Source organism: Arachis hypogaea, chromosome 13, assembly GCF_003086295.3.
Source record: "Arachis hypogaea cultivar Tifrunner chromosome 13, arahy.Tifrunner.gnm2.J5K5, whole genome shotgun sequence".
Lineage (NCBI taxonomy): Eukaryota > Viridiplantae > Streptophyta > Magnoliopsida > Fabales > Fabaceae > Arachis > Arachis hypogaea.
Window position 1 is genome coordinate 48,649,345 of NC_092048.1, and position 72,089 is coordinate 48,721,433.

The 72,089-nt window shown below is 36.5% G+C and overlaps 1 protein-coding gene and 2 long non-coding RNA genes across 3 annotated transcripts; 2 read left to right on the forward strand and 1 right to left on the reverse strand.

The window, feature by feature from the left end:
• Positions 1-32,786: 32,786 nt before the first annotated feature.
• On the reverse strand, positions 32,787-35,413 carry LOC112738316 (small ribosomal subunit protein uS3x). Its single transcript, XM_025788699.3, has 6 exons — positions 35,154-35,413; positions 34,882-35,029; positions 34,504-34,675; positions 33,451-33,505; positions 33,236-33,367; positions 32,787-33,134 (listed from the first exon to the last, which is right to left on the reverse strand). Exons 1-6 carry the CDS (start codon positions 35,181-35,183, stop codon positions 32,955-32,957), a joined length of 717 nt encoding a protein of 238 aa, XP_025644484.1. The 5' UTR covers positions 35,184-35,413; the 3' UTR covers positions 32,787-32,954.
• Positions 35,414-49,714: 14,301 nt separating this feature from the next.
• LOC112738317 (uncharacterized) lies at positions 49,715-52,802 on the forward strand. Its single transcript, XR_003169349.3, has 4 exons — positions 49,715-49,892; positions 49,988-50,041; positions 50,117-50,264; positions 52,509-52,802. It is a non-coding gene; the product is annotated as an uncharacterized lncRNA (long non-coding RNA).
• Positions 52,803-56,540: 3,738 nt separating this feature from the next.
• Positions 56,541-59,627, forward strand: LOC114925067 (uncharacterized). The gene is made up of 4 exons (XR_003813058.2): positions 56,541-56,718; positions 56,814-56,867; positions 56,943-57,090; positions 59,334-59,627. It is a non-coding gene; the product is annotated as an uncharacterized lncRNA (long non-coding RNA).
• The last annotated feature ends 12,462 nt before the right edge of the window (positions 59,628-72,089 follow it).

Below are 72,089 nucleotides of genomic sequence, written 5' to 3' on the forward strand. Positions count from 1 at the left end.
CAACACTTGAAAGAGAAGACGTTCCTCCCGAAATCAAGGAAGTTCTTGAAGAAAATAAGGATGTGATGCCTCCCGAGTTGCCAAAACAACTACCACCTAGGAGGAAGGTGGACCACAAGATTGAATTGGAGTTAGGAGCAAAGCCGCCTGCCTCAACACCGTATAGAATGGCACCGCCAGAACTCGAGGAGTTGAAGAAGCAACTCAAGGATTTGCTAGATGCTGGGTTCATCCGTCCATCGAAGGCACCTTATGGCGCACCAGTCTTATTCCAAAAGAAGCATGATGGTTCATTGAGGTTATGCATCGACTATCGAGCACTTAACAAGGTAACCATCAAGAACAAATACCCCATTCCTTTGATAGCCGATTTGTTTGATCAACTTGGTAGAGCCAAGTGGTTCTCAAAGCTAGATTTGAGGTCAGGATATCACCAAGTGAGAATTGCCGATGGTGATGAGCCTAAGACCACGTGTGTCACGAGGTATGGATCGTATGAGTGGTTGGTGATGCCTTTTGGCTTGACCAATGCTCCTGCGACCTTCTGTACCTTGATGAACGAGATCTTTCGACCTTATCTTGATCGGTTTGTAGTGGTCTACTTGGATGATATTGTTGTCTATAGCAATACCTTGGAGGAACATGTAGAACACTTACGAACCGTGTTCAAGATCTTGCGAGAGAATAACCTATATGTGAAGAAGGAAAAGTGTTCCTTTGCAAGGGACAAAGTCCACTTCTTGGGACACATCATTAAAGGTGGAACTCTCTGCATGGATCAAGGAAAGGTGAAGGCTATCAAAGAGTGGGAGCCGCCAAACAAGGTATCTGAATTGAGGTCATTCCTTGGGTTGGCTAATTACTATCGGAGGTTTATCAAGGGATACTCCGCTAAGGCTGCACCATTAACTGATCTTCTCAAGAAGAATCACTCTTGGGAATGGTCAAAGGAGTGTCAAAAGGCCTTTGATGAGTTGAAGGCTGCTATCACAGAAGGACCAGTACTAGCACTACCCGACTACTCAAATGTATTTGAAGTCCACACTGATGCTTCTGACTACGCTATTGGAGGAGTTCTGATGCAAGAAGGACATCCTATTGCCTTTGAGAGTCGCAAGTTGAATGATACAGAGAGGCGATACACTGTCCAAGAGAAGGAGATGACCGCGGTGGTGCATTGTCTGAGAACTTGGCGTCACTACTTGCTTGGTTCACACTTCATCGTCAAGACAGACAATGTGGCTACAAGCTACTTCCAAACTCAAAAGAAGTTAAGCCCCAAACAAGCTAGGTGGCAAGACTTCTTGGCTGAGTTTGATTTCGAATTCGAATACAAGTCAGGTAAGACTAATGTCGTAGCAGATGTGCTGAGTCGCAAGGCTGAGTTAGCGGCCATTTCTATGGTGGAAGGAGATATTATGCATATCATCAAGGAAGGGTTGCATCACGATCCATTAGCCAAGAAGTTGGTGGAGTTGGCTAGAGAAGGTAAGACCAAAAGATTTTGGTTAGAAAACGACCTTCTCTACACAAAAGGGAGAAGACTATACGTTCCTAAATGGGACAATCTGAGAAGGAAGTTGGTAAGAGAATGCCACGACACCAAGTGGGCTGGTCACCAAGGTCAGCGAAGGACCTTAGCACTCATTGAATCTTCTTATTATTGGCCTCAAATGAGAGCTGAAGTGGAGAGCTATGTGAAGACTTGTCTTGTGTGTGAACAAGATAAGATTGAAAACAAGACACCAAGTGGGTTGTTGGAACCTCTGCCTCCATCAGAGCGACCGTGGGAAAGTGTCTCTCTAGATTTCATCTCTGCCTTACCGAAGTCCGAGGGGTTTGGATCTATTCTCGTGGTAGTGGATCGATTTTCGAAGTATGCTACCTTTATACCTGCCCCTACTGACTGCACTGCAGAGGAAGCAGCACGACTATTCTTCAAGAATGTGGTGAAGTACTGGGGATTGCCTAAGAGCATCATTAGTGATCGAGATCCACGCTTCACAGGATGACTATGGACAGAGTTGTTCAAACTCCTTGGGTCGGAGCTTCATTTCTCAACAAGCTTCCATCCTCAAACCGATGGGCAGACTGAGAGAGTGAATGCCTTACTCGAGTGTTACTTAAGGCATTTTGTGAGCGCTAATCAGAAGGATTGGACAAAACTCCTCGACATTGCTCAGTTCTCATATAATTTGCAAAGGAGTGAGTCTACAGGGAAGAGTCCGTTCGAGATTGTGACTGGACAACAGCCGCTTACGCCTCACTCTCTTTCTTCCTCTTACTCAGGGAAGAGCCCTGGAACTTATCATATGATTAAGTCATGGGAAGAACAAGCAGATGTCACTCGTTCTTACCTCGACAAAGCTGCCAAGAGGATGAAGAAATGGGCAGATAAGAAGAGGAGGCATGCAAGCTATCAAGTGGGAGACAAGGTAATGATCAAACTTCTTCCACAACAATTCAAAGCCTTTCGCAAGGTTCATAAGGGTTTAATCCGCAAATACGAAGGACCATTTGAGATCATTGGACGTGTTGGGGAGGTTGCTTATAAAGTAAAACCCCCTCCCTCTATGAAGATCCACCCGGTCTTCCATGTGAGTATGCTTAAACCATATCATGCGGACCAAGACGAACCGAGTAGAGGTAACTCGAGTCGTGCTCCGCCTGTGGTGATTAGATCTTTTGACAAAGAAATCGAAGAGATCCTAGCTAATCGCGTCGTGCGACGAAGAGGAGTACCACCAAGTATCCAATACTTGATCAAGTGGAAAGGGCTCCCGATAACTGAAGCTAGCTGGGAAACTCGCGAAGATCTGTGGCAATTTCAAGAACACCTAGAGCGCTATCATGAACAGAACGCGACGAGGACGTCTGCGCATTAGGTGGGGGAGAATGTCACGGAAAATTTTAGAAGGTTAGATTTAACAGTGTTTGAATAGTTTTCTGGAGTGTTTGAGAATACTCTAGATGGTTCCGGAACGTTCTAGAATGTCCTAGAAGGTCCCGGAATACCCTAGAAGGTTCTAGAAGACTCTGGAAGGTCATAGAGTATTCTAGAAGAGTGTAGATGTATATAGAAGTATAAAGAGTGATATGGAATAATCTAGAAAAATTTAGAGAGTTGTGGTAGGATAGATATTTGTAAAGAAGGTTCTGGATGATTAATCTGGACCGTTGATTAGATTTAATCCTAACCATCCATTGAGGAGGTGGATGGCTATAAATAGGGATGTGAGTTAGAGTTTGGGTGTGTAAAATCATTTGTAACCAACACTTGAGTAATAAAGTGTTCTTTCCACCAAAGCTTCCTTTCTCTTGTGTTCTCTTGTATTCTTAGCTTTCTTGCTAAGTATTGAGGGTTAGGCTGACTTGGTCTTAGCTCAAGAGGTTGAGTAAGTCCGAGTGCCATCACGGTAGCGTTGGAGTGTGTCCAAGGCCGTGACATGGAGCTATAGATTGTTGTGTTGTGTTTGTGGGAAGGGGGCGGCTAGGGTTTCTTTAGATAAGGGTGAATTGTGAGTGTAAATTAGGGTTAGGTATATAATTAAATCAAATTAGATTATGTTGTATTAATTTTAAAATCTAATTTAATCTCTCAAAATTATTTTTAAAATATTATTTAATTTTTAATTTGCTAAATGAGTTTTTAATCAAGTATTTTAATTTAAAATTAGAAATAATATAATTAGTTTTTTTATTTATAAAAATTTAAGTGTTAAATTTTAAAATTTTAATTATTTAATTAAAATTATATAAAATTCTTATTATTTTACAATTTTTAAAATTTATAATTTAAATATAGAAGATACTTAATAATTGTAAAATCAGGTAAAAACCTTAATTTATTTTAAACTCAATTTACCATAATTTGTTTTAATTATCTTTAATAAAATAAATTTTGAGATTAAAATTTTTAATGAATAAATTAATTGAATTTAGCTCATAATAAGATTTTCTAAAAATTTTTAGTCTTGCATTAGGGATTTAATTTTATATTTTGCTTGGAAAATTTGAGAGTATAAAATTTAATCTATGAGTACTAATAAAAATTCTCTAACAATAGAGATAAATCCTAAAAATTAGGAGATTGAAAAAATAAATTTATTTTTTGTTTACAAGGAGCGATTTGACAATCAGGACACTTGTACTCAAAGATAGAATCATAGTTATCAGAACCGAACCAGCAATCGACCCGACAAAGTTGCTAGGTCACTGGATTAATGGTTCAACCGGTGGGTTACTGGTCGAACCGTTTAACCCGGTAATAATTAAATAAATATATACAATTATAATAAAATTAAAATTTTGATGTATTATATTTATTTATGTAATGCTACGTCAACAAATATAATTATTTTTTATATTAACCGCATGAATGATTATTTAAAAAAAATGATTGATAATTATATAAAATATCTTATATTATTAGTATATCAAAATTAACTATAAAATAAACAAATACAATATTATTATGGAAGAATAAAAAATAATATTTTATATTTTTTAAACTGTATTGCTTTAATTTAAATATAATTACTTTTAGTATAATATATATAATTATTAGCTTTAGTATGGTAAATTAATAAGTTCGTTAGCGTTGTGTTTATAATATATATAATTATTTACGCTAATAATGTTAAAGGACAAATTGCCCTAGTGGAAGTTTAACATGATTTTATTTCAAACGCCCCAAGTTTGAGCCCCACTTGGCCATTTTCGCCGGTCAAATATGTCCAGTTCGAACGGATTTGACCGGTTTAAAGCGAGTCAAACCGATTCTCTACGGGTTAAATAAAGGAACGGTTAGAAGAGTCATCCAGACCAGTTTAAAGTCTGGTTTACTAATTTTTTAGTCGAACCGGCCGGTCCGGTCCGGATTTGATAACTATGGATAGAATTTATTTACGCATATGATGATGTATAAGGAAAATTAATTTTATACTTGAACCTAGACAACTTAGGGGTATAAAATATAATTCAGTTAAATAATTGTCTGACAACCAACTAATTATTTGGGATTATAATTGTATGAAATACAATTTAATCGTATTTATTTGGAATATGTATGAGTAACAACTTGACAACCAAGATACTCATTCACGATTTTAAATAATTTTGCCAAAAATATAAATTTCTTAATTTACTTTCATATTTTAGATTTTTAAATATGTCCACATTTTGTCTGGCATGCTTTAAAGTAATATATTGACTATAATTTGAGAATTATTTTTCCAAAGGATTATCATTGAGATGATAATCCTATTGAAATAATATACTGCAATAAAATTACTTTTATGGAACGGTTAAAAGTTGTGAAGTATTTAGAATATTATTTAATTGCAATATGGGTTCTTTTGACAACCATGAATTCTAATTTTAAAGGCATATACCTATTATTTATTACTAAAAATCGTGAGAAGATATATGGTGCCCAAAGTAAGATAGTACGACTATAAAATTTTTTTATTTAAACTAGTGGGAGTATTTACGATATATTTTGAATTAAACAACTTTAGAAGTTGGAATGCCGTTAGGTAAATGGCTTTAGCAAGATTTGTTCTTATAAGCATTTTTGGAGATTTATTTTGATACAAATAATTTATAATTGGCCTTAATATTATTAAGGTTTGTGATTTTTTGGAAAAGCTCAATATGAGTATTGAGAATGCGTATCAAAATTACTTTTAAGGATTGGTTTGACCAATAATAAAGATATTGAATATTTTTATTATAAGAGCTTAAAGTAAAATCTCTAATCTCTAATTGATATTCTATTGAATAGAAAATGAGATTCTCTTATACACAAATATTAATACTTTATGTATTACATTATGTTTTAAAAACAGAAAATTTGATTCAGTTGAAGATCACTATTTATTAAATATTTGGATTACGTTTTAGAAATATTGCTAAATTAACAAATTTTTCACTAAATCAGTTTTTTAACCTATATGAGATATGGAAAGGACATAAACTAAAACTTAAGAACATTAGAGTTTGGAGACGTCTTACATGTGTTAAGAGATTACACAATAACAAATTAATGTTAGATCCGATAAATTAGATTTATTGAGTTCTCTAAAGAAATAATGATATTATTTCTATCACCTTTTTATGACATAGTGTCTGTGATAAGAGGTTAAATTCCTTTTTTTTAGAAAAGGGATTCTCTTCTAAAGAAAAACCAGGTGAACAAATAGAACTTGATATAGGCAAGATAATCGAAAAGTTTGATTTATGCAATGTCAGGAGAAACTTTTGTATCTACAAATAAAAAATAGGAGTGTAATTACTTTTATTAGAATTGTATACTGCTCAATAGATAATGTACTTTTTCCTGAAAGTATAAAATGTTTGATCGTCAAACTAATTTTTTGAAAAGTAACCTATTTGTATAATGATACAATTCTATAAGGATAGATCTAATGGTTACTTAATTTTTTTATATTCATGTTCATTAAGGATAGTCCTTAAAATAAAATTATGCACTATTATAATAGGAGATTTCATATTTTGAGAAAACTTGATATCTATTATGCACTAAGTATATTTTACAAAAGGTCAAGCACACATGCTCAAAAGCTAAGGTGTTTAAGTTCAAAAGAGTTTTGATAAACACAAATATGCATTAAAAAATTATACACATGATTGATTGGCTTTAGTACAAGTGAGAGATTATTGAAATAATAGTATGCCTAAAATCCAATCTATCATGATTGGCTCTCGTGCAAGTGGGAGATTGTTGGGAATAAATAGTATGATCACAATCCAATCAATCATGTGTCAAATAATTTGGTACTATTATTATATTAAACAGTACTGCTACACATACAAGTCATACAAGTTAACCCAAACCCAACAAAATCTACTTTCATAACGCGCGCGTGAAAATTATGTTCCTCTTTGTATCCCACGTTCTTCCTCCTCCTCCTCCTCCTCCTCTTCCTCCTTCTTCTTTTTCTTTTTCTTCTTCTTTTCATTTCTCCTCCTTTTTTTTCGCGTGTTTCATCTTCATCGTCGTTTTTTTATTACTGTTGTTGTTGTTGCTGCATTTTTTCCTCCTCTTCTTTCTATTGATTTTGCAACATTATGTATTTTTTCTTTGTTTGATTTTTTTCTTCCAAAAAAAATTATGAGAATATGAAATAAGAAGATGAAGAAGAAGAAGAAGCAGAAGATGAGGAGGAAGAAGAGAAAAAATTTTGAATTATGCAAAATTTATCAATACAAATACACCAAAATTCTTAAATAATACACTAAATATCTTCGTGTTACACCCAAAATTTCTGCAAATACAGAAAAAAGTTTCTTCTAATGCTGCAATTTTTTTCTTTTTTTTTTCTTGTTTCTTTCTATCTTTTAGTTGAATGAATGTAAGTTCATCATCTTTCAAGTAATTTTACAGCATTATATATTTTTTCTTCTTCTTTGTTTCATTTTTTTGTTTTTATTCTTGTTAAGAGAGTAAAGCAAGAAGAATCTTGAGAAGGTAAAACAAAAAAAAAAGATGAATAAGAAAAAAAAGAAGAAGAAGATGGCGATGATGATGAAAAAAAGAAGAAGCAGCAGAAGATGAGGCGAAAGAAGAGGAAGAGTTTTGAATTATGTAGAACCTATCAACACACATACACCGAATATTCTTAAACAATACACTCAAATATCTTTGTGTTACACCCAAATTTGCTGCAAATACAGAAAAATATTTCCTCTAATGTTGCATTTTTTCTTCTTTTTTTCCTTATTTCTTTATTTCTTTTAGTTGAATGAATGTAAGTTTATCATCTTCCAAGTAATTTTGTACCATTATGTATTTCTTCTTCATCTTTGTTTGATTTTTTTGTTTTTATTCTTGTTAAGAGAGTAAACAAGAAGAAACTTGAGAAGATTAAACAAGAGAAAAAAGATGAATAAGAAAAAAAAAAGAAGAAGAAGATGATGATGATGATGATGAAAAAGAAGAAGAAGCAGCAGATGAGGAGGAGGGAAAAGAAGAGTTTTAAATTATGTAGAACTTATCAGCACACATACACCGAAAATTCTTAAAGAATACACCAAAATATCTTCGTGTTACACCCAAATTTGCTGCAAATACAGAAAAATATTTTCTTTAATGCATAACTTTTACATTACATTCAATTCAAACCATCAACGATGAACAATAATTTTCACAAACAAAAATAACATTATTCACCTACAAAATCATAAACTACTAATGAAAACATTAACTAGAATCGAACCACACCTCAGCCACATGATTGAATTCAAACTAATAATTAATTTCGTTATGGTTCAATTGACAATCTGAACTTGACTTGTTTATTATCTTCAACAACGAGATAACTAATGATGGAGGAGAAGAAATTCCAATGAAAAAGAAGGAGAAAAAGGAGGTGGTGTTGGTGATGACGATAACGAAAGAGAAAAATAACGAAGAACAACGTGCAGTAATGGCATAAAAAAAACGTGCGCGCATGAATACAAATGACTTGTATGGGAAAATCGCTTATATACGGAGAATAATACTATATTAAAATGTTAATATAATAAGGTCCTTGATTAAATTTAGTGATTTGTCATTGTGATAGGTATCCTAATATTGAGAGATAAATCTTTTATAATTTAATCTAAATTGTTCTAGGTCATAAGATTATTAAAATGACGTTAATAATTCGAAAAGATCAATTATATATATATAATGGTCTTCATTGGATGAAGATTAATAGATCTCATTTATTAAATTATATATATGGTGCATATAGAGATATGACCATTGAATCGACTCACTTTGAGAATTCCTAATACTTATAATTACCGCATATTTGTCAATAGAATATCTCAAGATGAATATAATAATAGAGCTTCCTTTGACCTGCGACTGTTATAGTAATCAACAATGTATTTATTATACTTTGATTCCGGACACCTAATACCCTAAGGTGCTAGTTGAATGCATATTGGGTATGATTTAAATACTTGTAGAATTAATGATTAGTCAATAAGAAATCCGTCAACTCTCCGTAAAGAGTTTGAGCTTTATGATTATAATGACTGAAATGAATAAAACCCAGGACAAGGAGATTGAATGAATGAAGAAATGAGTTTTTTAAGTCATTCACAGTTTATTATAATAATGGTAAAAAATTATAGTTTTGACAATTAAACCATACTCTAAGAGTTAACCAAAAGTTGAAAAAATAGAAAGAATTATACTTTGTTCTTCTTGGGTTCTTAGTAAAAATATATTATTTCATACTACAGGTTGTTGAGGAGTGTTGCTAGACGTTAACTTTAATTAGTAAATTAGTATGACTAATTTACTATTCGCTTAGTATTGATCCTATGGGATCACACACTAACGAGTGTTTTAATCTTTGCTGTAGAATTATTTAATTATTATTTTGATTTGATCAAATAAATAATTATATTAATTCAAATGAAATATTATTATAATTTTTGCTAGCACGAAAAATATAATAATAATATGATAATTGTGAATATTAAATGAGAATTGAGAGTAATTAGTTATTTTATTTCTAAATTTGAATTCTAAGTTTGGATGAGATGCTAACTGATTCTGTTTTAAATTATTATGATGTGATTCATAAAATTTGAAGGATTCAGATTTGAAATTACGAGATATGATTTAAATTTGAATTGGGATTCAAATTTAAAATCAGTAACAAGTCTCATACTATATATATGTATGCCAAGAGTAGAGGAAGTAGTAGCAAACCAAAACAAGAGTTTTATTCTGTTACCTCTACATACATAAACGTATGCATGCCTAATTTTTGGAGAAGAATTTTATGGTATGCAAAGAGTTGCAAAGAGATTTATCAGTTTAGATCAGATATCCATTAGTCAAGGAATTGATAGCAAATGTTGATTTCGATGTGGATACGCATAGAGTCTTCGTACACTCGAAGAATAATATTTTTACTAAAGCGTCCAAAGGTATTTATATCTGATCTATATATTGTTCTTAGAATAAATTTAAATACAAAAAAAATCTTTAAAATTATTTTCTTTTCTTCGGCTGCGTGTTATGAACACATGATAATCATTTAGCGACCCTGTTTAATCTTAGGATATTTTTAATAAATAAAATATATATAAAAATTACATCTGTAGACACATGTTGGAGAATTTATATTTTTACATCTTATTATTTATTCCATCCTTAGATAGGACGATTTTCTTAAACATGTATCTCGTTCTTGGTGAGAACAAAATAAATAAAGAAGAATAAATACGTATTTAGTCTGCAAAAGAGATAAGACACTATGATCATTTTTAAACATATATTGTCTATGGTGAAGATGAGATACATGCATAACTATCTTGTCGACGAGATATTTAATAGAATCATCAAGGTCGGAATAAGTAATAAGATGTAAAAATGTAAATTTTTTAATGCATATCTATCTCTATAATTTTAATATTTATTTTATTATTTATTTAAAAATTCCTAAAACCTTAACAATATACTTCATTGAAATTCGTGCTTTTGGTCATTGTATATAATGCTTTATTCTTTTTCTTATAATAATTCTTGGAAAGTTTAAAAAATTCAAAATCTCATTTTTACATTGGGTATTGTAACAAGTCCATCAAGCCCAGCACCTTCGATAGAGATCTAAGGGATTGCGCCCTACTTCTAGAGGTGGTGCCCAGTGCCAGTAAAGTTTAACACACTGGACATCCAGCGCTTATGACTGGCGTCTAACTTCAAGTGAATTTTCACTCCTAAGGGTCCAAAAATGTCTCCAAATATGGCGCCAATGTCCCAAGTGCAACGCCAAATCCAATTCAACTCAAGGATTAAAGATTTGAATGATTAGTTGTCGTTAACTTCTTATAGAGAGATAATATTTAGTTTAGTTTAGATTTGAATTATTGTTTTAGTTATTTTATCCTTCCAAAGAAAAGATTAGATTTAGCTTTTTAATTTAAATTCTAGGATAAGATTTAGCATATAAATAAGTGACAATGGTTCACAAAAGGGTATCAAGGATCCTCGGATCCTGAACATCTAGTATCTAGCATTTCATTAGCTTTTGTTTTTCTGTTTATCATCATGAGTAACTAACTCTTTTGTTAAAAGTTAGGAGCTCTGTTTGATTTTTCATGGATTGATAATTTAATTGTTTTTTTCTTTTGATTTGTGCACTTATATTTTTTTAAGATTGAGTCTCGTTTTTCATCTTTAATGGTAAAAAGTATTGGAAAATATTCTAATTCTATCTTGGATTCTGTTATTATTTTGGAAAATTTAATATCGAGATTAGTTTGAAACTCTTTCTCATCATTTTTAACTTGACTAGGAATAGTATTTTAAAAGTTGTGTAGCGTTAAATTGGAATTGTGCTTAATCTCTTTTCTTAATTAATTGACCATGAAATTAGTGATTAACTAAGTTAAGAGCAATTGAATTGCCAAGGAATTGGAATTTGATTATATATGATTTGTCATGAAAATATTTTTATATGAATCAAAGTGAAGAAACACGAGGATTTTTTTTTACAGTTAAACATCTTTGAATCCCTTAACATTTCTTATTCATTGTTTTCTTTCTTCAAATTCATAAGCATTCATTCACACCAAATAGTCTTTTTTACTGTCCTTTACTATTTCAAGATTCACATCATTTCTCTTGCAAATGTTCGATCTATCTATTTAGAAAATTCAATTAGAAGTTGCTTGCTTAATCCTTTTGATACATGCTCGGAAAGACAACTGGAGCATTCTAAGGTAAAATGGTAGAATGAGAATTTCACACTTTCAGAGGGTCCCATCACTAGAGCACGTGCAAAGAAGTTCAAGGAGAGCTTTGAAAACTTGGTAGCACTTATGCATAAGGAGTTACGTCAAGTTCTAACCAAGAAAGAATGGGCAAGGCCCATTGGGCTAAGTAAGGACAGCAAGAAGCCCAATAATGATTTCCAAATTCATTGGGAGGCATAATTTATCATTAATTTTTTCGAATTTTTAGGCCTCTGTTTTAGTTTGTTTTGCGGTTAGAGTTTGTTAGAAAATTTGTTTAGTTCTGATTTGCTTAATAGTATTTTTAAGAATTTTAAAGATCAAATCTGATCTAATCCTTTAAGATCAAATCTGATTTAAATTTTAAAATCTTATCTTATCTTTTATTAGTTTGTTAGGGGCCTATTTAAACACCTTTGGTGAGACTATTTACTAAACTTTTGATGAATAAATTTTTCTTAGTGCTTTATGCACGTTTTTCTAATGTGATTAAGTTTGGTGAGTGATTTGCTTCGCTTGTTGCATAAAGAAGATTGAAGGATCCAATATAAGGTGATTCTGTGTGGTGGTTTCTTTAACTTCATCCATCTGATCTAGGTTGTCAAGGACAAGCTCTTTGAAGGTCTAGTAGGGAATCTGTAATACCCGGTCTAACCGAAATTAATTAAATAATAAGTTAAATAAGAGCGAATATGGTTGGAAGATTTGGCAATTGGAATTTGATAATTCAAATATGATATTTGGATTCAGTGAATTTTTTCGAGTCGGAAAACATAGTTTTCTGCGTAAAAGCGCGCAGTGGAATTTTGACCGGCAGTACCGGCTGAGATCTGTCTGGTACTACAGCTGAGGAAATTGATTATGGGTAAATAAGATTAATAAATGAGGAACTATAATTAGGGAAGGTAGAAATATTTAAAGTGCAATTTAGAGCGCTAATCTTAAAGGTTTTGGCCCAAAATTGGGTCAATGGGCAAAAATAAGTGAACCGGGCCTAAGTGGGCCCAAGACCCAACATATATAAACATTAGTTATGAGCATTTCAGCTCATTTTGCCCTAAAGAAGGGGTGTTGGGCGCTGAAATTGGGAAGAGAGAAGAGAAGAGAGAAAACCTAACTCTCTTTGATCTTCAAACCACCATAACTTGAGCTACGGAGCTCCGATTGACGAGCCGTTTGCGGCCACGCATCGCTCTTCTCATCCTCTACAATTCTATCTAATTTTTGTGGTGAGTATTCCATTCATCTCTGCCCAGTTTTCGAAATTCCCCACCGTTACACGTTTTTGGGTAATTAGTGTTGAAATCTTGTGATTTTGGGTGTTTAGGGATACTCCAACATGGATTCTAAGTGGGTTCTATCCCTACTTCATATGGGCTGAGGTAAGAAGTTCTCAACCCTTGTGACTTGTCATTTTTATGAGCCCTAGGTTGATGTATGTATGTGATATTGGTTATGTTAGTGTATTTGGTGATGTTGGTGCACAATTGGGAGATTGGTATTGCTTAAGGAGCTTTGGTGAGGCTTGGAGCTAAGGTTGGTGAAGACTTCCAAAGAAGAGGATCAATTGGTTTGGCTACAAGAGGTACGGTTTAAGTTTCATTTAAGTACCGTGTGTTGTGATGAGAATTCCTAGGCTAGATACCCCTAGGATTAAGTTTGGATTGTGTAAATGGTTGGTGCTAATATGCATAGTTGGTATGTAATGTGAATTAATGATTTGGGTTGAGAATTGTGTGGCCTTGTATGCTTGGTGTATTGAGAATTTGATGTACTGGGTAATGAGTATTGATTTGTGGTTTATGCATTTAAATTATGATATTGGGCCGGAGGCCGTGGATTTTGGGCCGGAGGCTGAAAAAAGGTAAGAAAGGTAAGTTGATGTGTGCATTGTATGATGACACAAGTGATTGGATGAATTTCAGATAATGAATATATGAATGATTGGGTTGGTTATTGAATAATAAGGTTTGAGGAGTTGAGGTATGGGATTTGGTAAATTTGGGTGCAATTATATAGATGAGGTATGTTGGTTTTGGTTGAGATATATTATATGGTCATATATGTGATTATGATTATTGATGCCTTGATGGTATGATGATGCATTAGAGATATGTTTGTCGTGATATATGCTTGAGGAATGATTAAGGTTGATTTGTGGGTAAAGCCACGTGATAGTGAGTACGATATTGATTATGTATAATGATGGTTGATTGGAAATAGTGTTGTTGAAATTTGGCATGAGAAAGAGTATATGATATGTAAATGTGTTTGAGTTTGAGAAAGTGTCAACGTGCGAGTTGAGGAGGCTTGATGTTGATTTTGGTATATTTTGATTGATTTCAAAGAAAAGACTGAAATTGGCATGTTTTGATTGATTTTGAAAAGAGTTGAAAATGACTTGTTTTGAAAATGGCACTTTGTGGTTTTGTATGGAAACATGGTTTTGGGGCATACTTTGACGGGACATAACCTGGACTACGGATCTCTGTTTTCTGCCAAATCTGTTTAGAAATGAAATTGGATCCGGGATGTCCATGCCGTTCGAAGGACGGGTGAAAAACAATTTAAAATGAGAGAGTTATGTCCGTCGGAAGATTGGGGGTTGAATCTGTAAATTCTGCAGCTTTTAACTTAGAAAATTTTTAGCAGAACGACCCTACGCGCGTAGGCGCACTTGGCGCGTGCGCGCCGTTCTTCCAGAAAGCACCATCCACGCGTGCGCGTGGTGTGCGCGGGCGCGTCGATGCGCTGTACCAAATGTCCAGCTATTTTCCAGAGAGTTGTGCCAGGGTCGTGCCAGTTTTGTGCCTGGGCGCAAGAGCACCCACGCGTATGCGTGGCTGATGCTTGCGCGTCGTTTGGATATTTTTCAACCCGTGCGTTCGCGCGTATGACGCTTGCGCGTCGATGAGTTTTTGGCCATCCACGCGTGCGCGTGGATTGCGCGTACGCGTGGCCCTATTTTCATGCCAAAGTTGATTTTTGAGTTTTTAAAGCCAAACCTCATACTTTTAAGCCTCCGATCTCACCCCTTATGTATCAAATCATTATGGTATGCCTAGCAATGAGGAAGGAGCTAGGGGATGTGGTAACTTGCGAGTGAAGCAAGGGAAAAGGTTATGATCAATGATGATCAGATATGATTATATGAGATATGATTATATTATGTATTGAACTCTTTTGGAACTTGCCTATAGAGGCTCTTATGTTTCCTTTGGGAGAGATTAGGATATACTGTTGTCATCTACTTTCATACTGTACCCTAGCCGGCCTAAACTTCGCGGGTCGTGACTAGTGGCTATTTATTTATGTTATATATATCTATTTGTTATCTATCTCTTAATCTCCTCTACGCCTTGTCCGTATATCGTTTTCGGCTTCACGATTTATCTTTTGTTGTCGAAACGTAAGTGATACGTCTTCGCGATTTTATTTCTACTCTTTTCAGGCTTCTCGATTAATACTCTTTTCGAAATTACCTATATTTATATATTAAAAATCCACCTGAGAGTCGTACCACCGTAATATCATTGACTTATGACTCGAGCATAAGGATTTGAATATTAGGGTGTTACAGAATCTCTTCCGGTGACCTAGGTTGCTAAAAACAGGTATTTTAGAGGTCTAGTAAAAAAATTCATTATCTATCTTTTATGTTTCCGCTGTGTCTTTTGGAGTGTGTCCTTTACTGAATATCCTTATCTATTTTATTAAAACTCCTAAACCCCCAATAATTCCTTATCACATTTAATACTCGTGAAAACGATATCTACTCACCATAGTATTACTTAGAACGATTTAGTGTACTTGCCAATATTTGAGCGTATCAAATTTTTGGCTCATTAGTTGTTGCAATTAAATATGATGTGCAATATTACTGGAGTAACTATCTCGAAAGATCATATTTTAGAGAATATTAATAAATACACCCTTCTCTGAATTTGACATCATAAACATATAAAAAGAATATTTATCACATTCGCACAACCACATGTCAAGCCTTATGCCATTAACTATAGGAACTTTCAAGCTTTAAGTTTGTCTTTTTCCATTCAAATAGCATTAAATATGGTAAACATTAAACTATCACAAATATTTTTTATGGTATGGATGATGTTCTGGCGTAACACATTATACTTCCTGCATAGGAAGTCAAAAAATATACTCAAAAAACAATTATGACCCATGAAATACTATTTCTTACTAAATGTGAGTCAGTTAATCTTGGCATCAAAATTACATGTAAGATAAGCTAGCCCATTATGCATATTCCACCAAGAGAAGCTTTTCAATCCTCATAAATTGTTTATTCTCTACATCAATGCAGTAAATATCTAATTTTTTTTCTCTCGTTAGCATCATACATTTGAAAGCCATCTTACAATTACTCCAACTCATTAATCATACGTTGCAAGTAAACATCTATGTCATTACCTGTAATTTTGGGACTTGGAATAATTATAGATAGAGTAAGAAATTTTTCATGCAAATTCAGGGAGATAAATTATACAAAACAAGAACACTTAATGCCAGGGGTAGAGCTACATTATAGAAAAGGGGAACAATGACCCCCTAATTTTAATTTTTTACATGTAAATTATATATAAATTTCAGTTTAGTCTTTTTTAAAATTTTATTTTAGTCTTATTTTATTACGTAAATATTTGTGAGTCCCTTTAATATTTTATCTAGCTGCGTCCCTGCTTAATGCTCATGCTTCCTAATGGATTAAATATGTGGCAAGTTAAGGTTAGACAAACACAAAATAGATCCCTTAAATACGTGCTCGAAATCGCCTCTATTTGCCAGCAATCCCATATGGCCACAAATGTTGCTTTTTAGAAAATATTTTATGATATTTAGTTAACTAACATAGGTGGGTTATTTTTCTTTTATTTTATGCTATTTTGTTTTGAAAATTAACCCACTGGAAGCATTTTTGTGAAGTATTTCACCGAACATCTTCTACTGCGATTCAGAGTCCCGCAAGTGTAATGTGGAGGCATGCAGGTCATGCGCGGCGCCCAACCCGCACTCATTCGTATCAAACCGTCCGATTTTTAACAAATTTGACTATCGTTAATCGGATTGTTAGATCTGATCTGAACCCCAAACGAAACTAGTTGGATCACTAGTTTATTAGATTTTTTGTCAGACCAGTCGGTCTGGTCCGACTCTAACAACTGTACATGACATTTTGAATATGAATATGAAACAATTTTGATTCTAGTGATAAAAATAAAAAACAAATAAAAAATGTTAAAAAATAAAATAAAATAAAACATGGCACCCTAGCGAGTCCAATGTTAAGGGCTTTACTAAAATTATTTACTCTTAGCTCCAAGATACCAAAAACGACCATCTAATTAGAGATGAATTAGTTTACCCATTATTATCAGAAAACTACAATGCCCAAATTTCCATGTTACTAAGGCCTGACATCCATCTCACGGCCTTCATTTGGTGCTGGCACTTCATATCCTCGTGTAGATAAAAAACAGTATCCTCTAGAGTGGTCAAAGGTACGGGTTATCGCATTGGTGTTCATGGTTTAATTTTTTCATAAACTGAACTGAAACTGCACTAAACCATTTTAAATAATTTAAAAACTAAACCAAATTACTTTGTCACATAAGAAACTGATTTTAAATCAGTTTACAATACAGTGCACCAGTTTAAACCAGTTCATAAAAATAAAACTAGTTTTAATTGAAAAAACCAGTTTAAACTGGTTTATAGGCTAAAATTAGTTTTAACTTCTAACATATATAAAATTTGTTTTTACATTTTCTCTCTCTCCCCCCTCTCTCTCTCTCCCTCACTCTCTCCCCCTCCTTTCTCTCTCTCTCTCTCTCTCTCTCTCTCTTTCTCTCTCTCTCTCTCCCCCTCTCTCTCTTCTTCTCTCATGATTTTTGTTAAATTGTTATTTCAAACTCATTTGCTTTCTAGAAATGAAAGGGGTTTTTGATTGATGAGTCAGAGACTTTATAACAGCAAGTCATGTAGAAATTCGAGGGTTTGAGAATAAGAAAGTAAGTTTGGAGGTTATGCTTGGATTTGAGATGTGATTAGTGGTAATTGGCTTGGCAGAGGGAGAGGATAGTGATGGATGGAATTTTCGAGGGCGAAAATTTCTGTTAGGGGGGTAGAATGTAATACCCGGTCTAACCAAAATTAATTAAATAATAAGTTAAATAGGAGCGAATATGGTTAGAAGATTTGGCAATTGGAATTTGATAATTTAAATATGATATTTAGATTCAGTGAATTTTTCCGAGTCGGAAAATATAGTTTTCTGCGTAAAAGCGCACAGTGGAATTTTAACCGGCAGTACCGGCTGAGATCTGTCTGGTACTACAGCTGAGGAAATTGATTAAGGGTAAATAAGATTAAGAAATGAGGAATTATAATTAGGGAAGGTAGAAATATTTAAAGTGCGATTTAGAGCGCTAATCTTAAAGGTTTTGGCCCAAAATTGGGCCAATGGGCAAAAATAAGTGAACCGGGCCTAAGTGGGCCCAAGACCCAACATATATAAACATTAGTTGTGAGTATTTCAGCTCATTTTACCCTAAAAAGAAGGGTTGGGGCGCTGATTTGAGAAGAGAGAAGAGAAGAGAGAAAACCTAACTCTCTTTGATCTTCAAACCACCATAACTTGAGCTACGGAGCTCCGATTGACGAGTCGTTTGTGGCCACGTGTCGCTCTTCTCATCCTCTACAATTCTATCTAAGTTTGGTGGTGAGTATTCCATTCATATCTGCCCAGTTTTCGAAATTCCTTACTGTTATACGTTTTTGGGTAGTTAGTGTTGAAATCTTGTGATTTTGGGTGTTTAGGGATACTCCAATATGGATTCTAAGTGGGTTCTATCCCTACTTCATATGGGCTGAGGTAAGAAGTGCTCAAACCCTTGTGATTTGTCATTTTTATGAGCCCTAGGTTGATGTATGTATGTGACATTGGTTATGTTAGTGTATTTGGTGATGTTGGTGCACAATTGGGAGATTGGTATTGCTTGAGAAGCTTTGGTAAGGCTTGGAGCTAAGGTTGGTGAAGAATTCCAAAGAAGAGGCTCAATTGGTTTGGCTACAAGAGGTACGGTTTAAGTTTCATTTAAGTACCGTGTGTTGTGATGAGAATTCCTAGGCTAGATGCCCCTAGGATTAAGTTTGGATTGTGTAAATGGTTGGTGCTAATATGCATAGTTGATATGTAATGTGAATTAATGATTGAGTTGAGAATTGTGTGACCTTGTATGCTTGGTATATTGAGAATTTGATGTACTGGGTAATGAGTATTGATTTGTGGTTTATCCATTTAAATTGTGAAATTGGGCCGGAGGCCGTGAATTTTGGGCCGGAGGCCGGGAAAAGGTAAGAAAGGTAAGTTGATGTGTGCATTGTATGATGACACAAGTGATTGGATGAATTTCAGATAATGAATATATGAATGATTGGGTTGGTTATTGAACAATAAGGTTTGAGGAGTTGAAGTGTGGAATTTGGTAAATTTGGGTGAAATTATATAGATGAGGCATATTTGGTTTTGGTTGAGATATATTATGTGGTCATATATGTGATTATGATTATTGATGCCTTGATGGTATTATGATGCATTAGAGATATGTATGTTGTGATATATACTTGAGGAGTGATTAAGGTTGATTTGTGGGTGAAACCACGTGATAGTGAGTATGATATTGATTATGTATAATGATGGTTGATTGGAAATAGTGTTGTTGAAATTTGGCATGAGGAAGAGTATATGATATGTAAATGTGTTTGAGTTTGAGAAAGTGTCAATGTGTGAGTTGAGGATGGCTTGATGTTGATTTTGGTACATTTTGATTGATTTCAAAAAGGGTTGAAATTGGCATGTTTTGATTGACTTTGGAAAGAGTTGAAAATAGCTTGTTTTGAAAATGGCACTTTGTGGTTTTGTATGAAAACATGGTTTTTTGGGCATACTTTGACGGGACATAACCTGGACTACGGATCTCTGTTTTCTGCCAAATCTGTTTAGAAATGAAATTGGATCCGGGATGTCCATGCCGTTCGAAGAACGGGTGAAAAATGATTTAAAATGAGAAAGTTATGACCGTCGGAAGATTGGGGGTTGAATCTGTAAATTCTGCAGCTTTTAACTTAGAAAATTTTTAGCAGAACGACTTTACGCGCATAGGCGCACTTGGCGCGTACGCGCCGTTCTTCCAGAAAGCACCATCCACGCGTGCGCGTGGTGTGCGCGGGCGCGTCGATGCGCTGCACCAATTCCCCAGCCATTTTCCAGAGAGTTGTGCCAGGGTTGTGCCAGTTTTGTGCCTGGGCGCAAGAGCACCCACGCGTACGCGTGGCTGACGCTTGCGCGTCGATGAGTTTTTGGCCATCCACGCGTGCGGGTGGAGTGCGCGTACGCATGGCCCTGTTTTCATGCCAAAGTTGATTTTTGAGTTTTAAAAGCCAAATCTCATACTTCTAAGCCTCCGATCTCACCTCTCATGTATTAAATCATTCTGATATGCCTAGCAATGAGCTAGGGGATGTGGTAACTTGCGAGTGAAGCAAGGGGAAAAGTTATGATCAATGATGATCAAAGATGATTATATGAGATATGGAGGATGACGGTGGAAGTACCGTGTATGCCATGAGCCGGAGGGCTATATTTATTGATAAATGGCCGGTTCTTGATTGAACCATGAGCCGGATGGCTGAGTTATTGCCAGGTTACGGCAAAGCCATTATTGTTTATGGCTGAGTATAAATGCATATATGTGGTTAATGAATGAATATGTTAAATGGATAATAATGAAAAAAATATTGAAATGTGATGTGCGACCCTGGGTAGTAGGCAGTGGCGTTGTCCACTTGCTCCGGGTATGAGACGGGAAAGGAGGATTATGATAAACAAGTTTAATCATGGAGTTTTGAATAAATGTGTATTTGTGATACCTGGGTAGTAGCAAGGGTCGTGGTTCGTCCTGCTTGCTCCGGGTCATTGTCTGAGGATCGATAATAATGAAGGGTGATTATGAATAAATGTTTATTTGTGATACTTGGGTAGTAGCAAGGGTTGTGGTTCGTCCCACTTGCTCCAAGTTAATGTTTGAGATTTGGTAACAATGAATGTTGATAATATGAATTGAGATTGAATGAATATATGTTTGAGATGCCTGGGCAGTAGCAAGGGTTGTGGTTCGTCCCACTTGCTCCGGGCCAATGCTTGAGATACCTGGGTAGTAGCAAGGGTTGTGGTTCGTCCCACTTGCTCCAGGTCAGAGATTGTGACGCCTGGGTAGTAGCGGCAGTAGTGGTGAATCCACTCGCTCCAGGTTGAGCTTTTAGACACCCGCCTGGGTAGTAGCCGCAGTAGTGATTATTTCACTGGCTCTGGGTTGAGCGGGCAGTAGCAAGGGGGTTGTAGCTCAAACCTACTCGCTCCGCAAGGGGTGTTTCTGTCCAATGGTTAGCTACCAGGACATGTCGGGTTGGCTATATAACCGACAGATGATATCATCAGCCATAGGGCAGGCATTCATCATTTGCATATGTTTGAATTGTTTGGGTTTGCCATTTGTCTTGGATTTCTACGTCATATATGCCATGTTACCTGACTATATGCTACTTGTTCTACTTGTATCATGTTTGTGTATTACTTGCCTGTATTGCTTGTGTTTGTACAACTGAGAGGCCCTTCATGCTGGTGTCGGTGGGTGTGAGGGCTGTTCTTGATGGGATGAATTGTTGATGCGATTGCATGATGATGTATTGATATAGAACTACTGAGGCAGAACAACTGGTGATGGTTTTGCTTATGATTCTGAGTCTGATTCGTGGAAGAGTCAGCGAGTTGGGAAACATGTGAAACATGAATTAGATTTAGCACTCCCTTATGACAGTTGCCTATTCATGGATTAGCGAGAACCTAAGATGAATAATTGGTGAAGAAGTTTAGGATGCTTAGTGAGTTTTTATTGCAGTACATTGAATTTATTTGGCACTTTTACCGTACTGGGAACCCATGGGCCCGGGGTTCTCATTCCGTATATATCTCTTGTTTTTCAGATACAGGTCCAGGTGCTCAGAAGTGAGTTGTGGGTCGTCTGAGAGACGGCGAAGATCTTTATTTCCTCTACTTTGTGTTTTGATTAGAATCTCTCCACCTTTGTTTTGGAAAGTTTATATTATGTATTGAACTCTTTGAATTTGCCTATAGGGGCTCTCATGTTTCCTTCGGGAGAGATTAGGATATACTGTTGTCAACTACTTTCATACTATACCCTAGCCGACCTAAACTTCGCGGGTCACGACTAGTGGCTATTTACTTATGTTATATATATCTATCTGTTATCTATCTCTTAATCTCCTTTACGCCTTATCCGTATATCGTTTTCAGCTTCACGGTTTATCTTTTGTTGTCGAAACGTGAGAGATACGTCTTCGCGATTTTATTTCTACTCTTTTCAGGCTTCTCGATTAATACTCCTTTCGAAATTACCTATATTTATTTATTAAAAATCCACCTGAGATTCGTACCACCGTAATATCATTGACTTATGACTCGAGCATAAGGATTTGAATATTAGGGTGTTACATTATGGTATCAGAGCAGTTCGTCCTCGTGAGCCTGAGGGATGGAACTGCTTATGCTTCAATGCATACTCTGAGTCTGTGCCTGTGCTAGTTAGGGTATCTAATCGATACATCTAGCATGAAGTCCATGAGTGTACCTTTGGTACTTTGAAGCACTATACTTCCGATATTGAGACTGATCAACTTGATATCGATTGTTTGGTGTGTATAGGAACCAGATGGCACCTCGTGGACCCGGTCGGGGACGTGAAAGAGGTCGTACTAATACGCAGGAACCGGAAATCAACCCGAATAACCCGGTAAACCTTATGGCGGCGTTGGAGAATATGGCTACTGCTATGCAGGCCACTGCGGAGGCTCTTGGGCAACAGATGAACAATAATGGCAATGGCGGAAGGGAAGCTCAGGGCCCGATGACACTGGCAACCTTCTTAAAGGTTAATCCACCTAAGTTCAAAGGAACCACCAATCCGACTGAAGCTGATACTTGGTTTCAGGCCATGGAGCGAGCACTGCAAGTGCAGTTGGTGCCTGAAGAGCAGCGTGTTGAATTCGCTACCTATCTACTCACGGGGGAAGCATCACATTGGTGGCAAGGGGCTCGACGTCTCCTGCAACAGGGGAATGATCATATCACTTGGGATGCCTTCCAGGTGGAATTCTATAAGAAGTACTTTCTGAATTCCGCCAGGACAGCCAAGGAATTGGAGTTACTGCAGCTAAAGCAAGGTGCTATGTCCATATCTGAGTATACAGACAAATTTGAGGAGCTATTCAGGTTTTCCCGCATGTGTCAAGGAGCTCCGGGAGACTTCGAGGAATGGAAATGCATTAAGTATGAAGGAGGGCTCCGGAGCGACATCTTAAGTTCAGTGGGACCAATGGAGATCCGAACTTTTTCAGAGTTAGTGAATAAGAGCAGAATTGCTGAAGAGTGTGTGAAAAGGAGGGTTGCAGAGAAGGGAAGTCATAGAGAGCACAACCAAGGATTCACACCAAGGGGTCGAGAGTTTAAGGAGAGAGGATACGTACAACACTTTCCCCAAGGACAGAATAACTTTGCGACGAGTAAGGAGTCCCAAAGGAATGGTAAGGGAAAACGGGCAGCGGCTGCTTCTGATGTTTCGAGCTGTCAGAGATGTGGTAGTCATCACTCAAATAGGCCGTGCCGATTGGGGTTAGGCGTATGTTACAAGTGCGGGTTACCAGGGCATGTATCAAGAAATTGCCAACAAGGAGAGAGTCAGGATGCGGGCCGATTGCGACAGTAAGATTGAGGTAATTGCAATAATCAGGCTTAAAGGACAGTGCGTGATTTTATAATACCGCCTGTACAGTAAAACTGGGAATGTCGAGTTTAATATTAGACTGAGGAGCAAATCGGATGATTCGAGTAAGGATTTGCCTTAATACAAATGGATAAATTCCTGTGATGTAAATGATTTTTTGTTGAGAATGATGTGTTGTGTTTGTTATGTAGTTGGTTGATTTCTGGATTTTTGGTGGAACGGATTGAACCCGTGACTTTTAGTTCCTTTGATTTAAATAGATAAGGAATGATCCTAAATGAGGGATTTGGAAACGTTGATTTGAAATGCTAGTCATGCTAAGTTGTGGTTGAGTACTTGAGGAAGTAAGTAATAGAGCTCGTACTAGACGAGAGATCAGAATAAAGCAGCAGAAACTTGCGGAAGCAGTAACACAGGATAGCTACAAATAGGAGCTGTAAAAGTTTACTATAATATCTTAAGTTTGAATACTAGAAGGGTTAAGTGGGCTACTGCAAGTAATGATCCCCAAATAGTTGGAATTGATTGCGGCTGCGAGCTTTGATGGTTCTAAAGCGGATGAGGAAATTATAATTGATGCATAATTGGATTTAGATGATGAGAGAGTGCAAGTTGTCGTGTTTGAGAGATGAGTACCATGATGTTTGGTCATAGTGACCTTGGAATTAGATTGAGATTTATAATGATTGGTTTTGAAAGACGAATGTGAAAGCCACTAAATTGAAATGCAGATGCGGTACTGAGATTGGTTTGAGAGAGCCCGTGACGGGTGGTAAACTCCAATTTTTGGGGAGGTACTGTTGAAAATTTTTTCCCAAAAAAAAAATTGAAAGAGTGCTGGTTATGGTTTTGAGGATAATTTTTTATATGAGTACCTTTAACGAAAGAGATGTGTCTCGAATGCTTTTATAGATTATTAAAGGAAAGCGGATTCTCATGATTTTTGTTAAATTGTTATTTCAAACTCATTTGCTTTCTAGAAATGAAAGGGGTTTTTGATTGATGAGTCAGAGACTTTATAACAGCAAGTCATGTAGAAATTCGAGGGTTTGAGAATAAGAAAGTAAGTTTGGAGGTTATGCTTGGAGTTGAGATGTGATTAGTGGTAATTGGCTTGGCAGAGGGAGAGGATAGTGATGGATGGAATTTTCGAGGGCGAAAATTTCTGTTAGGGGGGTAGAATGTAATACCCGGTCTAACCAAAATTAATTAAATAATAAGTTAAATAGGAGCGAATATGGTTAGAAGATTTGGCAATTGGAATTTGATAATTTAAATATGATATTTAGATTCAGTGAATTTTTCCGAGTCGGAAAATATAGTTTTCTGCGTAAAAGCGCACAGTGAAATTTTAACCGGCAGTACCGGCTGAGATCTGTCTGGTACTACAGCTGAGGAAATTGATTAAGGGTAAATAAGATTAAGAAATGAGGAATTATAATTAGGGAAGGTAGAAATATTTAAAGTGCGATTTAGAGCGCTAATCTTAAAGGTTTTGGCCCAAAATTGGGCCAATGGGCAAAAATAAGTGAACCGGGCCTAAGTGGGCCCAAGACCCAACATATATAAACATTAGTTGTGAGTATTTCAGCTCATTTTACCCTAAAAAGAAGGGTTGGGGCGCTGATTTGAGAAGAGAGAAGAGAAGAGAGAAAACCTAACTCTCTTTGATCTTCAAACCACCATAACTTGAGCTACGGAGCTCCGATTGACGAGTCGTTTGTGGCCACGTGTCGCTCTTCTCATCCTCTACAATTCTATCTAAGTTTGGTGGTGAGTATTCCATTCATATCTTCCCAGTTTTCGAAATTCCTTACTGTTATACGTTTTTGGGTAGTTAGTGTTGAAATCTTGTGATTTTGGGTGTTTAGGGATACTCCAATATGGATTCTAAGTGGGTTCTATCCCTACTTCATATGGGCTGAGGTAAGAAGTGCTCAAACCCTTGTGATTTGTCATTTTTATGAGCCCTAGGTTGATGTATGTATGTGACATTGGTTATGTTAGTGTATTTGATGATGTTGGTGCACAATTGGGAGATTGGTATTGCTTGAGGAGCTTTGGTAAGGCTTGGAGCTAAGGTTGGTGAAGAATTCCAAAGAAGAGGCTCAATTGGTTTGGCTACAAGAGGTACGGTTTAAGTTTCATTTAAGTACCGTGTGTTGTGATGAGAATTCCTAGGCTAGATGCCCCTAGGATTAAGTTTGGGTTGTGTAAATGGTTGGTGCTAATATGCATAGTTGGTATGTAATGTGAATTAATGATTGAGTTGAGAATTGTGTGACCTTGTATGCTTGGTATATTGAGAATTTGATGTACTGGGTAATGAGTATTGATTTGTGGTTTATCCATTTAAATTGTGAAATTGGGCCGGAGGCCGTGAATTTTGGGCCGGAGGCCGGGAAAAGGTAAGAAAGGTAAGTTGATGTGTGCATTGTATGATGACACAAGTGATTGGATGAATTTCAGATAATGAATATATGAATGATTGGGTTGGTTATTGAACAATAAGGTTTGAGGAGTTGAAGTGTGGAATTTGGTAAATTTGGGTGAAATTATATAGATGAGGCATATTTGGTTTTGGTTGAGATATATTATGTGGTCATATATGTGATTATGATTATTGATGCCTTGATGGTATTATGATGCATTAGAGATATGTATGTTGTGATATATACTTGAGGAGTGATTAAGGTTGATTTGTGGGTGAAACCACGTGATAGTGAGTATGATATTGATTATGTATAATGATGGTTGATTGGAAATAGTGTTGTTGAAATTTGGCATGAGGAAGAGTATATGATATGTAAATGTGTTTGAGTTTGAGAAAGTGTCAATGTGTGAGTTGAGGATGGCTTGATGTTGATTTTGGTACATTTTGATTGATTTCAAAAAGGGTTGAAATTGGCATGTTTTGATTGACTTTGGAAAGAGTTGAAAATAGCTTGTTTTGAAAATGGCACTTTGTGGTTTTGTATGAAAACATGGTTTTTTGGGCATACTTTGACGGGACATAACCTGGACTACGGATCTCTGTTTTCTGCCAAATCTGTTTAGAAATGAAATTGGATCCGGGATGTCCATGCCGTTCGAAGAACGGGTGAAAAATGATTTAAAATGAGAAAGTTATGACCGTCGGAAGATTGGGGGTTGAATCTGTAAATTCTGCAGCTTTTAACTTAGAAAATTTTTAGCAGAACGACTTTACGCGCATAGGCGCACTTGGCGCGTACGCGCCGTTCTTCCAGAAAGCACCATCCACGCGTGCGCGTGGTGTGCGCGGGCGCGTCGATGCGCTGCACCAATTCCCCAGCCATTTTCCAGAGAGTTGTGCCAGGGTTGTGCCAGTTTTGTGCCTGGGCGCAAGAGCACCCACGCGTACGCGTGGCTGACGCTTGCGCGTCGATGAGTTTTTGGCCATCCACGCGTGCGCGTGGAGTGCGCGTACGCGTGGCCCTGTTTTCATGCCAAAGTTGATTTTTGAGTTTTAAAAGCCAAATCTCATACTTCTAAGCCTCTGATCTCACCTCTCATGTATTAAATCATTCTGATATGCCTAGCAATGAGCTAGGGGATGTGGTAACTTGCGAGTGAAGCAAGGGGAAAAGTTATGATCAATGATGATCAAAGATGATTATATGAGATATGGAGGATGACGGTGGAAGTACCGTGTATGCCATGAGCCGGAGGGCTATATTTATTGATAAATGGCCGGTTCTTGATTGAACCATGAGCCGGATGGCTGAGTTATTGCCAGGTTACGGCAAAGCCATTATTGTTTATGGCTGAGTATAAATGCATATATGTGGTTAATGAATGAATATGTTAAATGGATAATAATGAAAAAATATTGAAATGTGATGTGCGACCCTGGGTAGTAGGCAGTGGCGTTGTCCACTTGCTCCGGGTATGAGACGGGAAAGGAGGATTATGATAAACAAGTTTAATCATGGAGTTTTGAATAAATGTGTATTTATGATACCTGGGTAGTAGCAAGGGTCGTGGTTTGTCCCGCTTGCTCCGGGTCATTGTCTGAGGATTGATAATAATGAAGGGTGATTATGAATAAATGTTTATTTGTAATACTTGGGTAGTAGCAAGGGTTGTGGTTCGTTCTACTTGCTCCAAGTTAATGTTTGAGATTTGGTAACAATGAATGTTGATAATATGAATTGAGATTGAATGAATATATGTTTGAGATTCCTGGGCAGTAGCAAGGGTTGTGGTTCGTCCCACTTGCTCCGGGCCAATGCTTGAGATACCTGGGTAGTAGCAAGGGTTGTGGTTCGTCCCACTTGCTCCAGGTCAGAGATTGTGACGCCTGGGTAGTAGCGGCAGTAGTGGTGAATCCACTCGCTCCAGGTTGAGCTTTTAGACACCCGCCTGGGTAGTAGCCACAGTAGTGATTATTTCACTGGCTCTGGGTTGAGCGGGCAGTAGCAAGGGGGTTGTAGCTCAAACCTACTTGCTCCGCAAGGGGTGTTTCTGTCCAATGGTTAGCTACCAGGACATGTCGGGTTGGCTATATAACCGACAGATGATATCATCAGCCATAGGGCAGGCATTCATCATTTGCATATGTTTGAATTGTTTGGGTTTACCATTTGTCTTGGATTTCTACATCATATATGCCATGTTACCTGACTATATGCTACTTGTTCTACTTGTATCATGTTTGTGTATTACTTGCCTGTATTGCTTGTGTTTGTACAACTGAGAGGCCCTTCATGCTGGTGTCGGTGGGTGTGAGGGCTGTTCTTGATGGGATGAATTGTTGATGCGATTGCATGATGATGTATTGATATAGAACTACTGAGGCAGAACAACTGGTGATGGTTTTGCTTATGATTCTGAGTCTAATTCGTGGAAGAGTCAGCGAGTTGGGAAACATGTGAAACATGAATTAGATTTAGCACTCCCTTATGACAGTTGCCTATTCATGGATTAGCGAGAACCTAAGATGAATAATTAGTGAAGAAGTTTAGGATGCTTAGTGAGTTTTTATTGCAGTACATTGAATTTATTTGGCACTTTTACCGTACTGGGAACCCATGGGCCCGGGGTTCTCATTCCGTATATATCTCTTGTTTTTCAGATATAGGTCCAGGTGCTCAGAAGTGAGTTGTGGGTCGTCTGAGAGACGGTGAAGATCTTTATTTCCTCTACTTTGTGTTTTGATTAGAATCTCTCCACCTTTGTTTTAGAAAGTTTATATTATGTATTGAACTCTTTGAATTTGCCTATAGGGGCTCTCATGTTTCCTTCGGGAGAGATTAGGATATACTGTTGTCAACTACTTTCATACTGTACCCTAGCCGACCTAAACTTCGCGGGTCGCGACTAGTGGCTATTTACTTATGTTATATATATCTATCTGTTATCTATCTCTTAATCTCCTTTACGCCTTGTCCGTATATCGTTTTCAGCTTCACGGTTTATCTTTTGTTGTCGAAACGTGAGAGATACGTCTTCGCGATTTTATTTCTACTCTTTTCAGGCTTCTCGATTAATACTCCTTTCGAAATTACCTATATTTATTTATTAAAAATCCACCTGAGAGTCGTACCACCGTAATATCATTGACTTATGACTCGAGCATAAGGATTTGAATATTAGGGTGTTACACTTCTCTCCTTTTTTCTCTTTTCTTTCCCTCTTCCTTTCTTTCTCTTTTTCTCTCCCTCTCTCTCCCTCCTTTCTCTCTCTCTCCTTCTCTCCCTTTCTCTTCCTCTTCTCTCTCTCTCCCTCCCCTCTCTTTGTCTTCCTCTCTCTCTCTCTCTCTCCCCTTTTCTTTTTCTCTCTCTCCTCCTCCCTCTCCTTATCTCCCTTTCTCTTCCACTCCTCTCTCTCTCTCTCTCTCTCTCTCTCTCTCTCTCCCTTGCCCCTCTTTCTCCCTCTCTCCTTTTTTTCTCTCTCCCTTTTCTCCCTCTCTATCCCTTTCTCTCATTCTCTCTCTCCCCTATCCCTCTTCCTCTCTATTTCTCTCTCCCTCTATCTCCTTCCCTCTCCCCTCCTCTCTCTGTCTCTCTCAGTTTCTCTCCCTTTCTCTCTCTTCTTGTGCTCTTTATCCTCCTCCCTTCTCTCTCTTCCTCCTCTCTCTCTCTCTCTCTTTTCTATCTCTCCTCCTCCCTCTTTTCTCTTTCCCTCCATCTCTCTCTTGTTTTGGAGAAAAAGGGGAGAGAGAGAGAGAGAGAAGAGGTATATAGAGTGAGAGAAGGTTGAGAGAAAAAGAGAAAAGAGAGAAAGAAAGGGAAGAAAAAGGAGAAAGAGAGAGAGGAGGGAGAAAAAATAGAGAGAAGAAGAGAGAGAAAGAAGAAAAGGGGAGAGAGAGAGAAATAGGAGAGAGAAAGAGAAAAAATGGAAAAAGGAGAGAGAGAGATAGATAGAGAGAGAGAAAGAGGAAGATAGAAGGGAGGGAGAGAGAGAGGGGAGGGAAAGGAGAGAGAGAAACAAAAGGGAAGAGAGAGAGAGAGAGAGAGAGAGAGAGAGAAGGGGGAAGGGAGGGGGAGCAAGGGAGATGGGAGCAAAAGGAAAGAGAGGGAGAGAGAGCGAGAGGAAAAGGAGAGAGAGGAGGAGGGGAGAAAGAGAAGAGAGAGAGAGGAAGAAAGAGGGGAGGGGGAGAGAGAGAAAGAAAAGGGGAGAATGAGGAAAAGGATGGAGAGAGAGAGAGGAAGAGAGAGGGGAGGAGAGAGAGAGAGGAAGGAAGGGGGAGAGAGAGGGGGAGGGAAAATGGGAGAGAGAGAGAGAGAGGGAGGGAGAAAGAGAGATGGGAAGGGGAGAGAGGAGGGAGAGTAGAGAGAGAGAAAGAAAGGGGAAGAGGGAGGGAAAGGAGGGAGAGAGAGAGAGAAAGAGAGGAGAGGGAGAAATTGGAGGAGAGAGAGAGAGGAAAAAAGATGAGAGAGAGAGAGAGAGAGAGAGAGATGGATGGGAGAGGGAGAGAGAGGAGGGAGAGGAGAGAGAGAGAGAAAGAAAGGGGAAGAGGGAGGGAAAGGAGGGAGAGAGAGAGAGAGAGAGAGAGAAAGAGAGGAGAGGGAGAGGAAAAGAGATGGGAGAGAGAGAGAGAGAGAGAGAAGGGGGAGAAATGGGAGAGAGAGAGAGAGAAGGAAGAAAGGGGAAGAGAGAGAAGGGAGAGAAGGGAGAGAGGAGGGAGAGAAAGAGGAGAGAGAGTGAAAGGAGAGAGAGAGAGAAAAAGAGTATGTAAAAACTAATTTTGGAGTTTAAATAAAACCAGTTTTAATTTAGTTTAAAAACTAAACTGAACCATAAAAATTGGTTTTTAATAAACTGGTTTTCATAAAAACTATGGTTTCAGTTCATTTTTTTATTTAAAAAAATTGGTTTATTTAAAATAGTTTCAGTTCAGTTTCAATTCAGTTCAGTAAAATCAGTTTTTTTGCACATCCCCCTAACCAAAACTAACTCAATTCGATTATATTGGTTTGTATTCAATGGGTAATTAGTGCAATCGAATCAAATCTAATTAAACTCGATCTTAATTGGATCGGATATTGGTTCTAGAATTGTAAAACTTGAACTAATATAATTAAGATTATATTAATTTAAAAAAAATAAAAAATAATAATATATACACAATTTTATCTCTTTCTAACCTAAATTATGATTATTATTTAAGTATAACTTTGATGATATATTGCTCTTTATTTTTTTTACTATTACATATATTCGTTTCCAATTTTTTTTATATTTTTTAAATTTTTCTAAATTTCATTTTCAATTAGGTATCCAATTACCCAAACACATCCAACCTGTATTTAATCGGTTCGAATTAGTTTGGATTCAATCATAAAAATCTGCAAATTTGAACCAAACTAAACCCAATAAAATTAAATCGGTTTAATTTTCGTTCTTTTCCAAACTGAAACCAATCCAACCCATGAACACCTATTATCCTCACCATAGCATTTGCCATAAATAAAAGCATCAAATCTTGAAACTTATTAACTTAGAAAGAATCTAACAATTAAATGTTTTAACTCTTATCCTCCAATATCTTTTTTGGATCACCAACATCATCAGTAGCATCATTAAAATTAGAAATTCATAATCATCTAAGCCTCTGACAAATCAATAGACAATTTCACAATGCACACGAATTCCAACTCTAATATTAATTTTTTAAAAATTGATAATGTAGAGAGTTTAACTAAGAGATTAAAGACATGATAGAGAGAATAATTCACAATTTGAAATTTGAATCATACTCCTAAATTAGACATGAGTAGAGGGAGATTAGATGCAATCAGAGTTGAACATAGAACAAAGAGAATAACAGCAACCAAACAAGGAACAACAACAGTGAGAAAGTAAGAAGCAGCAGTAGCATCAACCAAGCCATGGAAAGCAGCAGGAGTAGCAATAGGCAACGACAAAAGAAAAGAGGAGTGGTGAGCCTGATGAGGGTGTGAAGGCTTAGGGCTTAAGAGCTGAGGGAGGGAGTCTATCATTCAGAGTGGGGAGTCTTTAAACTCTTTCTAAGGGTAAAAGAAAAGGAAACAAGCCTGAAACAAACATCGTTTTGTTTAAAATGGGATCTGTAGCAAATTCGCAACGAGTTTTAGCAATTCTACCTAGAGTTGAGCTGTTATAAACTCAATTATATGACTAGGACACAAACTCGGAAAAGTCAACTTCCGAGTTTGACAACCATGCACATTTGAATTTTTTGTTTGAAATCTTACGACTATCCAAAAAAACTCACGATACTTGATAACAAGCTTCATTGTTGAACATACTCAACTACTTTCACCTCTGTATCAAGCAAATGACTTCTAAGGAATTTAGGCAAATTAGTATAATAATGAAATCAAATAGTTGTGGTTATAAATTTTAAAAAAAAATTTACTAAAGACACCATTGGTGATATTATAGTAAGCCCGCAAATTGAAGTTGTTTGGTGAAAAGTTGCGTTGTTAACTGTTGACACTTGTTGAAATCAACTTCCTTGGGGTCTTTAAATGTTCAACGATATTTTTATAATAAAAATGAGACTACAACAGATTGGGCGTTAATTCAATCGCCATAGTTAAAATCATCAGAGGATAAAACATACACATCGAAATAGATAACAAGAAGCAAAACCACCGGGGAAATGAGAAGTCCGCAACAAAAAAGAAATAAGAAATAGAACTAATGCTGAAAAATCTTATAACTGGAGTATTACAAAATTCTTTCAGGCGATATTAAATTAGGAAGATTTCAAACTTATGTCTCCGACAACAAACATCACATGCCAAAAAGAAAAACCAACAATTCAGGTACTATGAACCACTATTCCAGGCCATTTCATGCAACAGGAACAGGAACTTCAATTTCACTTGACAGAACTGCAGCAGGCGGCCGGATATAATCTTCTTCCTCTTTCGGTGGGTGGATAGTAACAATATCAGGGAGGGGAGTTTTGGGACCGACCTTCCCTTTAGGATCCCAATCAAGCATGATCTTGACTTTGATACCAAGCACACCCTAAACAACAACAATGATAAGGAGAATTTGGTAAAGTCCATAAGAGAATGAACAAGTTGGTAATCAAATTAGGTTTTTTTGTACATAATTAGAAACCAAACCTGTCTGAGAAGAACATGTCTAACAGCAGAGTCGATGTAATCCTTAACTGGCTGACCAGAAGAAATCATGTAGCCATCCTTGAACTTCATGGATTTGGCTCTCTGTGCCCTCAATTTCCCACTAACAATGACCTGATTAACATAAGAAGATCGTAAAAACCAGATCATTCAGCAGTTTGGTAACAGGAGCTCAAAGGTTCATCAGTTGAACAAACCTCACAACCTTTGGCACCATTTTCCATTACGAACCTCAAAACACCATAGCAGGCCCTGAAACATAATGTTCACAGAAGAATTGCATCATATAAATAATAAACAACAAAAGAATATGTTGAGGGACTAGAATAATACAACACTAAACAGCAAAAGATGGTTAAGAATTACATCCTAACATGAAATGAACCCAAAAAAAAAAAAAAAAAGAAAACAAATGCTCCTTTTAAATATATCATATCAACAAGCATCAAGCATAAGAACAAAATATATTTACAGGTGCAAGGCAAAAGAACATCGACATATGAGATAGACATGTATCCTCCAATTATACTACATGATCACAATAGAATTTCATGAGCTTATATGTAAGAGGACATAAAATAATCTAGTCATCTTCCGACACAAACTAGCTTCAGAATCACTATTCACTAATCTGCTTTAAAGATGACTGAGATAAAACTTTTGTCATAGCATCAAACATAAGAGAAAAAATACTAAGTACAAAAGGGCAATGACATGAGATATAGAATGTGTCCCCAGTTTTACTACATGAACACAATAGAATTTCATGAGCTTTTTATGTAAAGGACAAAGAATATAGTCATCTTCCGACACAAACAAGGTACAGAATCACCAATCTGCTATGTAGATGACCAAGAAAGGACAACCTATCATAGGTAGAAATAATCTATAGAACACAAATTTACACTATAAATGCATATATAATTATATATTGAACTAACAGAAATCACATTAAACCTCAGTCACAAGAAAAAAAGCATAGCCACCATCATTCAACACATTTCTCTTTCGAAAAAATTAACATCTAAACCAAGCAGTAAATCTACGACAACATGGTTGTGGTTATATATCAAACAGACAATAACCCCACGACAAAGCTACACCATTGAAACCCCACATCAACAGCACAAGATCATAACACTGAACAACCCAAAACAACCAAATGAATACATTCATTAGATTAAAGTTCTTCAACAACTAGAACACTATTTATAGAGTAAATACATATACATATACGCCTATATATATACCTCCTGACAGCAAGACCTCCAAGGAGCTTGTAGCGAAGAGATTCTGCTTGGGCAATAGCACACAGACCCCTGTTGTTAACCTTCTCAGCATAGAGTTCAACACTGTTCTCAGGAAACTTGAACCTCTTCTGCACCACAGAGGTTAGCTCCCTAATCCTCCTTCCCTTCTCACCTATATCATTCAACACAGCTCGTGTAAAAAACTATTTGTTTTTCTTACTATATAAGAAAGCAAAAAAATTAAATTCCATGTAAAACTATTTAATGTCATGGATCACTAGATTCACCATCGGGAATGAAATCATTACAACAAAACAAATAACGGAAATAAGGGGGAACAAATTGAAATTTCAGAAAATAGTGGAAGCAATCACTTGCCAAGAACAGCTTGGGTGCGAGTGGCCCTAATGATGATTTCAGTGCGCATAGGTGTAACCCTAACCTCAACACCAGAGTAACCATCCTCGGCAAGCTCTCTGGTCAAAACCTCGTTCAGCTCAGCGAAGAAAACTCCGTCAGCGACGAACTGAAAAAGTAAAATGAAAACTTCCTCAGAAAACTTAACATTGCCAAATTGAGACAAAAGAAAAAATTAAGAAAAATGGAAGTTATTGTAGTGATTATGTGTAGTGGCGAGTTTGATAGGTGACCTTTCTCTTCTTGCTCATTTGAGTCGCCATGTTTGCAAATCTGAAAGGTTGGGAAGACGAAGAATTTGCGAGTGAGGGTTTATGTTGCCGAAAATACGAACCCTAATTTCAGTATATGGATTTCGTTCACTGAATGAATGCAAATTTATATGTGAGAGTGGGCATCAATCCGACGGTGCCAGTAAATTTAGGGTTTGCTACTCAACGAATCAGAATTATACTTTTTTTTTCCCTTTCTTTTTTTTAAGTTGGTTTTATATTCAACAGTGTTAGAAGATTATCAAATTTATTATTTTTATTATTAATTAGTTATTGATATTTAAATATATAAGTTAAAAATATATTTTTAAATTATTAAACTAAAAAAATTAAATTGATAACAAAAACGAATGATAAAAAATAATAAATTTAATAGTCTATAAACATTTCTCTTATATTTATGTATTTATATTAATTCCATTTCTAATCAGAATTAAAACTTAAAATTAATAGTAAACATTTGTTTTAAAGGTAAAGTAATAAAATATTATAAAAAATTTACATTAATGACAAAAATGCTATAAAAATATTAACAATTTAATTTTTGAATGATTTAGAAATATAACAAAAATAATTAAAAAATATAATATCTTTTAATAAGTTAAAAAAGATTTTTTATTTAGCAAATGATAAGTTCATATAATCTGAATTTTTATGAAAATATTTGGATAAATATTTAAAAGATGCACAAAAAAAGTATTATAGCAAAATTCAATCTATAAATTAAAAAAAAAACAATAATTCAATCTATTTTTTTAAATTTACTTCGCTTAAAATTAATAAATTTTAAGAATGAGAAAATTTTATTTTTTTAATAATAATGACAAAACACTTCATTAATATATGTTTAATATTTGTTTATTTTTATTACATTAATAAATTTTAAAATATTTATTTATTGTTCTTATTTTTTGAGTTATTTTTGTTAGTAGTACAAATTTTCAAATATAATTTTAGTAGTATCTCTTTAATAAAAAATCTATTGACCGAATTTTGCTTTGATATTTGTATGCGCATTTTAAATATCTGAATCTTTCAACAAAAATTCAAATTAAATATACAAGTTTTTTGCTAAACAAAAAAGCCATTTGTCATTTATGAAAAGCATGATATTATTGTTATGTTTAAATTAGTTTATTTGTCGTTCGTATATTTTAAAATTATTTTTGCTAGCAATATAAATTTTTGGGTACTTATTTAGTAGTTAACTCTATTTAATTTTTTAAAAAGTTCAATTATTCAAAAAATATCCAAAAATTCACTTAGACTTAAAATACTAAACTTTAATCATAAAAAGATTTTTTTATAATATATGCAAAAACACTATAGCTTAGCTTGGTTTAGCAAAACTATTTAAAAAGTACAATCTTCTCATTTTATGTTTGGTAAATAAAAAAAGTTATGTGTTTGCACTTGCGACATTTAAAAGATATGGTTGTTTTTAAAAGCACTTAAGCTTAGTTTAGTAAAACTTTTACTTTTCGAAAGTAATTTATAAAAGTTATTTTTTAAAAGTTGTCAGATAAAATTGAAATGAAAATGACTTTAATAAACACAAACACTACAATTGTATTTAGTAAAATAGTTTTTAAAATTAAAAAAGATCATAATAGACACAAATGTAAAAGTTAAATTTGTAAATTAATTAATGTACAAAGTTATATTAGACTTTTTAATTTTGATAAGTACAAGTCAACTTTGAAAAAACTTCATTTAAGACTTGATTTGGTAAAATTTTTTAAAAAAATGTTTGTGTTTTTTTTTTTTTTTTTTTTTACATTTAGTAAATTAAAAAAATTATGTGTTTGTGTTTACAGTTTTTAAAAGATATGAGTGTTTTTAAAGTACTAAGATGAAACTTTTAAAAGATAACTTGTGCAAAAATATTCTTATCCTTTAAAAGTTGGAAGCACATGATTATTTCAATTTATCAAATACAGCATGAAAAGCTTCTGTTTTTTTAACACATTTTCAAAAAGTTGTATCAAATCAAGCTTTAAAATAGAACTTTTTAAAATTAGTTTTTCTTATCAAAATTAAAAAATATAATATAACACTAGACATCAATAAATTTTTAAATTTAACTCTTATATTTATGTCTATTATTAGAGACGGACCCAAGCATACAAATGAGGGGGCACTTGCCCCCATGATGTTTTTAATTTTTGTTTTAAAAGATATAGTTATATATAATATGCCCCCACTTCAAATTTTAAATGATCCCACTACAAATAAAATAAATTCAATTAGCTAAAGTTTTAAATTTATTTTTTATTTTTTTATCATTTTGACTATTATTTAACCTAATCAAATTTAATTACTGTACCGTCAATTCTTTATTCTCTTAAACCCTCTTCTTATTTTTATATTTTCAACCTTCTTATTCTATTCCTTGTCTAATGGTCATCTTCTCTTCATCAAAAAGTAAATTTTAAATTCTCCAATTTTTTTATATAGCTCTCCATAACTCTATGTATCTTTCAATTTCATTATTTTTCTTTTTGATATTTTCAATTGTAATTTTTAATTCAAACAATTATAGTTTAGGTATCAATCTAATATTTTATTTTTTTCGTGACTTTATATATTTTATTTTATTCTCGATTTATTCATCCTTATTACTTATTTTTTATCTTTTGTTCTATTATATGTACCTATGTTGCATATAAAATTTTAAAATGAACTAATTAATTTACTAATTTAGAATATATTTTTTATTTTTAAAAATAATGATAAAAAATATTTTATCTAACATTATATCAAAATTAAATTAAAAAATATATAACAAATTTAATTATTTTAAAAAATAAAAAAAATTATAAAAATTATGTTTTTATTATTTTATATAAACATACTTTTCATATAAAGATTTAATTTTTCTAATATTTATATATAATTCTAATTTCAAATTATAAATACTAATGTATTATTAGGTGCTAATATGCCAGTTAATTCAGTCTTTTATTATTAAATGTGTATAAAAAGATTAGTTAGGATAATAAGTTATCTATAATTTAATTAAAATATTTTAATTTTAAATTTTAGAAATAAAAAAATATTTTTTATAAATTATATATAATAAATAGTATTTTAAGAATAAAAGTGTTCGCTAACTCTTTTTAATTTTTATATCTCCATATAATTAATAATATTAACAAAATTTATTTAATATATATATATATATATATATATATATATATATATATATATATATATATATATATATATATATATTTTGCCCCCACTCCTAAAATTTTCTGGGTCCGTCACTGTCTATTATAGTATTTTTTTATTTTAAATGTTGTTTTATCAAATATATTTATTATTATTATTTGTACTTATTAAATAATTTTTTATTTGATTTACCAAATATAGATGTTACAATTTTAAAAAAATTATCTTCTAAAAACTAATTTTAATAAGCTTGATTTTTTTGTGAGAAGTATATCATTAGCATAAAATTAGGAGAATAGAGACTTAAGCACCAACAAATTTAACAAATAAATTGTAATATGATATTGTCTACTGGTATCCATGAGAAATTAAGAATTTAGAATATTTTTATACTACATATAATTAGATTGTTGTAAACCATAGGGTGATTTCAACAATTTGTAGCATTGCTTTGGATAAGTGGGTACAATTCTAAGAGGCAAAGACATGTAAATATCTTTCAAGAGGTCTCATGTAAGAAGGCATTATTAACATCCAAGTGATGTATAGGTCGTGCTTCGTTCATGCCAAAGCAAGTACCAATATGATAGTTGCATATTTGACAACAAAAAAAAAATTATAAAAATCAATACCTTTAGTTTGTGTAAATTCTTTAACCACAAGATGTGCTTTGTACCGATCAATAGAACCGTCTGGCTTGCACTTGATCCGATACACCTATTTGCAGTCAATTGGATTAATACTTGCAGGATAATCAATAAGACACCAAATGTGTTATTCAACTCAAGGGCATTCAATTCATCTTTTATAGCACTGCACCAATTAGAATGATTATTAGCGTCGTTAAAGGACTTTGGCTCAACCTTAAAATGTAGAGACAAAATAAATTGATGTTTAAATTGTTAGAGGGTCAAATTAGAATTTGGTCCAAACATTAAAGACTACAATAATATTTTATCTTGTTTTTTATTACCAAACCCAGTATATAAAAACTAGTAATTTATGTCTATATTGCATCCCATACACAAATCAAACACAAGTGAATAAATGTACAATTTTAATAAAAAAAATTATGAGAATTCTATGGTGTAGTTTGGGTGAGACATCCACACATTTGGAAATTAGGTATTTGACTCTACTGTGTGACGTGTGGAGGAAAAGATATTGTGGTTGGTTCAATTCATGCAGGCAGAAGACTCACAGGAGCAGCACTTTTCAGAAAGGGGTTATGTCATGGAAGGATAATTACATTGCTAATCAACTATGCTTAATGAAAGTTTTTAAACTTTTTTGGGTTAATGGCCTTAACGGGTCAAGTGGTGAACTTTTAATTGGAGTAAAACCTTTTTTTTAGAAGGGTGGGTTGATTATTTAAAGTATTTTGTTAGATATTTTTTATTGATATTTAGCAGTAAGTATAGTAAATTATTGTCAACCCACAATAATAATAATACTCACTACAGAAAAAAAATGTTGAGTACCGTCAGATTTATCGACGAATTTATGGACGATTTTGATGTGAAATTCGTTTGGTCAACTCATTACCGGCGGATTCCAGTTTCCGACGTTAAATACGCTGATAATACTTAGAGAGAAAACGGGGAAAATAGTCACGAGATTTATCGTGGGATTTATCGTCAGAAGAATCCGTCGATAAACCCATGTTAGTAAAATGCTGCGTTTTGGTAATTCGCAACGAGTTACCGTCAGATTTCTCCATCGATAAATTCGACGATAACGAGCCCTAAAATTCAAAGCGCGAACCTTCTCCCCTTCATTTCGAAATTTCTCCTTTCTCTAACCTCTCTTCTCCTTTTCTCTCTCTAACTGCCGCCTCTCCTCGATATCCATCCTTAGCCCCACCACCGCCTGCCCCTCCGTTAGCCCGTTCCTCCACTCTCCTCCACCAGCCGTGACTCCCTCTTTTTGTCTATTCGTCTGCCGCCGCCATCCAACACTGCTGCTGTTGTAAGGACCAGAAATTATTAACAGACTAATTAACGTAAAAGAATAAATTATATTGTCCGAAATAGATTTGAAAATCTAGAAATACTAATTAGGAAATTTAAAGGTGAGATTTAAATCCGGTAAATTTTTTTCGAGTGGAAAAATATAATTTTCTGTGAAAAATTACGTAAAAATGCATACCGGTAAATTAGCTAGCAGTACTGGTTTAAGTCTGTCCGGTACTGCATGAGAGTAATAAACACCGTAGAAAAACTTAAGAAAATAATTAAAGTTGAAAATCGGGCGCTAATTCTAAATGGTTGGTCCAAAATTGGGCCAAACGAACCTAAAACGCTATGCGATTGGGGCGGACTCAAGCCCAACATATATAAACTACTTTAATGAGTAATTCAACTCATTTTTACCCACAAACAAGAAGGGAGGCGCTAAGATAGAGAAGGGAGAAGAGAGAAGAAGTTACTATTCACTTTCTTCTTCAATCACTCATATCTTGAGCTACGGTACTCCGATTTGCGTGATATTTACAGCCACACGAAGCTCTTGCTGAGCTTGTTAGTTCTAACTAGACCTTGTTGGTGAGAATTCAAACTTCACACTTCATTCATAAGCCCTAACAATTTTGAAAATATGGGTATAGTATTGAGTAGGTTTTTGAAATTTTGGTTGTTTAGGTGCCAACCAATAGTGAGAAATTATTGGGTTTTATCCTAATTTGCTATGGGTAAGGTAAGATTGCCTTACACCCTTGTGATTTAGTATAATTTTGAACTCTAGTATTCATTGTGGTGAAATATATGATGTGTAGCTTGAATGTGGTGATTTGTGGGGTTAACTGTGATCATTGGATTTGAGTTTTGGTGGTTGAAGCTTCGTGAAGGCTTGTTTGGAGTAATTTGGTGAATTTGAGCATATTGGGAATCGGCCAAGGTATGGTTTCGATTTTCTCTATGTAATATGTAATGTTTTGTGAAACATAGGCTAGCGGACCTTAGGATAAGTTTAAATTATTGATGATTTATGATGATTATTGATGATTGTTGATGGTTAATGAATTGTGATGTTGATTGTTGATGAATGATATTGATTATTGATGTTGAGGTTGAATAATGATAATTATGAAGATTTGGTAGTAATAAATTGATGATTGATGAATTTGACGGTTGAGAAAGGTGCAAGTGTGAATTTGATGTTTGGGGTTGATGATTTTGAGCGTAATGATTTATAAGTGAGAATTGTGGTAAGAGTGGTGATTTGGAACAAAATGGTAAGTTTTGGTATGGGTTAGAGTGTGTTGTGGTTTTGGTTTGATTTGGTTTGAAGTTTTGGAAAACTAGAGAACTTTATCAAATTTTGTAAAACCTTGTTTTTGATGAACTTTGGCGAGTCATAACTTGGCCTCCGGACCCTCATTTTGGATGAAACTTAATTTAAATGAAAGTTGGGTCCGAGAGTTTTAAAACGTTTGAAGAACAAATAAAAAATATTTTAAAACGAAAAAGTTATCCGCGTTTAAAGTTTGGTGCAAAAATATGAAATTCTGCAGCTTTTAAAATTTTCTAAGTCTGTTAAGGCATGCGTACACGGATCTGTGTACGCGACACGAGCATTGGCCACTGCCAAGTGCTCTCGCGTACATGGGCACTGGCATGCGTACGCGAGAATGTGATTTTAAGGCAAGCGTACGCGAAATTTTAACACGTGACGCGGGGATTCCCTTTGGGTTGAGACTCTTGCGTACGCGGGGGAAGTGTCGCGTACGCGACCACCTATTTTGCAATCGGGTGTACGCGGGACAGGGGCATGCGTACACATGACACTATTTTGCTGAAAACTTGTTTTCTTCGTTTTTAAAGGTTCTCTTACTTTCTAAACTTCTTTAATTGCCGTTTAAGATTACTATCTACTTACTTAGACTCTATGACTAGTGATGATGAGATAATTGGTTTAAATTGGTAATTTCTATTATGGGTGTATAAGACAGAGACTTAGGTTTCTGAAGTACTATGGATGGACTAGTTGGGTAAATTGGCAGAGTATTATATTGGTTACGAACTTGTGAAATTAAGGACCAATGATGGTTAAGACAAGTTTGGAACTCGGAGATGAATGACGAATTATTGAATACTGAAAGTGATCACTGAGAAATATTGTTATATATTGTTATATCTGAGATTGTTGAGTCGCTATGCGCCTGGCAAGGACGGTGGTTAATCCTGCTTTTTGAGGTCGCAGCACCGGCGTAAGGACTGTGGTTAATCTCGCTTACGTTGAGATATGAAGTATATGGCAGAGTATCCCATTCGCATCCTTCGTGTCACAAGAGTGTGCCGGGCACTATATCCCTTGGGCAGTATGTCGAGTACTATATCTTTAGGGTACCCATTTTTATTTGTGACTGAAAGGCGACATTCCCATGGGGATGTGTCGGGTTGGCAGTTGAACCGACAATGTGATATCACAGCCTATAGGACATGCATTCATCAAGTCTATTTTCTATATGTTTGCTTACTTTGCCTACTTGCATCTGTTGCCTAAATGTATAACATGCTTACTTGGTTCATGGTTTACTTGCTATATATGCCTATTATTTGTGTTTTACTTGTTTGCATATACTTGTGTTTTCTACTGGGATTGAGGAGGTTCGGTAGGTGGTGGCAATGGGATCGCATGGAGGTTAGGCTGGCGAAGGCTGTGGGACAGTGATGCATATAATAGTTAGAGAATCCTTAGGGCTTAGATAAGCCTTTATGGTTCTGTTAAATATTTCTAAGTTTGAATCTTAAGCTTGATGTGAAGTTCTAGGATTGTCTTTGGCTTCCCGAAACCTTATATCTTATATATTAGGCATTGTTACCATACTGAGAACCTCCGGTTCTCATACCATATGTTGTTGTTGTTTTTCAGATGCAGGTTGTAACCCACCTCGATGAGTTGCAGGATGGTGACAAAGTAGAGGATCACTTGTTATATATTGTATTTTGGTTATTTGGTTATAGATATACTCTCACTTTTGTATATTATACTTTGTTGCCTTAGAGGCTTACCTTGAGAGTTAGGATGTTGCTGTTTTATTTGAAAAACTTTGTTATCTATATTAACTAGTCGATCTAAACTCCACGGGTTACGACTAGTATTCTTTTGGATATTATACTTATATATATCTATATACCTTGTGATCTTGTATCTTTATCATGTTGTATCTTGTGCCTTTACATTTGTAGTTTGTTCGTGTGAACGTTATGCGCTTTTGTATATCTGTTTTGGACTTTAATTCTTCATCAAGCTTTTAGTATTATTATTTCCTTCTATATATATATTATGGTACAAGCTTTAGAACTATCGTAGCACTTTGTTATCCTTTGCTTTATGGTATGAGGTAAGACTTAGGGTAATAGGGTCTTACACTTAGTGGTATCAGAGCGGTTCATCCTCGTGAGTCTGAGGGATGGACCGATTATGCTTCATTGCATACTTTGAGTCATTTTTCTTTCATGCTATTTAGGATTATCTGACTGATAAGCATAGCATAAGTGTTCATGAGCATACCTTTGGGACTTTGAAATACTAAACTTGAGATATTGAGACTAATCACCTTGATATCAATTGTTTGGTGTGAACAGGACCCAAATGGTGTCTCATGGAACTGTGCGAGGACATTGAGATGGGAACTTTGGTACTGGAACAGGTAATGTAACTCGAGGCTTTAGATCTATGACCGTTGCTGATTTTCTTAGGATTGGTCCACCTCAGTTTACCGAAAATGTTAATGCTTTGGAGGCTAATGGGTGGTTTTGAGAGGTAGAGAAGTTTTTACGAACTCAGCACATTGCCGAAGTACAATCTGCAGAGATAGTAACCTATTTGTTGAAGGGAGATTCTTAGAGTTGGTGGCAATGGGTGTGTTGTACTTTACAAGTGGAAGTAATTGATATTCGTTGGGAAAAGTTCAAGACAGAGTTTTATGGAAAATATTTCTAGCGACGGATACACACCGCGAAGGAGTTGGAGCTAATGTAGCTGAAGTATGGAGATATGTCTATTGCTGAGTATACCCGAGAATTTAACAACTTGTGTTGCTCCTCAAAGACTTGCCAAGGTGATCCAACTAATTACGAAGAATAGGTTTGTGCTCAGTACGAGGGGGGACTGAAAAAGGAGATATTTAACTATGTGAACCCTCAAAGAATAAAGAGTTTCATTGAGTTGGTCAACAAGAGCTAGCTCACAGAAGATTGCTCCATGAAGTGGGTGTTGATGTTGAAACGTCATGATGAGACTACTCCAGATGAGCCGAGTAGGTTGAAGTTAGGTCTATGTTACCGATGCGGTCTTCCGAGGCATATGTCCTACAACTGTCTGCGTAGAGAGACTCAGGATGCTGGTCAATCGCAATAAGGTGGAGGTAATTATGAAACTAATACCTAAATTTTTATTACGTTATAGGACGTTGAGACATAACATTTATTCATACCTAAGACAGAAATGACAAATTAGGACGGGAAGTGTCAAACTTAGGATACGACCTTGATCATATCACGTAAAGCGTTGCCGTTATGAGGATAACTCTAAGATGGTTAAGAGGTGAATAGAGGGGTTGTGGAATGCAAACTTGTTCAAGATGGATAATAAGAGATGGAGGAAATACTAGTGGGTAATCCGGATTCTTAGTGACAGAGTGACACAGCGACAGGCGTGTGGGAGCATCGACATGGTAGGACTATGATGGATAAGGTCGCTCGGAGCCAAATTGGAGTGGACGAGAGTGCGTAGGGACTCAAACTTGAGATGGAGATGATTTTGTGGTTTGATGTGTTGTCAAAGAACCGAGTGCTATTGGATTTCTTTGAGCAATCGATTCGATTTATGTCGGAAGGAGAAGGAGGAGGATATTCCAAAAACTACTTTTAGAACACGTTATGGTCACTATAAATACGCGGTGATGTCCTTTGGGTTGATGAATGCACCTGTTGTGTTCACGGATTATGTGAACAGAGTATCTCGTCCCTTTTTGATAAGTTCTGGTGGTGTTCATAGATGACATTTTGGTTTATTCAAAGACGGTGAAGGAGCACGAGGAGCATCTGAGGATAGTGTTGAAAATCTTGAAGGAAAGGAAGCTTTATGCGAAATTGTCGAAGTGTGAGTTCTGAAAGGAGGAAGTAATGTTCTTGGGTCACATGGTGAGCAAAGGAGGAATAGCGGTGGATCCTTCAAAAGTTGAAGCAGTGATGGAATAGGGAAGACTAACGTTAGTGATTGAGGTTAGGAGCTTCTTGGGATTAGCCGGGTATTACCGAAGGTTCATCCACGGATTTTCACAAATCGCACTACTGATGACTAAGTTAACAAGGAAAGAGACACTGTTTGTGTGGACGTCCAAGTGTGAAGAAAGTTTCCAGACTTTAAAGGAAAAGTTGACTTCAGTGCCAGTCTTGGGATCACCCTGGGAAGGCTAATGATGAGCGGATAATTTATACGCTTTTTGGCATTATTTTTACATAGTTTTTAGTATGATTTAGTTAGTTTTTAGTATATTTTTATTAGTTTTTAAATAAAAATCACATTTCTAGACTTTACTATGAGTTTGTGTGTTTTTCTGTGATATCAGGTATTTTCTGGCTGAAATTGAGGGACTTGAGCAAAAATCAGATTCAGAGGTTGAAGAAGGACTGCAGATGCCGTTGGATTCTGACCTCCCTACACTCAAAGTGGATTTTCTGGAGCTACAGAACTCCAAATGGCGCGCTCTCAATTGCGTTGGAAAGTATACATCCAGGGCTTTCCAGAAATATATAATAGTCCATACTTTGCCCGAGTTTAGATGACGCAAACTGGCGTTGAACGCCAGTTCCATGTTGCATTCTGGAGTTAAACGCCAGAAATAGGTTATAAACTGGCGTTCAACTCCAAGAAAGACCTCTCCATGTGAAAGCTTCAATGCTCAGCCCAAGCACACACCAAGTGGGCCCTAGAAGTGGATTTCTGCATCATTTACTTATTTCTGTAAACCCTAGTAACTAGTTTAGTATAAATAGAACTTTTTACTATTGTCTTTACATCTTTGGATTATCTTTTGTTCATCTCTGGACGTTTAGTTCTTAGATCATGGGGGGCTGGCCTCTCGGCCATGCCTGGACCTTGTTCTTATGTATTTTCAACAGTAGAGTTTCTACACACCATAGATTAAGGTGTGGAGCTCTGCTGTTCCTCATGAATTAATACAAAGTACTACTGTTTTTCTATTCAATTCAAGCTTATTCCTATTCTAAGATATCCATTCGCACCCAAGAACATGATGAATGTGATGATTATGTGACGCTCATCATCATTCTCACCTATGAACGCGTGCCTGACAAACACTTCCGTTCTACATGCAAGCAAGCTAGAATGAGTATCTCTTAGATATCTAATACAGAGGACTGAGTCCGAGATATTAGAATCTTCGTGGTATAATTTAGAACCCATGGATGGCCATTCTTAAGATCCGGAAAGTCTAAACCTTGTCTGTGGTATTCCGAGTAGGATCTGGGAAGGGATGGCTGTGACGAGCTTCAAACTCGTGAGTGCTGGGCGTAGTGACAGACGCAAAAGGATAGTAAATCCTATTCCAGTATGATCGAGAACCGACAGATGATTAGCCATACAGTGACAGCGCATTGGATCATTTTCAGAGAGAAGATGGGATATAGCCATTGACAACGGTGATGCCCTACATAAAGCTTGCCATGGAAAGGAGTAGGAATGATTGGATGAAGACAGCAGGAAAGCAGAGGTTCAGAGGAACGAAAGCATCTCTATACGCTTATCTGAAATTCTCATCAATGAATTACATAAGTATCTCTATCCTAGTTGATGTTTTATTTATGTTTTAATTATCAAATCTCCATAACTATCTAAATCCGCCTGACTGAGATTTACAAGGTGACCATAGCTTGCTTCAGACCGACAATCTCTGTGCGATCGACCCTTACTCACGTAAGGTTTATTACTTGGACGACCCAGTGCACTTGCTGGTTAGTTGTGCGGAATTGTGACAAAGTGTGATTCACGTTTGAAAGCACCAAGCCATTGGCGCCATTGTTGAAGATCACGATTTCGCATACCAAGTTTTTGGCGCCGTTGCCTGGGATTGTTCGAGTTTGGACAACTGACGGTTCATCTTGTTGCTCAGATTAGGTAATTTTATTTTAATTTTAAGCTTTTTATTTCTTATTTTTGAAAATAATACAAAACAAAAATTTCTTCTTTTTCGTTTCTCCCAAAATATTTTTCAAGAAAACCAAAAAAATCTTATAAAATCATAAAAACTAAAAATTTTATGTTTCTTGTTTGAGTCTTGTGTCAAGTTTTAAGTTTGGTGTCTATTGCATGTTTTAAAAATTTGTGCATTTTTTGAAAATTCATGCATGATGTTCTTCATGATCTTCAAGTTGTTCTTGATAGGTCTTCTTATTTGATCTTTAAAATTTCTTGTTTTGTGTCTTTTCTTGTTTTTCATATGCATTCTTGAATTCTTAGTGTCTAAATATTAAAAATTTCTAAGTTTGGTGTCTTGCATGTTTTTCTTTTCTTAAAAATTTTCAAAAATAAGTCTTGATGTTCATCTTGATCTTCAAAGTATTCTTGGTGTTCATCTTGACATTCAAAGTGTTCTTGCATGCATCATGTGTTTTGATCTAAAATTTCCATGCATTGTGTCTTTTTTGTGTTTTTCTCTCTCATTATTAAAAATTCAAAAATAAAAAAAATAGCTTTCCCTTTTTCTCCTCATAAAATTCGAATATTTGAGTTGACTTTTTCAAAAATTTTTAAAATTTTAGTTGTTTTTTATGAGTCAAATCAAAATTTCAATTTAAAAAGTCTATCTTTTTTCAAATCTTTTTCAAAAATCAAATCTTTTTCATTTTTCTTTTATGATTTTCAAAAATTTCAAAAATTATTTTCAAAATCTTTTTCTTATTTCTATTTCACATTTTCGAATTAATTGCCAACATTTAATGTTTTGATTCAAAAAATTTTTTTAGTTGTTACTTGCCTATTAAGAAAGGTTCAATCTTTGAATTTTAAAATCACATCTTTTAGTTTCTTGTTAGTCAAGTAATCAACTTTAATTTCAAAAAATCAAATCTTTCTAATTTCCTTTTCAAATCTTTTTCAAATTAAATTTTAAATCATATCTTTTTCAAATTGATTTTCAAATCTTTTTCAATCAATTCTATCTTTCTGTTTGAATCATATCTTTTTCAAAACTACTTAACTAATTCTCTCTCTAATTTTCGAAAATTCCTTCCCTCTTTTTCAAAATTCCTTTTTAATTAACTAATTGTTTTAATTTTAATTCAATTTGATTTCAATTTTAATTTTCGAAATTTAACTTTAAATTTTATTTTTATTTTAATTGATTTTCGAAATTCCTCCCTCTCTCATCTCCTTCTGATTATTTATTTATTTACTAACACTCCTCTTCATCTAAGAATTCGAACCCACTCATCACCCTTGTGTTGGATTCTCCTTCTTCTATTCCTATCTTCTTCTACTCACATAAAGGAATCTCTATAATGTGACATAGAGGATTCCATATTTTCTTTTCTGTTTCTTCTTTTTCATATGAGCAGGAACAAGGATAAGAACATTCTTGTTGAAGCTGATCCTGAACCTGAAAGAACTCTGAAGAGGAAGCTAAGGGAAGCTAAAGCACAACTCTCTGGAGAAAATCTGACAGAAAATTTCGAAAAAGAAGGAGACATGGCCGAAATTAATAACAATGCAAGGAAGATGCTTGGTGACTTTACTGCACCAAATTCCAATTTACATGGAAGAAGCATCTCAATTCCTGCCATTGGAGTAAACAACTTTGAGCTTAAACCTCAATTAGTTTCTCTGATGCAACAGAACTGCAAGTTTCATGGACTTCCATCAGAAGATCCTTTTCAGTTCTTAACTGAATTCTTACAGATCTGTGATACTGTTAAGACCAATGGGGTTGATCCCGAGGTCTACATGCTTATGCTTTTCCCATTTGTTGTAAGAGACAGAGCTAGAATATGGTTGGACTCTCAACCTAAAGACAGCCTGAACTCTTGGGATAAGCTGGTCACGGCTTTCTTAGCCAAGTTTTTTCCTCCTCAAAAGCTTAGTGTAAACCCCGCTAAAATCGGTATATAATTAGTCAATAAATCGAATTTTCAATAGGAAAATTAAATACGCAAAACTGATATCAAAATAGGATAGAGCTCGTCGAAACGAGAATTTTGATACCAATTTCGAAAAGTTTGGCCCAAGATTGGGCCGGATGGGCCGAACTGGTTGAACCGGACCCAAAATGGGCCCAAGGCCCAACCAAACCCAATCCATTAAAGAGGCACAGCTTCTTATTTCCTTTCTTCTTCATTATTCACGCTGGGAAACTTTCTTAGGGGGAAGAAGAACACAAGCAAAAACCTAACCCTCACTTTAATTTCAAATCCATGTAACTTTTGATCCGGAGCTCCGATTGACGAACCGTTTGCGGCCACGCGTTCACCGTGACGAGCTCTATGAAACCCATGGAACAATTGGGTAGGTAACTCATTATTTCCTTCTCAGCCAGCTTCTCCTAATTTCGGAAATTTATGAACAATTAAGTCAAAAATTGTTCAATTCTTGTGTTCTAGGTTCAAGTTAGCTTCCGGAACTTGTGGGCTCAAGCTATTGAGCATATGGGTATGGTAAGAATACCCTAACCCTAGCCAAATCTTGTTTTAGTAATGGAGAACTGAAATTGGAATATGTATATGTAATAGGTGTAGATTAAGTGGGTATATATGCATTGGGAATATTTGGAGGCTTGTTGGTGATCAAAGCTTAGTTTGTGGCTGTTTTACTTGAGCTTGAAGAGGCTGTAATTTTGTGTTAAGAAGCTGCCTTGGGTGAATTAAGTGATCGGCCAAGGTATGGTTTAAGTTTCATACGTTTAATATTTACGGTATTGTGAAAGCTTAGGTTAGAGGTACCATAGGATAAGTTGAATTGTTTGTTGTATTTAATGATTAGCCTTGTAATGTTATTGGAATAGATTTGTTGGTGGACATATATATTGGAATTATGAGGTGTGGAAGTTATTAATAGTGTGTTCTTATATTTATTTATGATGGATTAGGATTGGTGTTTGTTGATAAGGATGTAGAGTTGTGTTGTGGTGGTATTGCATGTGCTGTAACTAATTATGTAATGATCGGAATTACATGAGACCAAGTCTGGGCTAAACTTGGGAATATAAGGAACTAAACTGGAAAATTTGGGACCTTTTTGTTAAATATACAATTTATGGCAATTTTTTTAAAGTTAGGTTGTTAAATCTGTCCTGCAGCAGAAAATGTCAAACAGGGCAGCAACTTGTTTACCTTGTTGCGACTTCTACGAGTTGAGTTTTGGAGCGAAACCAATTTTGTTATAAAATTTGAATAATTTTCCTTATTTCTCTAAAACCTCTTAATTTTAAGAGTTGAGGATTGGGAGTTGTGAGTTTTTGAATATTGGTGGTCAGAGCTGAAAAGAAACAGATTTCAGCAAGCTATGTATCAACTTCCAATGCTTGTAACTCTTAGAATTGAATAACAATTGGGTTGCAACCAAGACACACTTGTTCCTGGATGAGTAAAGTTTAACTACATTACTTTTCAAAGTCATTGGATTTAACTTGGATTTTATATTGAATTTTGAATATCATATGCTGCTGCTGTTTTTCTGGTTTTATGCACTGCAGAGCAGTCACGGTTTTTCTTTTATTCCCGAGGCTAGAAAAATCAGAAGATTATGATATTTAGTTTGTTAGAAAGCTTATTTCAATATGAACGCCTGGATATAAAGTTTGTGCAATTCTGAGTTCATTTGCTATATTAGAAACAGAAAAGAAAATAGAGTGTCGAGGATGTCTTAGTGATGGTCATGGGTTCGAGAAGTTAAAGTTTAATCCTCGTGTGATGTGATTGGTTAACGTTAGAGTTGGGTTGATTTAAAGATTATTTGATATTAAGAAGTTTGAGAAGAATTTGATAAATAGTTTGGTCAGGACCTGGAAAGGGTAATCAAGATGAATTATAAGGGAATGATGATGAAAGGTGTGAAAGGGAGGTTGTTAACAAAAGGAGTTAATATGCCATGGCTTGATGAATGATTAAACAATGATTATGACTATGAAATGGCTTATGAATGATGATATCTGAGATACGAGTTTCCCTGGGTAAAAACCGTGGCTTGCCACCACGTGTTCCAGGTTGATTCTCGATACTCTGTTAACCCTACGTCGTAAGGGTGACCGGGCACGTATAAATTCCCGGGTATGGATCAACCCCCATTGAGTGATTATATGATGAATGTATGTGAAATCTATGCATAGACTCTTGGGGATGCGCGACGAGGGACAGTCTAAGGTTTTCGGACTTGTCGGGTTGGCTGGATAACCGACAGATGGGCCCCATCAGCCATAGGACAGACATGCACCATATGCATTTGTTTGCTTTGATTGCTATGCATTTTCTGGGTTTGCCTAATTGATTTATATCGCCTGCTACCTGCTATACTTGCTATTTGTACTATCTGCTCATTACTTGTGCGTGATCTTGTTTGGTTGCTTGTTTTTGTTGCATTGTGGACGATGGAGGGATGGAGGAAAGGAGAAATGGCTTGGTGTTGATTGAATATTGAAAATGAAGGATTAACCACATGACCGTATTTCGGTTCGGTGGCTTTCGTGATAGTGGTTCAGTGGCTATCGTGATAGTGGTTCAGTGGCTATTGTGATAGTGGTTCAGTGGCTATTGTGATAGTGGTTCAGTGACTATTGATATAGTGGTTCAGTGGCTATTGTGATAGTGGTTCAGTGGCTATTGTGATAGTGGTTCAGTGACTATTGATATAGTGGTTCAGTGGCTATTGTGATAGTGGTTCGGTGGCTATTGTGTTTTTCGGTTCAGTGGTTGTTGTTAGGTTAAGTTTGAACTTGAATAAGTTAGGCAGATTTAGAATACCTACCCCTGTTTATGGCTTCTATTTTTGTGCTCAAGTTGGATAATTGAATAACGGAGTTCTAGGATTGCCTATAGCATTCTCAGGACCGTACTTCTTATGCGCGTGGCACTTTTACCATGCTGAGAACCTCCGGTTCTCATTCCATATTGTGTTGTTGTTTTTCAGATGCAGGTCGAGAGGCTCCTCGCTAGGCGTCTGGATTCTGGAAAGCGAAGTAGTTCTTGGGTGTATTTTGGTTTCTATTTGTATATATGTATATATAAGTGTAGCTTACTCTCCAAGTAATTTATGTATGCTGCTCCTCTTAGAGGTTGAGGGAGAGATAGGAGTTTACTTTGGTATTTTGGTATATTTTGGGGACACTTATGTATGTTTATATGTATATACGTATCCTCCGGCCAGCCTTAGCTTCGCAGGCTGAGTGAGAGGCTAGTTATGCTGTTCCTTGGCTTTCCTTTATCTCTTCGTTTATTGTTCTATCATATTCCTATTAGGTTTCTTCACCCGCAAGTAATTCGATTTCCCGAGAGTTGTGCTTTTTATTTTGCGATTTTGTTTTGCCCGTTTTTTTTTAAGGCTCCTAGTTAAGTATCTCTCTTCCTATTATTATATATATATAATTCTATCTTTAGAGGTCGTAATATCTTACTATCTCAATCTTATGACTTAAGCATAAGATTTAGGATAGTAGGGTGTTACATTATGGTATCAGAGCAGTTCGTTCCTATAGAGCCTGAGGGACGGACTGATTATGCCTCTGGGAATACTTTGGGTGTCTACACATGCTATTTAGGGTATCTAACTGATATATGAGGCATGAATGCTCATGAGCATGCATTTGGGACTGTGAAATACTAAACTAGAGATATTGAGACTGATCACCTTGATATCACTTGTTTGGAGTGAACAGGAACCAAATGGCATCTCGTAGGCGCCGTCGTGAGCGTAAGCAAGGTCGAGGACGGAGAGCTGATGAGGTGACTATACCGGTAGGTAGTTTAACCGATATCGTGACCGCAATGACGAGTGTTGTTGCTGCCATTGGCGCTGTTGCTGCTGCGACCATCCGAGTGATGGATGGGATGGAATCACAAGCTGGAACTGGCAACGATGGTGATGGTGAACATGAAGGTGGACATAATGTTCCGAATACATGGGTGCCAGCGGGTTATCCGGAGCAAGTTAACACGGGTCAAACAACGGGAGAAAGCTCAAGGAGAACTGAGGTAGCAAGGAATAGTCGCCAGGAACCCTTCACAAAGAAAAAGGAAAAAAATTACACCTAGGAGCCAAAATTTCAAGAAGAATCATTTTGTCGCTTCACATTCTCAGCGCGGGAACAATGACCGAAGGAACGATAATCGTTCGGACCCAAATCCAGAAGGGCAAACTAGTGCTCAACCGGGTGACTTAAGGTGCTCAAGTTGCAAGAGGTACCATCCAAACAGACCATGCAGGGCAGGATTAGGTGTATGTTATAAGTGCGGGAGGCCGGGGCATATGTCTTGGAATTGTTTGTACAGAGGAAGCCGGGATGCAACCGAACCCGATTTTCAAACCCGAGGTAATTATGAACCAACAGTTGAATTTTTTAATTTCCTTGCCTACCATTGATATGTAATGTTCCTTCGTGACGCGTGACGAGTTTCAGTAATCATGAGGTCCAAGTCGATGATTAGTCGAAAACTATTGGTTGTTGAGTCGAAGGGAGTACTAGAAGAGGGAATCACCTAACAAACTATTTCTTTGTGGGAAGCATCGGTTATGCTGGAGAAGAAAGAAGAGAACGGTAGGAAACCTTATGCAGAGAGAGTGTGCTAACGAATCTTCGCGACTCGATCTAATCCTTCTTTTGAAACCTACATTGACATTCGATCCGGAGCTTTTCCTAAATAGCTTGACTACCTTTCTAACTTTACTCCTTGTGCACATGAATATTGTTTCTTCCAGGATGAGTCTGAGCTTGTCTTGGTATAAACGCGTAATCCTTGAATCTTGTACCCTCGCTATGACTAGAGTTGCCTTGTTCGCAAACCATGTTCTTCAGAATCAGCAGAAATTTCTTTGACTCTATACGCTCTGTTCTCTCTACTAAGGGTCTTTAATTTGAACTCTTTTCTTGAGATGCACCTAGGTTCTTCTCCTTGTGCATTTCCTTATTTCGGTATAATCCTGATTAACCGTGTACAAGATTTTCTTTTTAATCCTTACGAACACCGTTTGTATTGCTCATTCATTTTTCGAGCTTAATGTCCTTTTGAAAATTAACTCGAGCCTATATTAGTATCATGTATAAAGTATAGCTGCAACTATTGAGATGTTGATTCCTTAAGAGCAAGACTTTTGGATACGAAAAATGAAGCAGGTAAGCATGCGCCGCCAAAAAGAGTTTTGAAGCATTAATTCTTGCAGACTACAAAGCCTATGATTAGTTTAATACGCTAGAACATACACCGGTTACATGGATACCCGAATATGAAGAGAGCTTCCAACCTCCAAGAGAAGGATTAACCCCAAATCCAGTAATCAGGATACCCGAACTTATTTAACAACTCGGAATTAGTGCGATACATTACCAGAGGGGTTTAGGATACGTGTAAATACAACATCGTAAAGTGGTAACAGATGCCCTAAGTAAGAAGTTTTTGGGAAAAATGCTTGGATATTAAGGGTATAGCTAAAGGAGTCAAACTAAATCTATTGCGATTTTAAAACATAGCAAAGACGAAATGCAGGAAGCGTGAGGGGACGATAAATACCTACCAAGGATGTCGAAGTCTGGCAAACGAAAGGGAACTAAGAAAGGATTTATATGTTTAATGTCGAAGTAGAGATCGTAGAGTCAAGGACTTAAGGAGTGCAATAACAGTGATAAGGAGCTACTAAGAGAACCAAAGCCGGCTGAATCAAGAAGACACCATGAGTGGGTTATGTGTCGAGATTAGGAGTTAGAGTGAGAAACTGTTGTCCGAAGAATACAAGAGAGGATTTTTGAAGTTACCTTGGGGTTCTAAGACGTATCGCGAATTTAAGAAGATATTTTGAGCCGCCAGAAGTGAAGAACAAAGTGACGATCCATGTGATTACATGTTCGACGCATGAGGAAGAAAAGAGGGACCACCAGAAGCCATGCGAATGCTACAACTGTCGAAAATTCAGCATTAAAGGTAAAAGAGAATAACCATCGATTTCATAATAGGTTGCCGACGACTAGGACAAAAGGTGATACTGTTAGGGAACTGTGGATCAAGTGACCAGGCCCATTTTGCCCATCGGAGTAAACCACTTCTTGGGGATATCAAAGAGACTATGCATCAAGGAGAAGGTGAGACTTCACAGTATGTTAAACACATTTGAATTAACCGAAAACTGGAATACCAAACGTCTTAGTTCCTGAATTTGACAGCCGAAACAACGGAGGAAGAGTGACACAAATCTAAGTTAGAATTCTCACTATGAAAGCCGACAAAAGAGTTAGGCAGATCTAAGAAGAAGACTTCTCAAGTTGGAAGGAAGAGGATACCTATTTCTGAAGATCACTTCAACGAACTAGAATCGGATGATCAATCAAAAACTAAAAAGCTAAATCCCCATCACATCGGACTAGTGGCGTATAGGATCGTTTTACTATCACAATGTTCGAACCTGCATGATGTGTTTCACATATTACAGCTTCATAAATACACCTTCGACCCAGTTATGTCCTACAACCAGAATCAGTCCAAGTAAGAGAAGGTCTGACGCTTCCAGTAACTCTGGTTAGGATTGATGATACTAGCATTAAACGTTTACGCAGGAGAGAGGTTTTCTTAAGTGAAAGTAGCTTGGTGTTGGGCTGGTATTGAAGAATACACCTAGAAACTTGAGACAGAGATGCGGAAGGACTACCCACACCTCTATTCAGGTAGCGCACTCTGAATTTTGAGGACAAAATTCCTAATTAGGTGGGTAGGATGTAAACCCCGCTAAAATCGGTATATAATTAGTCAATAAATCGAATTTTCAATAGGAAAATTAAATACGCAAAACTGATATCAAAATAGGATAGAGCTCGTCGAAACGAGAATTTTGATACCAATTTCGAAAAGTTTGGCCCAAGATTGGGCCGGATGGGCCGAACTGGTTGAACCGGACCCAAAATGGGCCCAAGGCCCAACCAAACCCAATCCATTAAAGAGGCACAGCTTCTTATTTCCTTTCTTCTTCATTATTCACGCTGGGAAACTTTCTTAGGGGGAAGAAGAACACAAGCAAAAACCTAACCCTCACTTTAATTTCAAATCCATGTAACTTTTGATCCGGAGCTCCGATTGACGAACCGTTTGCGGCCACGCGTTCACCGTGACGAGCTCTATGAAACCCATGGAACAATTGGGTAGGTAACTCATTATTTCCTTCTCAGCCAGCTTCTCCTAATTTCGGAAATTTATGAACAATTAAGTCAAAAATTGTTCAATTCTTGTGTTCTAGGTTCAAGTTAGCTTCCGGAACTTGTGGGCTCAAGCTATTGAGCATATGGGTATGGTAAGAATACCCTAACCCTAGCCAAATCTTGTTTTAGTAATGGAGAACTGAAATTGGAATATGTATATGTAATAGGTGTAGATTAAGTGGGTATATATGCATTGGGAATATTTGGAGGCTTGTTGGTGATCAAAGCTTAGTTTGTGGCTGTTTTACTTGAGCTTGAAGAGGCTGTAATTTTGTGTTAAGAAGCTGCCTTGGGTGAATTAAGTGATCGGCCAAGGTATGGTTTAAGTTTCATACGTTTAATATTTACGGTATTGTGAAAGCTTAGGTTAGAGGTACCATAGGATAAGTTGAATTGTTTGTTGTATTTAATGATTAGCCTTGTAATGTTATTGGAATAGATTTGTTGGTGGACATATATATTGGAATTATGAGGTGTGGAAGTTATTAATAGTGTGTTCTTATATTTATTTATGATGGATTAGGATTGGTGTTTGTTGATAAGGATGTAGAGTTGTGTTGTGGTGGTATTGCATGTGCTGTAACTAATTATGTAATGATCGGAATTACATGAGACCAAGTCTGGGCTAAACTTGGGAATATAAGGAACTAAACTGGAAAATTTGGGACCTTTTTGTTAAATATACAATTTATGGCAATTTTTTTAAAGTTAGGTTGTTAAATCTGTCCTGCAGCAGAAAATGTCAAACAGGGCAGCAACTTGTTTACCTTGTTGCGACTTCTACGAGTTGAGTTTTGGAGCGAAACCAATTTTGTTATAAAATTTGAATAATTTTCCTTATTTCTCTAAAACCTCTTAATTTTAAGAGTTGAGGATTGGGAGTTGTGAGTTTTTGAATATTGGTGGTCAGAGCTGAAAAGAAACAGATTTCAGCAAGCTATGTATCAACTTCCAATGCTTGTAACTCTTAGAATTGAATAACAATTGGGTTGCAACCAAGACACACTTGTTCCTGGATGAGTAAAGTTTAACTACATTACTTTTAAAAGTCATTGGATTTAACTTGGATTTTATATTGAATTTTGAATATCATATGCTGCTGCTGTTTTTCTGGTTTTATGCACTGCAGAGCAGTCACGGTTTTTCCTTTATTCCCGAGGCTAGAAAAATCAGAAGATTATGATATTTAGTTTGTTAGAAAGCTTATTTCAATATGAACGCCTGGATATAAAGTTTGTGCAATTCTGAGTTCATTTGCTATATTAGAAACAGAAAGAAAATAGAGTGTCGAGGATGTCTTAGTGATGGTCATGGGTTCGAGAAGTTAAAGTTTAATCCTCGTGTGATGTGATTGGTTAACGTTAGAGTTGGGTTGATTTAAAGATTATTTGATATTAAGAAGTTTGAGAAGAATTTGATAAATAGTTTGGTCAGGACCTGGAAAGGGTAATCAAGATGAATTATAAGGGAATGATGATGAAAGGTGTGAAAGGGAGGTTGTTAACAAAAGGAGTTAATATGCCATGGCTTGATGAATGATTAAACAATGATTATGACTATGAAATGGCTTATGAATGATGATATCTGAGATACGAGTTTCCCTGGGTAAAAACCGTGGCTTGCCACCACGTGTTCCAGGTTGATTCTCGATACTCTGTTAACCCTACGTCGTAAGGGTGACCGGGCACGTATAAATTCCCGGGTATGGATCAACCCCCATTGAGTGATTATATGATGAATGTATGTGAAATCTATGCATAGACTCTTGGGGATGCGCGACGAGGGACAGTCTAAGGTTTTCGGACTTGTCGGGTTGGCTGGATAACCGACAGATGGGCCCCATCAGCCATAGGACAGACATGCACCATATGCATTTGTTTGCTTTGATTGCTATGCATTTTCTGGGTTTGCCTAATTGATTTATATCGCCTGCTACCTGCTATACTTGCTATTTGTACTATCTGCTCATTACTTGTGCGTGATCTTGTTTGGTTGCTTGTTTTTGTTGCATTGTGGACGATGGAGGGATGGAGGAAAGGAGAAATGGCTTGGTGTTGATTGAATATTGAAAATGAAGGATTAACCACATGACCGTATTTCGGTTCGGTGGCTTTCGTGATAGTGGTTCAGTGGCTATCGTGATAGTGGTTCAGTGGCTATTGTGATAGTGGTTCAGTGGCTATTGTGATAGTGGTTCAGTGACTATTGATATAGTGGTTCAGTGGCTATTGTGATAGTGGTTCAGTGGCTATTGTGATAGTGGTTCAGTGACTATTGATATAGTGGTTCAGTGGCTATTGTGATAGTGGTTCGGTGGCTATTGTGTTTTTCGGTTCAGTGGTTGTTGTTAGGTTAAGTTTGAACTTGAATAAGTTAGGCAGATTTAGAATACCTACCCCTGTTTATGGCTTCTATTTTTGTGCTCAAGTTGGATAATTGAATAACGGAGTTCTAGGATTGCCTATAGCATTCTCAGGACCGTACTTCTTATGCGCGTGGCACTTTTACCATGCTGAGAACCTCCGGTTCTCATTCCATATTGTGTTGTTGTTTTTCAGATGCAGGTCGAGAGGCTCCTCGCTAGGCGTCTGGATTCTGGAAAGCGAAGTAGTTCTTGGGTGTATTTTGGTTTCTATTTGTATATATGTATATATAAGTGTAGCTTACTCTCCAAGTAATTTATGTATGCTGCTCCTCTTAGAGGTTGAGGGAGAGATAGGAGTTTACTTTGGTATTTTGGTATATTTTGGGGACACTTATGTATGTTTATATGTATATACGTATCCTCCGGCCAGCCTTAGCTTCGCAGGCTGAGTGAGAGGCTAGTTATGCTGTTCCTTGGCTTTCCTTTATCTCTTCGTTTATTGTTCTATCATATTCCTATTAGGTTTCTTCACCCGCAAGTAATTCGATTTCCCGAGAGTTGTGCTTTTTATTTTGCGATTTTGTTTTGCCCGTTTTTTTTTAAGGCTCCTAGTTAAGTATCTCTCTTCCTATTATTATATATATATAATTCTATCTTTAGAGGTCGTAATATCTTACTATCTCAATCTTATGACTTAAGCATAAGATTTAGGATAGTAGGGTGTTACATGATGCCTTAACGTTAAAATTTTGCCTTGACGTTAAATTTAGTAAAATTTAAAAAAGATTAATATTCAAAAAATTTTCCGCATCTAGGAGTCGAACTCGGAAATTCATTCACTATCTTAATGAATTGACCAAAGTTGTATACTACTGCAGACATTAAAGTTGTTGTGTACTTAGCTTACAAATAATAATTTATGAACTTAGTTGGTGTGTGATGCCTTAACGTTAAATTTTTGCCTTGACGTTAAATTTAGTAAAATTTAAAAAAGATTAATTTTCAAAAAATTTTCCGCAGCCAGGAGTCGAACCCGAAAATTCATTCAATATCTTATTGAATTGACCAAAGTTTTATACTACTGCGGACATTAAAGTTGTTGTGTTCTTAGTTTACAAATAATAATTTATTAACTTAGTTGTTGTGTGATACCTTAAAGTTAAAATTTTGCCTTGACGTTAAATTTAGTAAAATTTAAAAAAGATTAATATTCAAAAAATTTTCCACAACCAAGAGTCGAACCCGGAAATTCATTCACTCTCCTAATGAATTGACCAAAGTTTTATACTACCGCGGCTATTAAAGTTGTTTTGTTCTTAGTTTACAAATAATAATTTATTAACTAAGTTGTTGTGTGATGCCTAAACATTAAAATTTTGCCTTGACGTTAAATTTAGTAAAATTTTAAAAAGATTAATATTCAAAAAATTTTCCGCATCTAGGAGTCGAACCCAGAAATTCATTCACTGTCTTAATGAATTGACCAAAGTTTTATACTACTGCAGACATTAAAGTTGTTGTGTACTTAGCTTACAAATAATAATTTATTAACTTAGTTGGTGTGTGATGCCTTAACGTTAAATTTTTGCCTTGACGTTAAATTTAGTAAAATTTAAAAAAGATTAATTTTCAAAAAATTTTCCGCAGCCAGGAGTCGAACCCGAAAATTCATTCACTCTCTTATTGAATTGACCAAAGTTTTATACTACTGCGGACATTAAAGTTGTTGTGTTCTTAGTTTACAAATAATAATTTATTAACTTAGTTGTTGTGTGATACCTTAAAGTTAAAATTTTGCCTTGACGATAAATTTAGTAAAATTTAAAAAAGATTAATATTCAAAAAATTTTCCGCAACCGTTAAATTTTTGCCTTGACGTTAACTTTAGTAAAATTTAAAAAAGATTAATTTTCAAAAAATTTTCCGCAGCCAGGAGTCGAACCCGGAAATTCATTCACTCTCTTAATGAATTGACCAAAGTTTTATACTACTGCGGACATTAAAGTTGTTGTGTTCTTAGCTTACAAATAATAACTTATTAACTCAGTTGTTGTGTGATGCCTTAACGTTAAAATTTTGCCTTGACGTTAAATTTAGTAAAATTTAAAAAAGATTAATATTCAAAAAATTTTCCGCATCTAGGAGTCAAACCCGGAAATTCATTCACTCTCTTAATGAATTGACCAAAGTTTTATACTACTGCAGATATTAAAGTTGTTGTGAACTTAGCTTACAAATAATAATTTATTAACTTAGCTGGTGTGTGATGCCTTAATGTTAAATTTTTGCCTTGACGTTAAATTTAGTAAAATTTAAAAAAGATTAATTTTCAAAAAATTTTCCGCAGCCAGGAGTCGAACCCGAAAATTCATTCACTCTCTTATTTAATTGACCAAAGTCTTATACTACTGCAGACATTAAAGTTGTTGTGTTCTTAGTTTACAAATAATAATTTATTAACTTAGTTGTTGTGTGATACCTTAAAGTTAAAATTTTGCCTTGACGTTAAATTTAGTAAAATTTAAAAAAGATTAATATTCAAAAAATTTTCCACAACCAGGAGTCGATCCCGGAAATTCATTCACTCTCCTAATGAATTGACCAAAGTTTTATACTACCGCGGCTATTAAAGTTGTTGTGTTCTTAGTTTACAAATAATAATTTATTAACTAAGTTGTTGTGTGATGCCTTAACATTAAAATTTTGCCTTGACGTTAAATTTAGTAAAATTTAAAAAAGATTAATATTCAAAAAATTTTCTGCAACCAGGAGTCGAACCCGGAAATTCATTCACCCTCATTATGAATTGACCAAAGTTTTATACTACTGCGGACATTAAAGTTGTTGTGTTCTTAGCTTACAAATAATAATTTATTAACTTAGTTGTTGTGTGATGCCTTAACGTTAAATTTTTACCTTGACGTTAAATTTAGTAAAATTTAAAAAAGATTAATATTCAAAAAATTTTCCGCAGCCAGGAGTCAATCCCGGAAATTCATTCAATCTCTTAATGAATTGACCAAAGTTTTATACTACTGCATACATTAAAGTTGTTGTGTTCTTAGCTTACAAATAATAATTTATTAACTTAGTTGTTGTGTGATGGCCTAACGTTAAATTTTTGCCTTGACATTAAATTTAGTAATATTTAAAAACGATTAATATTCAAAAAATTTTCCGCAGCAAGGAGTCGAACCCGAAAATTCATTCACTCTCTTAATGAATTGACCAAAGTTTTATACTACTGCGGACATTAAAGTTGTTGTGTTCTTAGCTTACAAATAATAATTTATTAACTTAGTTGTTGTGTGATGCCTTAACGTTAAATTTTTGCCTTAACGTTAAATTTAGTAAAATTTAAAAAAGATTAATTTTCAAAAAATTTTCCGCAGCCAGGTGTCGAACCCGAAAATTCATTCACTCTCTTAATGAATTGACCAAAGTTTTATACTACTGCGGACATTAAAGTTGTTGTGTTCTTAGCTTACAAATAATAATTTATTAACTTAGTTGTTGTGTGATGCCTTAACATTAAATTTTTGCCTTGACATTAAATTTAGTATTATTTAAAAAAGATTAATATTCAAAAAATTTTCCGCAGCCAGGAGTCAAACCCGGAAATTCATTCACTCTCTTAATGAATTGACCAAAGTTTTATACTACTGCGGACATTAAAGTTGTTGTGTTCTTAGCTTACAAATAATAACTTATTAACTCAGTTGTTGTGTGATGCCTTAACGTTAAAATTTTGCCTTGACGTTAAATTTAGTAAAATTTAAAAAAGATTAATATTCAAAAAATTTTCCACAGCCAGGAGTCGAACTCGGAAATTCATTCACTCTCTTAATGAATTGACCAAAGTTTTATACTACTGCGGACATTAAAGTTGTTGTGTTCTTAGCTTACAAATAATAATTTATTAACTTAGTTGTTGTGTGATGCCTTAACGTTAAATTTTTGCCTTGACGTTAAATTTAGTAAAATTTAAAAAAGATTAATATTCAAAAAATTTTCCGCAGCCAGGAGTCGAACCCGAAAATTCATTCAATCTCTTAATGAATTGACCAAAGTTTTATACTACTGCGGACATTAAAGTTGTTGTGTTCTTAGCTTACAAATAATAATTTATTAACTTAGTTGTTGTATGATGCCTTAACGTTAAATTTTTGCCTTGACGTTAAATTTAGTAAAATTTAAAAAAGATTAATTTTCAAAAAATTTTCCGCAGCCAGGTGTCGAACCCGGAAATTCATTCACTCTCTTAATGAATTGACCAAAGTTTTATACTACTGCAGACATTAAAGTTGTTGTGTTCTTAGCTTACAAATAATAATTTATTAACTTAGTTGTTGTGTGATGGCTTAACGTTAAATTTTTGCCTTGACATTAAATTTAGTAATATTTAAAAAAGATTAATATTCAAAAAATATTCCGCAGCCAGGAGTCGAACCCGGAAATTCATTCACTCTCTGAATGAATTGACCAAAGTTTAATGTAAGACCCGGTTAATTAACGGCTAATTAACCCATAAATGAGAATTTATTCTAGAAAGCCAAAAATGTTATTTTTATGGCTAAATGTGATAGAGGAGATTGAGACGAGAATTTTGGTACCAATTTTATAGAATTCGAACCAAGATTGGACCGAACGGGCCAAACCGGACCAACCGGACCCAAAGTGGGCCCTTGGCCCAACTAAACTAAACCAAAACCCTAGTTTTCAGCACTCTCTCTCCTCACAACACTCATATTCACGCTGAAATGGAGTAAGGGAGGGGAAGAACACTCTCTCAAGTTCTATCTCTCACTTGATCTTCAAACCACCATAACTTTTGATCTAGAGCTCCGATTGCCGCTCCGTTTGCGGCCACGCGTTCACCGTGGAGAGCTCTACAAAACCCATACAATCAATCTTGAGGTAAGCCACGTTTTACTGTTCGAAATTCCAGCCCTTGATTTCGAGTTTCATGAGCAAAAATGTTGAGATTTTGGGTTCTTTGATGTTATAGGACCCAACTCTCTTGAAGGAGAAGGTTAATCTTGTCTCCTTGGACCTTGGGTGTGGTAAGATTCTCAATCCTAGTGTAGTTTATTGTTCTATGATGTTTGGGTATTGAGATGTTGTGTATGGATATGATGATTGTGGCTTAGGTTGTGTATATGTGAATATTGGAGCTTGATTGGTGATTTTTGAAAGCTTGGAAAAGGGTTTTGTGTGATAAAATCTGTTCTTGGAGGTGTTGATATCTTGAGAGCTTGTGGAAAAATGGTTTGGAAGTGCTCCGGTTGAGCGTGGGAAATCGGCTAAGGTATGGTTTTGGTTTCCCGTATCTAATATGTAATGTAGTAGGAAATACTTAGGCTAGAGGCCCTAAGATAGGCATTGAATTGATGATGTTGTTGAATGATTGAGATATATGATGTGATCATATATGTGATTATGAATATTGATGCCTTGATTGTGTGATATATGAGAAAATGCATGTTGTGATATATGCTTGATGGATGATTGAGGTTGAATTGATGGGTGGTACCATGTTGATGGTGAGTATGATGTTGATCATGTATAATGATGGTTGATTGGAAATGGTATTATTGGAAATTGGGATGAGGAAGGATGTATGACATGATATTGTGTTTGTCCTTTAGCCATTTGATTGAGAAGTGTTAAAATGGTTAGATGGTGATTTTGGGAATTTTGGGTAAAGGGTCAATGTGTGAGTTGAGGATGGCTTGTTGTTGATTTTGGTACATTTTGAATGATTTCTAAGAGAAGGGTTGAAATTGGCATGTTTTGATTGATTTTGAAAAGAGTTGAAAGTGGCTTGTTTTGAAAATGGCACTTTGTGGTTTTGTATGAAAACATGGTTTTTGGGCAAACTTTGACAGGACATAACTTGGACTACGGATCTCTGATTTGTGCCAAATTTGTTTATAAATGAAATTGGATCCGGGATGTCCATGCCGTTCGAAGAACGGGTGAAAAACGATTTAAAATGAGGAAGTTATGTCCGTCGGAAGATTGGGGGTTGAATCTGTAAATTCTGCAACTTTTTAACTTAGAAAATTTTTAGCAGAATGACCCTCCGCGCGTAGGCGCACTTGGCGCGTACGCGCCGTTCTTCGAGAAAACGCCATCCACGCGTACGCGTGGTTTGCGCGGGCGCATCGATGTGCTGCACCAAATGCCCAGCCATTTTCCCGAGGGTTGTGCCTGAGTTGTGCCAGTTTTGTGCCTGGAACGCAAGAGCACCCACGCGTACACGTGGCTGACGCTTGCGCGTCGTTTGGCTAGTTTTCAACCCACTCGTTCGCGCGTATGACGCTTGCGCGTCGATGTGTTATAAGGCCATCCACGCGTGCGTGTGGAGTGCGCGTACGCGTGGCCCTGTTTTCATCCCAAAGTTGATTTTTGAGTTTTAAAAGCCAAATTTCATACGTCTAAGCCTCCGATCTCACCACTTATGTCTTAAATCATTATGATATGCCTAGCATGAGAAAAAGGGCTAGTGAATATGGTAACTTGCGAGTGAAGCAAGGGGAAAAATGAATGATCATTGAGGATCATAGATGATTATGTGAGATGCGGAGGATGGCGGTGGAAGTGCTTGTTATGCCATGGGCCGAAGGGTCGTAAATGTTAATGAATTGGCTGGTTATGGATTTAACCGTGAGCCGGATGGCTAGATTATTGCCGTGTTACGGCGGAGCCATGTTTATGGCCAAGTATAAATGCATATATGCTGTTGATTGAATTGTGAATGTTTGCACTTCCACCATTGGAGATGAGGGTTTCCCTGGGTAGTAGCAATGGCTAGCCACCATGTGCTCCAGGTTAAGACTCGAAGCTCTGTTAACCCAATGTCGTAAGTGTGGCCGGGCACTGTGAAAGGCCCGGATGAGCTCGCCTTCGTAAATATTCACCAGTGATGGTGATGGATAAATATTCACCAGTGAGGGTGATGGATATGGATCATGATTATGATCAAGTTTATGATGAGTATAACTCGAGTTGGGATGCACGACAGAGGGACAGTCCAATGGTTAGCTACCAGGACTTGTCGGGTTGGCTCTATAACTGACAGATGATATCATCAGCCACTAGGGACAGGCATGCATCATGAGCATACTACATGAATTGTTTGAGATTGCCTATTTGACTGCATATTACTTGCTAATTGTCTAAATGCCCTATCTGTTCCTATTTGTAAATTTCTTGTCTGATATAACTGTGTTTGCTATATTATACTCCTGCTGGTGGTTGGGAGGTCTGAAGGAATTGGAAAGGGAAGTATTAGTTAGACTGAAGAATCTTTAGTCAGTTGCCACTCACGGTTTAGCTTGTTTATAAGCTTTGATACTATCTGGAGGAAGTTCCAGGATTGCCTTCGGCTTTCCTCTATTATTATGTATTATATATGTGGAAGCTGTTACCGTACTGGGGACCTCTGGTTCTCACCCATGCGGATTTTGTGGTTTTCAGATGCAGGACGCGAGGCTTCTCGTTGAGGCATGTTGGAGACTTCTGGATTTAGCGAAGATCCTTTGTTCTTGGGACTTTGTTTTGGGTTATATATCTTGTTTAGATACTTTTATCTCTATTAAATAATACAAACTGTGATGACTCCTCTTATAGGAGGTTTTGGAGAATAGGTTTCTGTATTTGTGTCCCTTTGGGTTTTCCTTGGGGTTTTCCTTATTTTATCATATGTATATATTACTATGCTCGGACCGGTTATCTTCGCAGTCGGATTTTGAGTCTTGATATTCCCGTTTTTGACACTCTTTATATATATATGATCTTGCGTTAGCTTATCCTTTGCTCGTTACGTTATCGATCGGAGTGTTGCGCGTTCGAGTTACGATTTTTGTTTACCCCTTTTTCTACAAAGGCTCCTAGTTATAATCAATTATTCATACTACTATACGTACTAAATTTTTGTTTTAGAGGTCATAATACCTTGCCATCTCTGAATTATGACTTAAGCATAAGACTCTGTATGGTAGGATGTTACATTATGGTATCAGAGCCGTTCGTTCCGGTAGAGCCTGAGGAATGGACTGACTATGCTTCTGTGCATTCTCTGTATGTGTGTTATGTGCTATTAGTATATCTGCTTGATATAATTGGCATAAACATTCATGAGCATGCATTTGGGACTTTGAAGCACTAAACTTCCGATATTGAGACTGATCAACTTAATATCGATTGTTTGGTGTGTATAGGAACCAGATGGCGCCTCGTGGACGCGGTAGAGGCCGTGGGAGAGGTCGTACTAATGCTCGTGCGCCGGAGACTAACCCTAATGATCCGGTAAACTTTATGACTGCGTTGGAGAACATGGCTGCTGCTATGCAAGCCACTGCTGAGGCTCTTGGCCAACAGATGAACAACCATGGTAATGACGGAGGTGGAGTTCAGGGTCCGATGACACTGGCGAACTTTTTGAAGGTTAATCCACCGAAGTTCAAGGAACTACTAGCCCGACTGAAGCCGATACGTGGTTTCAGGCTATGGAACGAGCACTGCAAGCGCAGTGGTACCTGAAGGGCAGCGTGTGGAGTTCGCTACCTATTTGCTCACTGGTGAAGCGTCGCATTGGTGGCAGGGTATCCGACGCCTCCTGCAGCAGGGTGATGATTATATCACCTGGAATGTCTTTCAAGAAGAGTTCTATAAGAAGTACTTTCCGACTTTTGCTAGGACGGCCAAGGAGCTTGAATTGTTGCAGCTGAAGCAGGGTGCTATGTCCGTATCTGAGTATACTGACAAGTTTGAGGAGCTGTTCAGATTCTCTCGTATGTGTCAAGGGACTCCGGTGGAATATGAGGAATGAAAGTGTGTTAAGTACGAAGGAGGACTCCGGAGCGATATTTTCGGTTCGGTGGGGCCAATGGAGATTAGGACTTTCTCCGAGTTGGTGAACAAGTGTAGGGTTGCTGAAGAGTGTGTGAAGAGGGCAGCCGCTGAGAAAGGAAGTCACAAAGGATCATTTTCACAGAACCGAGGGAAGAGCTTTGCACCTAGAGGTCCGTCTTTTAAGAGGGGAGGTTCTTTTAGGAGGCCCAACAACAACTACTCCCAAGGGAAAAGGTTTGGGAAGCAGCCTCAAAATGATCAATCTTGTACTAGGTGTGGAAGTCACCATCCGGGTGTACCATGCAAGGCCGGATGGGGTTTGTGCTACAATTGTGGAAAGGCGGGGCATAAAGCCACAAGTTGTCTGGAGAAGCAGAAGCAAGGTGCTGGAAAGCACAACAGACTGGTCGGGTGTTCACCACCTCAACTGTGGGTGCAGAGGGATCCGAGACACTCATTCGAGTAACTGTGAAATGGCTGGTCAAACTTTAAATGCTTTATTTGATTCGGGAGCATCACATTCATTTATTGCATTTGAGAAAGCCCATGAGTTAGGATTGAAGATCGTAACCTTAGGTTATGACTTAAAAGTGTATAATGCTACCATGAAGCCATGATAACTAGGCTAGGATGCCCGAAAGTTTCGTTTAGGTTCAAGCAGTGTGATTTTGTCCATAATTTAATCTGCTTACCGATGATCGGTCTTGATCTTATCTTGGGATTGGACTGGTTATCTGAGAACCATGTCCTGCTTGATTGTTCTACAAAGTCGGTGTACTTTATGCCGGAAGATACAGAAGGGCCGGTCGTGGTAAATAATTATTACTTGAATTCGATGATGGTGAACTGTTCTGGAATCGAATGTCAGGGTATCCTGTTGTTAACCGCTGGTGTTTCGGGTGATGATCAAAGGTTGGATCAGATTCCGGTAGTGTGTGAGTTTCCGGAAGTGTTTCCCGATGATATTGAGGAATTTCCACCTAACCGAGAGGTCGAGTTTGCCATTGAGTTGGTGCCTGGGGCGGGACCAATCTCAAGTGCTCCTTATAGAATGTCACCGTTAGAGATGGCCGAGCTAAAGTCTCAGTTAGAGGAATTTTTGGGTAAGAATTTTATCCGACCAAGTGTTTCCCCGTGGGTGCTCCAGTGTTATGTAAAGAAGAAAGATGAAGTATGCGCTCTGTGTGGATACAGCAGCTGAACAAGGTCACCATAAGAAAGTACCCATTGCCGAGATTGATGATCTCATGGATCAATTACAAGGAGCTGGGGTTTTCTCTAAGATCGATTTGCGATCCGGTTATCACCAGATAAGGGTGAGGGGTAAGGATATCCCTAAGACCGCTTTTAGGACTCGTTATGGTCATTACGAGTACACTGTGATGTCTTTTGGGTTGACGAACGCTCCTGCAGTGTTTATGGATTACATGAATAGAGTATTCCGTCCGTTTCTGGATAAATTCGTTGTTGTTTTCATTGACGATATACTAATTTACTCCAAGACTGAAGAAGAGCATGCGGAACACTTGCGGACCGTGTTGCAGATTTTAAAGGAGAAGAAACTCTATGCGAAACTGTCTAAGTGTGAGTTTTGGAAGAGTGAGGTAAATTTTTTGGGTCACGTGGTGAGTAAGAAGGGAATAGCCGTAGATCCAACTAAGGTGGAGGCTGTGATGGATTGGAAGCAACCAACCACAGTAACTGAGATAAGGAGTTTTCTGGGCTTAGCTGGCTATTACCGAAGGTTCATCAAAGGCTTTTCGCAATTAGCTTTGCCGTTGACAAAGTTAACTCGCAAAGACACTCCATTTGTTTGGACTCCTGAGTGCGAGGAGAGCTTTCAGCATTGAAGAAAAAGTTGACCACTGCACCTGGTTAGTGCTACCTGAGCCGAACGAGCCTTTTGAGGTGTACTGTGATGCCTCACTAAAGGGTCTAGGATGCGTGCTGATGCAGCATCATAATGTGGTGCGTATACCTCGCGGCAGTTGAGACCTCACGAAGTAGTTACCCTACGCACGATTTGGAACTCGCTGCGGTTGTGTTTGACTTGAAGGTGTGGAGACATTATCTCTATGGGGTTAAGTTCCAAGTCTTCTCCAATCACAAGAGCTTGAAATACCTCTTGATCAGAAAGAGCTTAATATGAGGCAAAGGAGGTGGATGGAATTGTTGAAGGACTACGACTTTGAGTTAAATTACCATCCTGGAAAGGCGAATAAGTGGCGGATGCGTTAAGTCGGAGTCGTTATGCGTCTTGGATGATGCTTCAAGAGAAGTTGTCAAGGGATTCGAGAGTCTAAAAATTGTGTTCGAGAAGAATCTGGAACCTTGTGTTTGAGCCAAAAGAAATCTCAATACTTAAGTCCGAACTCTAAAGGCTATGAAAACGATGAAGCGTTATGAAGTGTACCGCTATGAGCAAGAAAACAATGGAGAGGTCGAAAAAAAGATGGGTTATGGAGATTCAAGGGTAGGATCATTGTGCCGGATGTTGGCACTTTGAGGCAAGATATCTTAAAGGAGGCACACAAAAGCGGATTCTCCATTCACCCGGGAAGTACTAAGATGTACCATGATTTAAAGGCGATGTTTGGTGGCCGGGTATGAAGAATGATGTGGCGGAATATGTTTCAGAGTGCTTAACTTGTCAAAGGTAAAGATTGAACATCAAAGACCTTTCGGGATGTTGCAACCTTTAGAGGTTCCGCAATGGGAGTGGGAGAGTATTGCAATGGACTTTGTGTCGGGATTGCCAAGGACTAGGACTGGTTTTGATGCTATCTGGGTGATTATGGACCGACTAACGAAGTCAGCTCACTTTTTGCCCATTCAGATGACTTACACCCTTGAGGATCTAGCTCGGTTATACATAAAGGAGATTGTGAGACTCCATGGTGTACCTGCTACTATAATCTCTGATAGAGATCCTCGTTCACTTCGAGGTTCTGGGGTGCATTTCAGAAAGCTTTTGGAACCCAATTAAGCTGAGTACAGCTTATCATCCTCAAACAGATGGTCAATCCGAGAGGACGATCCAAACACTAGAGGATATGTTGAGAGCTTGTGTTTTGGACCAACCGGCGAGTTGGGATCGGTATATGCCGTTAGTGGAGTTTGCATACAATAATAGCTACCATGCGAGCATCGGAATGGGCTTTGTATGAGGCATTGTATGGGAGGAAATGTCAATCTCCGCTATGTTGATATGAAGCTGGAGAGAAAGGCTTGTTGGGGCCAGAAATGATAGCTGAGACCACTGAACAAGTCAAGAAAATCCGAGATAGGATGCTTACGGCGCAGAGTCGCCAAAAGAGTTACGCCGATCAGAGGCGGAAGCCCTTGGAATTTGAGGAAGGAGATCATGTTTTCCTTAAAGTTACTCCGACCACAGGAGTAGGTAGAGCGCTTAAAGCAAAGAAGTTGAATCCTCAATACATTGGTCCATTTCAGATCCTGGAGAGGATTGGGCCGGTGGCGTATCGGGTGGCTCTACCACCTCATCTTTCGAACCTGCATGATGTGTTTCACGTGTCGCAGCTTCGGAAGTACACCCCTGATGCTAACCATGTGTTAGAACCTGAATCGGTTCAGTTAAGGGAAGATTTGTCGCTTCCAATGGCTCCAGTCAGAATTGATGATACTAGTATCAAACGGTTGCGTGGAAAGGAGGTTTCATTAGTCAAAGTGGCTTGGAGTCGAAGCGGTGTTGAGGAACACACTGGGAACTTGAGTCGGAGATGCGAACGGATTATCCGCACTTATTCTCAGGTAAATGAATTTGAATTTATGGCAAAATTCCCAATTAGGTGGGTAGAATGTAAGACCCGGTTAATTAACGGCTAATTAACCCATAAATGAGAATTTATTCTAGAAAGCCAAAAATGTTATTTTATGGCTAAATGTGATAGAGGAGATTGAGATGAGAATTTTGGTACCAATTTTATAGAATTCGGACCAAGATTGGACCGAACGGGCCAAACCGGGCCAACCGGATCCAAAGTGGGCCCTTGGCCCAACTAAACTAAACCAAAACCCTAGTTTTCAGCACTCTCTCTCCTCACACACTCATATCACGCTGAAATGAGTA

What these genes read in the sequence shown, in the direction of transcription:
- LOC112738316 (XM_025788699.3), bottom strand. Translation starts at nt 35,183, where the DNA reads ATGGCGACTCAAATGAGCAAGAAGAGAAAG. An exon ending in AAATGAGCAAGAAGAGAAAG is followed by an intron (nt 35,030 to 35,153) that starts GTCACCTATCAA and finishes TTACTTTTTCAG; the next exon opens with TTCGTCGCTGACGGAGTTTT. An exon ending in GGAGGTCTTGCTGTCAGGAG is followed by an intron (nt 33,506 to 34,503) that starts GTATATATATAG and finishes ATTATGTTTCAG; the next exon opens with GGCCTGCTATGGTGTTTTGA.